The 72,089-nt window shown below is 32.3% G+C and overlaps 5 protein-coding genes and 1 long non-coding RNA gene across 11 annotated transcripts; 2 read left to right on the top strand and 4 right to left on the bottom strand.

The window, feature by feature from the left end:
- Positions 1–12,102: 12,102 nt before the first annotated feature.
- Positions 12,103–15,481, top strand: LOC140865502 (dihydropyrimidine dehydrogenase (NADP(+)), chloroplastic). The gene is made up of 7 exons (XM_073270165.1): positions 12,103–12,519; positions 13,435–13,698; positions 13,806–13,976; positions 14,099–14,211; positions 14,336–14,522; positions 14,922–15,031; positions 15,119–15,481. The coding sequence occupies exons 1-7, from the start codon at positions 12,244–12,246 to the stop codon at positions 15,273–15,275; spliced, it is 1,278 nt and encodes a 425-aa protein (XP_073126266.1). The 5' UTR covers positions 12,103–12,243; the 3' UTR covers positions 15,276–15,481.
- Positions 15,482–17,355: 1,874 nt separating this feature from the next.
- On the bottom strand, positions 17,356–18,528 carry LOC140867679 (homeobox protein knotted-1-like 1). The gene is made up of 3 exons (XM_073272725.1): positions 18,138–18,528; positions 17,721–17,828; positions 17,356–17,625 (listed from the first exon to the last, which is right to left on the bottom strand). Exons 1-3 carry the CDS (start codon positions 18,303–18,305, stop codon positions 17,482–17,484), a joined length of 420 nt encoding a protein of 139 aa, XP_073128826.1. The 5' UTR covers positions 18,306–18,528; the 3' UTR covers positions 17,356–17,481.
- Positions 18,529–21,259: 2,731 nt separating this feature from the next.
- LOC140863560 (potassium transporter 25-like) lies at positions 21,260–27,349 on the bottom strand. 3 transcript variants are annotated; one of them, XM_073267078.1, is made up of 10 exons: positions 26,981–27,349; positions 25,572–25,797; positions 25,039–25,272; positions 24,836–24,889; positions 24,690–24,740; positions 23,924–24,184; positions 23,696–23,748; positions 23,081–23,201; positions 22,732–22,986; positions 21,260–22,476 (listed from the first exon to the last, which is right to left on the bottom strand). In XM_073267078.1, the coding sequence occupies exons 1-10, from the start codon at positions 27,026–27,028 to the stop codon at positions 21,398–21,400; spliced, it is 2,382 nt and encodes a 793-aa protein (XP_073123179.1). In that variant the 5' UTR covers positions 27,029–27,349; the 3' UTR covers positions 21,260–21,397. The 3 variants fall into 3 exon arrangements, with proteins under 3 accessions (XP_073123179.1, XP_073123181.1, XP_073123180.1); XM_073267080.1 differs by lacking the exon at positions 26,981–27,349 and adding an exon at positions 26,792–26,960; XM_073267079.1 differs by lacking the exon at positions 26,981–27,349 and adding an exon at positions 26,067–26,701.
- A 1,515-nt stretch (positions 27,350–28,864) lies between these two features.
- On the bottom strand, positions 28,865–40,884 carry LOC140894731 (protein transport protein SEC24 C-like). Of its 2 annotated transcripts, XM_073303328.1 has the most exons (26): positions 40,732–40,883; positions 40,549–40,615; positions 39,475–40,436; positions 38,007–38,216; positions 37,732–37,806; positions 37,465–37,563; positions 36,767–36,878; positions 36,335–36,462; positions 35,823–35,942; positions 35,508–35,588; positions 35,184–35,261; positions 34,854–34,946; positions 34,409–34,463; positions 34,013–34,089; positions 32,923–32,994; positions 32,719–32,802; positions 32,412–32,531; positions 32,231–32,299; positions 31,470–31,547; positions 31,165–31,303; positions 30,899–31,063; positions 30,516–30,661; positions 30,259–30,438; positions 29,788–29,876; positions 29,634–29,665; positions 28,865–29,213 (listed from the first exon to the last, which is right to left on the bottom strand). In XM_073303328.1, the coding sequence occupies exons 3-26, from the start codon at positions 40,345–40,347 to the stop codon at positions 29,107–29,109; spliced, it is 3,282 nt and encodes a 1,093-aa protein (XP_073159429.1). In that variant the 5' UTR covers positions 40,348–40,436; positions 40,549–40,615; positions 40,732–40,883; the 3' UTR covers positions 28,865–29,106. The 2 variants fall into 2 exon arrangements, with proteins under 2 accessions (XP_073159429.1, XP_073159430.1); XM_073303329.1 differs by lacking the exon at positions 38,007–38,216 and having other exon boundaries at positions 40,732–40,884.
- Positions 40,885–42,524: 1,640 nt separating this feature from the next.
- On the top strand, positions 42,525–46,870 carry LOC140865522 (uncharacterized). 3 transcript variants are annotated; one of them, XR_012144623.1, is made up of 6 exons: positions 42,525–42,658; positions 42,785–42,939; positions 43,994–44,083; positions 44,303–44,394; positions 45,936–46,047; positions 46,478–46,870. It is a non-coding gene; the product is annotated as an uncharacterized lncRNA (long non-coding RNA). The 3 variants fall into 3 exon arrangements; XR_012144624.1 differs by lacking the exon at positions 43,994–44,083 and adding an exon at positions 45,047–45,130; XR_012144622.1 differs by lacking the exon at positions 43,994–44,083.
- Positions 46,871–52,032: 5,162 nt separating this feature from the next.
- Positions 52,033–54,642, bottom strand: LOC140866216 (uncharacterized). The gene is made up of 8 exons (XM_073271142.1): positions 54,177–54,642; positions 53,845–54,015; positions 53,640–53,705; positions 53,418–53,486; positions 53,201–53,287; positions 52,903–53,046; positions 52,630–52,774; positions 52,033–52,493 (listed from the first exon to the last, which is right to left on the bottom strand). The coding sequence occupies exons 1-7, from the start codon at positions 54,531–54,533 to the stop codon at positions 52,676–52,678; spliced, it is 993 nt and encodes a 330-aa protein (XP_073127243.1). The 5' UTR covers positions 54,534–54,642; the 3' UTR covers positions 52,033–52,493; positions 52,630–52,675.
- Between the last annotated feature and the right edge of the window lie 17,447 nt (positions 54,643–72,089).

Consider the following 72,089-nt stretch of genomic DNA (forward strand, 5'->3'; position numbering starts at 1 on the left):
TTGAAGCTCTATTGTAATCCATCGGAAATCTGTGAGCGGATTAACGCGGTGGCTTTGGGGAGATTCGGGAAGGGAGTTTGAAGAACTAGGGTTTCAGATTGTATTCATCCGAACGAGAGAGCCGCACCGCTGTTTACAACACATGAGAAATTCTAATTAAACACATCGGATAATATTAAACCATGTCCGGAATAATTACATTAGAAATTAAAGAAGAAGATGGAGTGACCCATCTCGCCGCATCAGTCAAAAAAACAGCTTCCTAACCAAAGCTTTTTAACCAAAACATAGGCCGCCTGATTCGTTGATCTAAACGCAAAAATAAAACTACAAAAAGAAAAATCCTTGGAAAGGATTATGTAATTTTGCAAAATAAGACCCAAACTAGAAGTGTGGTGGAATCAGATGCTAAAGTGGTGATTGAGGCTTTGAATTTGATATATTTGAAAAACCAATAGTACGGAGAATGTGAGGATGTTACGAAATGCAGCCAAACGTTAGTCCGGAGAATTTACCCAGTGTGCATCAAAGGTAGTGGCTGCGAGTTCTCACGTCACAAAAAAAAATGCTATACTTATCTCGAAACAAATTGTACAATATTATAGAGATGTTTGCAACAAACCGATTTTTTTTCATGTATAAAATTATTATTTTTTTGGTGCACATTCTCTCATATGCTATGGGTACAAAATTATAGAGATGTTTGCAACAAACCGATTTTTTTTCATGTATAAAATTATTATTTTTTTGGTGCACATTCTCTCATATGCTATGGGGGCAAATTCTAAGGTAGTGTTTCCAATAAATTATATTTTAGTAGAAAATATTAAATTTATAGATTGTAAAAATTAAGAAAAATAAAAAGTTGGTAGTATTTGAAAACAAATGTGAAAATCTAAAAATCAAATTTGGATAGTGTTTGATAAATATTTGAGTAGAGTGATTTTAAGTTTTAACATTGATCTTTTTATTAGAATCACTTTTGAAGAATCATAATCACCATATAACTAGTTTTTGAATTTTAATTAAATTAATCATAAGCTAACGCATAATTTAGATTTAAGAAACATACAAAAATGATTTTTTTAAGCCAAAATCTAACAATCATTTTTTTAGTGTTTGTAAACACTCCCTAAAGTAAGAACATAGACGATCGAGGCAACCTCTAGGTTCACTATCTCGTTCTTCATGCGATGTGTGGCATGGTGAACATAACAAGAAGTTCTAATTGTTAACATCCAATGTGTATTTAATTTATTGTTCGTAATTTCTTTTTGAGGGTTGATATTTGATGGGTATAAGTATATTTTTAATATACTTAAAATATATAAATAAATTAAGTTGGTCAATTTGCGAGAATCATATTTTTAAAATGACTAATTCTTAATTTTGAAATTCTGAAGGATTAAATTTGCATTTTTAAACCTTAGCAGGGTTAATTATCAATTTTTGGCATTGGAGGCTCAATGTGTAATTAAACTCCATTTTGTCTATAAATACCACTCAAGCTTTCCATTTCAAGTAAGTGACTATTTGGTTTATAAAAGCTCTCTGCTCTCTTGTTTTGTGTGGAGGTGATCGCTGATTTGAGCGTCGGAGGATTTTCGCCGGGTGATCACCCGGCGCCTTTAACGTGTGTTCGTGAATCAGGTGACAGCCCAAAAGGAGGACGTACGACTTCTTCAAGTGACCAAAGAAGTAGGAAGCCAGGAGATCGTTCCCCTCTGCAAGTGACCAAAGAAGCAGGAGATCAGGAGGACGTACAACTTTTTAATTTATTTGCTGATTAAGGAGATAATTATTTCGCCCGCATCAATATTTATAATTATGAGGTATTGTTGATTAATTCTATATTGATTTGAATGCACCCGGAATATTTTGATTTGAAATCTTTGATATATAAAATGTATTGGGGTGAAAAAAATTTCACTCATAAAAAATCGAAAAATAACTCATGAAGATCATATGCTTGATAAAAATAATAGAATGCCAATCAAACATCGCTACAATGATTCTGACCAAATGCACAGAACGACAACTTAAACTTAGAGATATACAATCAAACCGAGTTGTTTCGAACTCATTAATGTTTGGATTTGACTAGGTAGTTTATTAGTCTACGATCGAGCTGAAGTTGAGATTTATTTAAAAAATATATTCATGGCTCAGGAACTTATTCGAGCTTTTATCGAGATTTAAAAATATAAAATTACAAATTTAAGTATTCATTAAAAACTAAATTGTATATTTTAGAAAATTAAAAACTAATTTATTAGGTTATAAAAATATCGCTTACAAGCTTTTTTAATTTGTAGCCTGTAGGATGAAAGTAAAATGATGCAATCCTGATATATATATATTGTTCGTTACAAGATGGTGATTTTAGGTTTTTGCAGAGTTGATAACGATCGAGGTGCTGACCGCTGATGCTTGTAAGGTTCTTGATGACATGCTTCCGAACGATCGAGTGCTAACCGAATTTGGTTTCATACCGAAAATGTGACGCCCGGGGCTGAAGAGGCATGGAGTGATCGCCGGTGCCAAGAGGTTGCACGAACAATGAGCGGCTCCTGGTAGGCTTCTTCTAGGTGGAGGGAGACATGAATGAACCGATCCCATGCCGAAATGAGAGGGATTCTGAGATGTGTAAGTATAGGACTACATGGTTGAAGAGGGCTTAAAAAATTTCATATGTACTATTCATATCAAGAAGGTGCATTTTTTTTTCGGAAGCTTATCACATAAGAACTTCAAAGTTAAGCGTGCTTGACTTGGGGCAATTATAGGATGGGTGACCCCCTGGAAAGTTTTACAAGGTGCGTGTGAGTGAGAATATAAGCACGCTGAAAAGACCCGTCTTGATACCCGTTTTGATACAGTGGAGCGTTACAGAAAAATAGTTGGGGTTTAATTATAATGCTATCAGGGCATGTATGACGATCGAGGTGAAGAGCTATTTAAAGGTGATTGTTCGGTTCATTCAGTAATCAAATTAGGTTTCAGCAATATTGGTAAAATTGATGAAGCTTGTGAAGTTTTATGTGAGTTGTTAAGGCATGGGAAAAGTCCGCATATCGACGCATATATGGGACAAAATTTTACCTAGCTAGGATTTATGAGGCATGCAGAAGACACACAAGATTTGGTTGAACTACTTCCAACACATTTCATCTCATGCATGCAGCACTTGTAAGATGTTTGTATGAGCAACTACATGCATCATATATATTTGTATTATCATTACATAAAAAGTAAGTTTTAAGAGCGTTTTTTTAAGAGCGGTTTGATAACTGCTCTAAAATACTACATTTTTCCCACCGGTTTTTTAGACCGCTCTAATACTCTGACATTCAAAAGCGGTTAATATACCAATCTAAAATAAGATCAATAGGATCGGTTTCACAAAAACCGCTGCTATAGTATTTGACCAGCTACACCGGCCAATAAACGCTCTAATATAAACTAATAGCAACGGTTTGTTCATTTATTAGAGCTGTTTAAATCCGCTCTTAAAACTGAACCAACCCGACCCACCGCTAATGTATCGTCAATTTTGTATAGAGTTCTTAGCCGTACTTGCTATTCTTTGTATGTGTAACATATATAATATAATCTTTTCAAAAATATATATATATAATATAATGAATTATCACTTTTCCATTAGTCAATTCATTATTTCAGCTGAGTTATTTATTAGTTATTATAATAAATATTTAAGTTCACTTAATTATTTCACAAAATGGAAGGGACAAAATTAAAATTTGTTTTTATAGTTATTTTAATTATGTGAGTTATACATTAAATTATTATAAAATAATTTACAAATTTTTTTTAATAAAATTTTTATTAGTGTAAGATAAAAATAAAAATAAAAATAGATATAATAAACTAAAATAATGCCCAAATGTTTCTGTATATTTATAACCTAAGATTTTAAAAATATTTGTTTGCATAGATGAAGATCGCCGGATCATGTTTATGAATATTATTAAAATTATTAATTATAACCTAATAATAATAATTAATTAAATAGATAATAATACATAAGTAAATAACAGCTGGTAATATTAATACTGAAATTATTAAGTTTATTTGTGGATTTTTTCTCACTCTCGCGCGCAGAAGTTCTCCCCTCGCGCCTCTAGTTCCCACCTCTCGGAATTGCTTTCTCATGGCGAAATTCTACTACGGAATCCGATTTCAACCGCTTTTGGTTTTTGGAGGTTCATTGTAGCTTAAGATTTTTTTAGATATTTTGTTCTTTGTGAATCGGATTTTCAGAATCTTGATTTTCAGAAAAATGCACCGAATCCTTCTATCGATGATTCTGGTTGCAATTGCTCTTGATTTTAGGAGGTACATTGCAATTGCTCTTAATTTCCTTTTTTCTTCTTCTAATAACGCTAATTTTTGTTGAAAAACAATTGATTTCGCTAAGTTCGATTGAAAAATAGAAGTCTATTTTTCTAGTTTCCAGAAAATTCGGAAAGGGAGACAGATTGGAGGAGATACTAACTTAACAAATTTGAGCTTAAGCTTCATGGTAAACATATATGTTTTTTTTTAATCTGTTAGGATTAATTGGCTTCAACTTGATAAATTCTAAACTTGGCTCTTTTGTGTTTTGTTTTTGGATGTTATTCGTTAGAGATTTCAAGGTTATTCCAATTAATTGGCTTCAAACTTGATAAACCGAAACTCAGGGAAGTTTGGCTTTTGATACAAAAGGCGGACTCGTGAGTTGGAAGGAGGTGACTTTTTTTCTTTTTTACATGAAGTGTGATTAATTCGTTTAAACTTATTATTCAAGGTTCAAGAAATTATATCCATTGGTTATTGAGTAGTGTCACTTTCCAGATTACGTGTGTAGGAGTTTTGGTTTAAGTGTTATTTTTGAATATAATGTTAGTTTGAGATCTTCAAATTTCTTAAACAACACTAGCCTAAATTTCTTAATAAATTTCCTGTCTTTTGTCACTGCATGCTTGGGAGTAATATATGAATAATTAATTAGTCAATTTAATTATCTAATGGAATAACTTTGTTATAGATATTGCCTTATAAATGCGTTCATTCCGCCAATTATTGCCTGATAAATGCGTTTCAGTATGAGTTCTATCAAGTAATGATTGCTTTTTGGATGAACTTTCTAAGTATTGTGAGTTTTTTTTTTGGGTTGTGTTTGAGTTCTATGGAGGTGTTGATGGAGAGAAGCAAGAGTTTTGTGACTGCATTACCTGTGATTCTCTGGCAAATGTCATAATAACTGTTTATACTCTTATTATATTTGAGTTTTTGGCTAGAAACATTGGATCAGATCTGGGAAAAGAATAGTATGTGATTGTGAAGATTTGTCTTAACTTTATTTTGACTTCATTTTTGTCTTTTTTGCTTCTTAGTGGACAGAAGGACAGTAAATTCGAGTAATAGTTCTAGAACTGGATTTGACGTTGAGATATATAAATTACCTTGGTTGAGTTCCATTAGGTTCGATTTTTAGGTCCCTGTATAGAACGTGAATGATTATTTTTGTACAAAATTGCATGTCAGCGATGGAAAATCTGGAGTTATGCAATTTGGGAAGTTTGTACAGTTCTATATCGTGTTAGTTTATTTAGGTGATGATTTTGTTCAATTCTTTTTTAACAATACGATTTTATTTGATTTCGGTGATAACAGTGGTGTTTTTTTTATGATACTGGCTTTCTGTGTTTTTTATGCTCATGCATGGTTTCTATTCGTCGCAATTTTCACAACTCTATATTTTCAGCCTCCATAAACAGATGCAAAAACAACAACGGCAAAATTTAACATGTGTTTTGCAAAGTATGATGAGTGGAGCTGTCGAAAGATCACATGGACATGAATCTTTACCAGCACAGGTAAAATGAAGAATTTAAATTTAACAAATGAGTTATTAAAAATTAATTGTAAAAGTACATAATGATTTAAAATCCAATTTATTTTTCTAGATGGCTGCGAAGTTGACATATATTATACAACAATACATGTCAAATGCTTCAAAAAGTATTCGTGGACATCAATCACCGTCGAATTGAAAGAGTATTATTAGAGAGGGCTTTAAAGAAATTTACGAATACTTTTGTTTATTGGTAACATTACAAACGATTAATGTGTTATTTCGTATTTGGTTTGTAAGGATTATATTTTGATTTTATGGAATGAAAATATGGATGTTTTAGCTGTTTTATTTATTTGTTTTTGAATCGATGCAGTTTGTGAACGAAAACTTAAAATTTGACTATCAAATATGATACATAAGAACTCATTAAAATAAGGATTTAAGAGCAGTTTCAAACCGCTTCTACATAAACTTTATTAGTGCGGTTATTAAAACCGCTCCTGGACATTGCTTTTAAAGCGGTTAATAAATCGATCTAATTACGCATTTACAAGAGCGGTCCCGTAAACCAGTCTAATATAAGAGTTTTTAGAGCGGTTCTAAACCGCTCTTATAGAGCTCTTCAAAAGCGGTTCGTAAACCGCTCTAATTTTATATTTTATTCAAACGTTTAACAACCGCTCTTAAAACCAATATTTTAGAGCGGTTTCTATATATATACCAACATCTGTTATATCCTATCGAATTGATCCTACGATCGTCAACACAAAGAGCGTTTGTCAAACCGGTGTAAATTATTTTAGATCAGTCTAAAACCGCTCTAAAAGACTTATATAACCGCTGTTATATATATTTTTTTTTGTAGTGTATTTTTGTGTTTCGTTTACTGCCGCTTTCCCGGTAACAATATGTTACTTATCCATTAATCTGTACTTTTCAGAGAAACATTAGCTGGATATATAATCTAGCTAGCTAGTATCTAACATACACAATCAGGTGCCTGTGTTTTCTCCACCTTTAACATCATGTTTTCCCATGTAATACTGAGTTGTATTGTGTATATGTATTTAATACCAACCATCCCGTGTTTGGGTAATGATAATTTACATAAGAATCTTAAGAGTCCATGTAACATTAAACACTAATCAATATATAGGGCGTAGCCGGATATGTTTTTGACTCTGGGCTAATTAATACAATAAAAAACAAAGTATTATAAATAAATTTAAAAATTAAAATATAATAAAATATTAATTTTTAATTAAAGAACACATGCAAAATATTAAATGATAACAACAAATATTACATAGTGACATTAAAAGATATATATAAAATACTGAAGATGTGTCCTGCGGTTTTTAATATAACTAATCAATTATTGAATCAATATCGATACTCGCAACAAACTATTTTAACGCAATATTCATAAAATTTGCCAATTGAACTCTTTTTCGATCTAATTCATCGCGCCCTCTTAATGTCAATATGTTTAAAAGTATATCCCAGCTAAATCAATGATAGAAATGTCAAAGTTACAAATATATATTTTACAATGACACCATATAGTAAATGGTGTCATTGTAAAATATTCTTGAAATCACGTTTTACTCAAAAACCATAATAAGTGCTCGATATTTAAGAGAGACAAATATATTAGTAACTCAAAATCATAGCTTAATGAAAATTTGTTTACTTGATTAAAATTCTGCGAAAGTTAAAATACTAAATTTCACTACTCAACCAATATTTTATCAAGCAACTTGAAAACAAGATTGTGTTTTCATCATTTAAAAATCAAATTACACAATCTGGTATCCCATAATTAATATGTATGGCTATTTATAAAACACAAGGTACACCATAAATATTTTTCTTATTTCAGTAACTCAATTTGCTTATCATGTTTTGCTCGGCTGATGATTTTATATATTCAAATATTTAGTTTGCAATTATTAAATCCTAACTTCAATAGTGTATTTTATAGTCATGTCATCAATAAATTAATTAATCAATCTAGCAATTAACGTTGAGCAGCTGCTGGATTTTTTATTATTATGTATGCTTTTCTTCCTTGTTTATGGGTTTGTTCAGTTGTGAATGGATATAGATAAAGTTCTGAAATGGGCAGCTGCTGGTTTTTTATTCTTCTCTATGCTTTTCTTCCTTGTTTCTGGGTTTGTTCAGTTTGTGAATGAGTATAGATAAAGTTCTGAAATGAGCAGCTGCTTGTTTTTTTTTTCTTCTGTATGCTTTCTGGGTTTGTTCAGTTTGTATATGGATATGAATGAAGATGTGAAATTATGCTCTGCTGGTTTTTTATTCTTCTGTATGCTTTTCTCCCACTGTTTCTGGGTTCAATATTTTGTGAAAGGATATGAATGAAGATGTGAAATGATGCATACGAAGCGGTTTTATATTCTTTTGTTTTTAAAAGTTCTGCTTTGTGAATGACAGAATGATCCTTGAAAGATTCTGAAGTTTTGTTTTGGCATGATTTTGTGTTCCTTTTTTGACAAGTTTTGTTCTTTCTGATGATGATAACATATCAAGATGGTTTTCACATATGGAGTTTGGATGGGTACTAGGAGGTTTATGCACATGGATTTATTCAATTTTTTTTTCTAGGTACATCTTTACTTGATTTGGGTAAGTACCAAGTGTCTTATGCTTCATCTGCTATTATATGTTAATGAATTTATTGTTATGTTTTACATTTATTTACTTGCTAAATTTTTTTTAGGCTGAAATGGTGGATAGTCGATCGAATCGAACAGAACCTGAAATACATGTCTCTACGGTTGATAATGTGCATCAGCCCAAGGATGTCGATATAATGACACAAGTTTTAGGTTCACGATCTCGCTACGTCAAGAGTTTAGGTCCATTGCCTAAACTTTTCGTAGTGGGTGGTCTTAGAGCCACAAACATCAGTCCAAGGAATAACGATGATTGAGAACAAATTGTGATTTTGCAACAAACGGTCGATGAGCAGAAACAGACTATTGCTGAACAACAACAAAAACTCGATGCATTATTGCAACATCTTCAACAGACGATTCCTGGTTTCTCTTTTCAGCTTCCACCGACATGATCTTCGACTTTATCTCCTCCGCCACCTCCCTAGTATTTGACAACTATGTATTTTTTTTTATAAATTTCAAACAGATTAGTGTTTGATTATTTGTGTTTTTTGGATTTAGTTTGATTAACTGTGTTATTTTGTGACAAAATTTGATTAATTAATAGTAAATTTAATTTTATTTAATTATTTGATTTGATTTTATTTTAATATTTAAAGAATGAAACCATTTATGATGTCTTTTACCACGTTTATTATGCTGGCAAATGAGAAGAATAGAACAATTGATGACGCTTGAATTGCGTTGCCAAATGCGGCTCTACATTTAGCGACGTGTTTGTTTGTCGTAGCATAATTTACAATAATAAACAAAATCACAAAGAAGAAAATATTTGGCGACGCTAAAGTAATGTCGTAAAATAGTTAAACATTTGGCGACGCATACGTAATATGTCGTCAAATGTGTCATTGCCTTTGGCGACGCTGCAAAGCAAACTTGACATTTGCATACAAAGCGTTAGCGGCGCAACTTGGCGACGTATTTTTGTGTCGCAAAACATTCGGCGACGTGTGCAGCTTACATTTGGCGACACACAAACGTCAAATATTTTGTAGTACATATACCTAATAATAATTTTTTTAAAAAAAATAGCGAGGGCTATAGCCCACTCCAATCTTTGGGGTAGCTCCACCCATGTCAATAGGGGTGAGAAAAAAATCGGTTAAACCGATAAAACTGACAAAATATCAGTTCGGTTTATTCGGTTTTTGGTTATTTTTTTTGAAGATATCGGTTAATTCAGTTTAATCGATTCGATTTCGTTTTTTTTAAAAAAAATCGGTTAAACCGATTAAACCGAAATTTGTTTATATAATTAAAAAAATATTGGGCCTCTAGTTGTTTATTTTTTGTACCGTAACTACATATGTCCAATCCTATTTGTTATAACATGGGCCATGCATTTACCATTATTTAGCCAGCTTGAGCCACTTGGGCCCATTAACTATTATTAATATTTTTTTTAAAAAAAGTATTGTAGTATTTTGTGAGAAATAAATTGTGTATTATTAGTGTCAAATAAATTAAATACACGTGAGGTGAATGTAAAATATCCGAACATAATATTAATTAGGTGATATACTCAGATGGGTATTTACTTTTTTTTTTTGAGTTAATGGGTTTTGACTAATTGCAGACTATAATGCTGAAAGTGTAAGGCAAAAGACCTTTAATTTTAAAAATACCTTTATTTTTTTTAAAACAAAAAGCATGTAAATTTTTTAAAAAACAAATGAAAACTCGGTTATTTTGGTTTTTAACCGAAATAATCGATTTTTTATCGGTTCGGTTTAGTCGGTTTTTATATGTAAATTCGATCGGTTAAAAAATAAGATCGGTCGGTTCGATTTTGGCAAATATCGGTTCAGTCGGTTCAGTTTTGATCGAATGAACACCCCTACACGTCAATACATATAGAGTCAATGACAACTTTCATAAACTATTTTAAAAGTAACTTGTATTTTAAAACTTGAAATTTTGGGTGTTTTTAGTGAGATTTTGACAAAAATAATAAAATAGTGCGTTGTTACATCCACTATATATATCCCAAAGATTTTGTATAAATTAAAATTATAGTTAATTTATTGGCTCTCAATAATCTAGGCGTCGGATCGGAGTTCAACAAAAGAAACATTTAAGAAATTAAGATGAGAAACATGGAGTATACTTCAGGAATTGACAAACTTTGCGTCGTTTTCTTAGGCAATTTCGGAAAAACGTAATGCATTTTTTGAATACGTCATGTTTTACAATAAAAGGGAATTGTCAATATTATACGATGGACAAAATCGAGACACAATTTAAAACTTGAGAGTCCAATTAGCTTTTAGTCCGTGTAGGGGTGGGTCGGTACGGTATACCGTACCAAAAATTGGATACCGTATCGAAAAAATTGGTATGTAATTTTTTCATATCGATATCGTACCGTATATCGAATATATCGAATTTTCGGTATACCGAACTTTCGGTATGACGAAAATCTATACCGTGTAGCGATACCGAATTCAAAAAAAATTTGGTATACCGGCAAAAAAGTCGGTATACCGAAAATTTTCATATATAAATATTTTTTAAAAAATTATTTTTCGGTATTTCGATATATACCGATATATCGAAAAAAAAATTCGGTACGATTTTCCGGTATTTCGGTATTTTTTTTCACCCCTAGTCCCATGGCTAAGGGTGGGATTCGATTCTCGCTAAAGTCGGTTAGTCGTTTTAGTTTATTTAGATAGATTTAAGTAGTTTTATTGTTCGAGATAAACAATTTTCGAATTCATGCTCAAGTCTCATTGGTTGTGCGGACATTTTTATTACATTGATAAATCGTATAGTTATATCATTGATGTAATCTTGTACTATCAAAAAACAATAGTTGTAATATTAATATAATCTTATACTAATATTCTAAAAAAACATGAGAAATATATTATACGTAAAAATTGATGAATAAATAGGAAAGGACAAAAAATAAAGATATTATTATGAATTATCTCATTTAGATTATAACGGATTTCAAATACTTCGATTTGAGCGAAATGAAATCTTTGAACTTCTTGTATTTTTTTAAAGTACAAGCATTCGAATTCTTCTTAAAATATAATTAGATGAATAAAATAGGAAAGGACAAATAATAAAGATATTATTATGAATTATCCCATTTAGATTATAATGGATTTCAAATACTTTGATTTGAGCGAAATGAAATCTTTGAACTTGTATTTTTTTAAAATACAATCATTCGAATTCTTCTTAAAATATTTTTAGATTTACATAAAAATATCAAAACCTTATGATAACTATCTCAGTCTCTCATAACATATTAATTTCCTTTTCCAAAAGATTCCTGTCCCATAAACATCATTATTTTTTAAATAAAGTAAAACATATTAAATCAAAAAATCAAACGTTAATTTTAAGCAAAAATCTTTCATACAAATACTTATATTATACACAACAACGTAAAACTATATTTTAATTTTAAAAATTAATTTACCAATAATAATAATGATAAAAAATGAATAGTGCCACATGTCACGTAATGAGATTATATATAAAAAAAGTCATAAAGCAAGAAGTAATCTTCTTGCGTTGCGTCTGCCCACTCCATCCCTTTCAGTAAAATAAACAAATCCCTTCATTTGATTGAGATTCCAAGATATTCATTTTTATCTCATCTGCCAGCTCCGAATCTCGATAATTCAACAAGGGAAGAAATAAAGAAACGATTTTTTTGGTTACATGGCAACTGCTGGATTGATTCGTCCGCTCAACGGCTCGGTGGCGGAGTTTCCGGTGACGTGGCGGCGGCAGAGGCAGAGTTTCGGGTTCAGCAAGCGTCGAGTTGGGTTCAGAGTATTCGCTCAAGATGCGGCTGCGGAGCCTGATCTTAGTGTGACGGTGAATGGGATGAAGATGGCGAACCCATTTGTGATCGGGTCGGGTCCTCCGGGCACCAACTACACTGTCATGAAACGGGCCTTTGATGAAGGTTGGGGTGGTGTCATAGCCAAAACTGTAAGGCTCCTGTACTGTTTTATTACCCTTTTTCACTGCAGAGGTGTTGCATCCATTTGTAGATTTTGATCTGTTCCTAACTCCGAATTTCTTGTTTTTTGAAGTGGGAATTGTGATCCGGTTTCTCTGAAGTTTGTTTCTTCGGCATATTTAAGATTTTTTTAGTAATAATCTCGGTATCCTCGAGGACTTATCGAACATGATCGAGAATGAGCGTGTGGATTTGGTAGCAGGATTTGTAGTTGAGGAATGATTGAAAAATAGCTTAAAATGGTTGGCACTTAATTGTCTCTAAACAAACGATGGTTGGGATTTGATATCCTTTGCTTAATATTTTACGATGGTGGTTTGATGGTTCAAAGATAGAGGATTTGCATAGAGAGATATAAACTTTGGGGCAATGGTGACGTTTGTGTAAAATTTGAAATTTTGTTCCAGTTTGTTATCCCATTTCGTTGATGATTTATTTGTGCTCTGATCTCATCGATTCACCCGCGAGATTCTGTAAAATGATTCAAACGTAGCCACTGCTTAACCGTCTATAGCACCATTCATTCAGACACATCTAACATATGTTAGGGGGAACATATGATGCATCTAGGTGAATAATGGACGAATAGAAGATGCTTGGATCCATAATTTCTTATTGGAAATCGTGGACCCCTCAATGATATATGACATAGTTTAAGTTCATTGGTTTCACCTAATGTTCATGTAGTATTAGGTGGAGGATTTCATCTTTCTTCTATAATATAAAAAATTCGTGTTATAGCTTATTGGCTGATTAAATAGTTAATTTTCTGCTATGTAAAACCGTGTTCAATCAAAATCCATTTGGACTAGTGAGATCATAGTTCAATTCAAGTTGAATTTTATTGCTGCTTCTGTTGAGGAAAATTTACTTATTATGCACAGGTGTCCCTTGATGCTGCAAAAGTTATAAATGTTACTCCTCGTTATGCTAAATTACGAGCAGAACCAAATGGCTCTGCAAAAGGACAAATTATTGGGTGGGAAAATATTGAACTCATAAGTGATCGACCTCTAGAGACTATGTTAAAAGAGTTTAGACAGTTGAAGGAGGAGTATCCAGACCGGATACTTATTGCCTCTATCATGGAAGAGTATGACAAAGCCGCATGGGAAGAACTCATTGACCGAGTTGAGCAAACTGGAATCGTAAGATATAGTCTTGGTTCTTTCGAGTCTAGTCAAATATCTAGGATTTATTCTAGTCCCAATCTGAAGTGTATGGAGGGTTTCATATTTCTTTTTTCGGTTTCCAGGACGCAATTGAAATAAATTTTTCATGTCCTCATGGTATGCCGGAACGTAAAATGGGTGCTGCGGTTGGCCAAGATTGTGTATTACTGGAGGAAGTCTGTGGATGGATTAATGCAAAAGCCACGGTACCAGTTTGGGCAAAGATGACTCCGAATATCACTGACATCACACAGGTTTCCTTGTTTTTTTTCTTTCTATCGCAATAAGTGCCATATAAAACTAATTTCGATGACACATCTCTTTTTGTTATACTGAAATTAATTTTATGGTGAATTATAATATTTTGTTTTCACAGCCTGCTAGAATTTCTTTGAGGACTGGATGTGAAGGTGTTTCTGCGATTAATACAATCATGAGTGTCATGGGAATTAATCTTGATACTTTGCGACCAGAGCCTTGTGTAGAAGGGTGAGTTGTTTTTGGCTTTTGTTTTTGTTTTTGTTTTGTTCGAAATAAAAACGATGTCACGTTTGTGTCACCAGTTAAAATTTCTTTCTTTATTTTCTTAAACTTGTGTTCAATGCCAACTTAGGTATTCGACGCCTGGAGGTTATTCTTCAAAAGCAGTCCATCCGATTGCACTTGCAAAAGTCATGAGCATTGCACAGATGATGAAGAAGGAATTTGCAGATAAAAATTATTCACTTTCTGCCATCGGTGGAGTTGAGACGGGCAGTGATGCAGCAGAATTTATCCTTCTTGGAGCAGATACTGTTCAGGTCGCACGACACTATTAATACTTCTAACTAGCTTGCTGCATATAATCATGGAATTACTTCCATGCAGTAGGGGCTTACAGCGAATTAGTCGGGGAAGAGGGACAAGGCGACAGTGGCGGAGCCACATATAGCGGCACCCGGGCTGTAGCCCGGGTGGCCCAAAAAATAATTTTAACCCAAAAAATAATTTTAAAATTTTATATATATTGATATTGGCAAAATTTTAGATTAATTTGATAGTAGCCCGGGTGGTTCGATTCAAAAGTTTAAACAATTCTAGAGTTTAAAATTTTAGCCCGGGTAGTTTAGGATTTCTGGCTCCGCCATTGCAAGGCGGGGGTGAAATTTAATACATTTCGATGCAATAAACTAAAATTTTCTTTTTTGGAATAACTCTAGGTGTGCACTGGTGTTATGATGCACGGATACGGTCTTGTGAAGAAGCTTTGCTCTGAGCTGCAAGATTTTATGAAGAAGCACAACTTTTCGTCTATACAAGATTTCCGGGGGTATTCATTTACAATCGATTTTCTTTGTTACTCCAAATACACATCAGAATGAAATTCCAACAATCCTCTTGCCATTTATTTGTACAGGGCTTCACTCGACTACTTCACGACGCATATGGATTTGGTTAAAAGGCAACAAGAAGCGATCCGCGAAAGGAAGGCTGTGAAGAAAGGTTTGCAGTCTGATAAAGACTGGACTGGAGATGGCTTTGTGAAGGAAACAGAGAGCATGGTTTCCAACTAGTTTGGTAAATAAAAGTTGAATCTTTTATCTCTTTGATTTAAGGATAATAAACGGTCTCAGATAATGTGATCTTGGCTGAATGAATGGTTTCTTCTTGAATTTATCTGTACAGAATCGGAATCGAAATCGAAACTTTTGTATGGTTTCTTCTTAAATTTGTCTGTACAGAATCGAAATCGAAATAACAAGATATTCTTGTTCTAGAAGTCTTTACCTTGTGATTTTTGAATGATGCACTTGGTAATTGTTGGGAGCAAACAATTCAATAATTGATTTCAAATATTTAGTGATGTTTTTTTTTAAAAAAAATGTTCAGATAAAATTGTAAAATAATTGGTTCAAAAAAAATTATAAAATATTGTTAAAAAAACAATATTATTGTAGTTGTACTATTAATGGGCAATTATTCACGTACAGCAAAGATAACAAGGTTTTGTTTGATTAAATGGAGCTGGATTTTGTCGAAGGATTTAAAAATTGATTTTATATTAATATAATTTTGGAAAAATTAAAATTCATCAAAAGACTGAAGTATAAACTTAATTGACGAAGGAATTTTAATTTTACATCCAAATAATTACTACAATCATATCAAAGCATAAACTTGAAATTCAAATGTACTCGATCCAAATACATTGTGATATTATTTACACGTTAGTTTATATAATTGATTTTCTATTTAATTTACAAACTAATGCTATGATTTTTTTCCAATATCAAATTAAGTATATTTAAACTACAGCAAACAATATTATTCCATAAAAAATAACTTCATGAAAAAAAAAACTTATAGAAGAATTTATAACAACTATTGTTAATCAAATTATTAGTCCCATTGAAGATTTTTTTAACTTCATGAAAAAAAAAAAAACTTATAGAAGAATTTATAACAACTACTGTTAATCAAATTATTAGTCCCATTGAAGATTTTTGTTGTTTTTTTTTGTTTAAGTAATCTATTAAGATTTTTTTTTAATTATATGAAAACCTACAACCGCTACTTTTAATTAAGTTGATATCTAAAGCAATAATTTGCATACCACGTTAATACTTCCATTTAATATCACTTAATATCATTAAAAAAAAAAAGGGTTGACCCTGAAGGGGACCCCATCCCATATGAGTCAGAGACTTATTGACTCATGCAGGGGTTAAATCGAGGGATGTGCACGAGTAGGCAGGGACCTGAGGGAGGGAACAACATGGTCCAACGCCCAGAGCATACCCCCAAATATTTCAATGAGGAATATGCTCCACACGAGGATCGAACCCGCAACGCTGGGGAATTTCTTTCCACGTCACCTCATACCTTACCAACTCGCCTATGCCCCTGTGGGCAATATCACTTAATATCATGATGTCGACTGAGACGTTGGCAATTCTCTGAAAACTCTTTTAAACAACGTTTAATCTTGACTAAGTCCAATCACACTTGATTAAATTATCCACCTTTTAATTTTAACGTAGCTAGTACGTATACAACGTTTCATTTATTAATTTCTTGAATTTCAACATACTCCACATTGGTCATAAAACAAAAAAAACAAAACAATACCAGAGTCCAGAAGCCATAAATAAACAGCAAGAGCGTCCAATTCTCTTTACCAACACCTTTTTGAACTAGTCAGTTGTCACACAGGGCTTGCCTAGTGTAGTTTACCTGACTAACGTAGTTTGCAGGCTATTGTGTTAGTCCGAAAGTTTACCCAGTGCTCACCGAAGATGGCGGCTGCGGGTTGCCACGTCAAAAAAAAAAAAAATTAAATTCATAAAACCCAAAGTTTGGCAAACAAAGGATTTTGATAGAAAGCAAATCAGCCGGAGTACCACAAGCTTTCCCGGGGACTTACTTGCGAGAAAGGTTATTTATTTTCCGATATCAACATTTTGATATAAACAAACGATGCCAGTAAACTGATAGTTGTTTGTGTCACTGCACCACTATCGATGACAAGGCGTGTAAAAGAACAAAGTTAGATCATACCAACCCGACATCTTTTGTTGCTTTAAACTATTTCAGAAGCTCTATAAACCAACCAAATTTGCAAAAAATAAATAAATAAATAAATATAGCCAATAATAACATTCAAAATTCAATGTTTTTTAAACCATACAACAGTAGAAAAAAAAAATACATATATCGCTGATGATTCGATAACACCAGAGCTTGTAATTCTACAAATCAAACTTTTGAAATACAAGTTAATTATTTGGTAGGGGATAAAGTGGATGAAGGGATGGCCACAACATCCTTTAGTTGAGAATACATGTAATTGATAAATTCCATTGATTCTTGTTGGGGTTCTTCCATTGATTCCTTTAGCTTGTTTAAGGCCATGCAGTATGCTTCCTGCAGCACCAAATATATAAGCTAGATTTAAATTATATATATAAATACAAAAGAGAAATTAAATTAATTTTACATCATGAAGTTCTTGATCTTACCATAAACTGGTCTAACTCTGATTCACGAGACATTTTAAGCTGGTTTTGATCATCAGATGCTATTGGCTCGACAACACAGTGAATATTGTCATCCAAGTCGCAGCAAAGCTGCAAAATACAACCTTGTATATATAAAGCTCGAACATTTTGCCGTTTTATCAAAATCTATATACAACGTTATTTAACATCTAGCAGAACTTAAATCTTTTAAATCGTGTAGAAATGAGAAATTTTCAGTTGGGAATCTCAAACACCAATTAAAAATCCAATCTTTGCAAGGTCCAAAAAGTTTTCTTGAAAATACAGCCTAAATTTATATTTACACATGTATACATATATATATATGTTCCAAGATCTCTCTCTCTATATATATATATATCTTGAAATAAAAAAAAAAAAAAAAAAAGAAATCATCACCTTCAAGCATTCCAAATGAGACTCAACCAAAGACTCATACAAAGCATGGCAAGAAATTTCCCTCTTCAAAACACCAATATCACCACCATCATCATCTTCTTCTTCTTCTTTCCCCGCATTTTCTCGGGCATCTTCTTCCCGATCTTCACAGTCCCATTTCCTCTCCATGATGATATATATATATATATATCCCAAACCCACAAAAGATTACCAATAAAAGAAACCCCAGAAGATTAAGAACAAACACTAATTGCATGCAGCAGCTACATTCATGAGCCAGCACATATATAGATAGATAGATAGATAGATACAGAATACACACAAGGCCAGCTGCTGCTTGTAATAATATTTTGGAAGAGAGCGATGGGGGGGTTGATTGACGTATGAGAGATGGATCAATTAAATCAGTCAGAAAACTGAAGAAGGGGTGTGTGGCCTTTTTGCCTCGGCATTTATACATCTCTTACAATGTTTGTTGAAAGGAACTTCTCGAGGGGGTTTTCTTGGAAATTGAGGAGCCAATCTGATTCTTACGTACAAGAAAATCCATGTTCAATCAGTTGCTTACACTATTCCATTTTGGTCCCATTCTATTTCTGCTTCATCACCATGTCTCACCTTTTCTTGCCAAATTAATGCCCCCCAATAGTTTTTATACTGTTTTTAGGGTTTCTTTTCGGGTTCCCTTTTTTCACTAGAATATTTCTATGCATAAATAATAATAATAATAATAATAATAATAATAATGATTGCAAAATTATTATTATTTTTTAAAATAAGATTTTTTTTTTAATTTTTATGGTTGCATGCATGTATCTAGTCTAGCTTAAAATATATAGTTTTAATGTAAATTAAATGAGTAGATTTCGTGAGAAGAACGTGAGATGAGTTAAGAATGCCTATATTTATAAGAAAAAACTGCAAATTTTGGTCATGTATGTTTGTCATTTTGCGATTTTGGTCTTCTATGTAGTTTTAGTCCTGCATGCATGCATGTTCTGATTTTTGGCAATTTCGGTCTTTTTTACTCGAAAATGCTTACGTGACACTGTACACGTCAGCTCCACGTTAGCATTGAATTTGTGCCACGTCAGCGCCACATCAAAAAATGACTAAAATTGCCAAAAAATAAAGATAGCGGACTAGAACTAAAATCTGAAAATATATAGGACTGAAATCGTAAAGTAAAAAATATATAGGACCAAAAAAGCAATTTTTTCATATTTATAATTAAAAGTACTAATTTTGATATACAAAATAATATTTTTAATGAATGATTAAAATAAAAGATTAGTCTCACAAAAAATGATATAATGTAGGACTTTCTCAAAAGAGTTTTTGTTACTTAGTTATATACATATAATATTGTTGTAACTATTTACTCTGGCCAATAATATTAAGGAAAATTACTTTTTTTAGTCATGTATATTTGTCATTTTGCGATTTTGCTCTTTTATATTTTCAGATTTCAGTTTTAGTCTGCTATCTTTATTTTTTTGGTAATTTTAATATTTTTTATTCAAAAATACTTACGTGACATTATACACGTTTCTCAAAAGAATTTTTCTTACGCAGTTATATATAATATACATATAATATTGTTGTAAATATTTACTCTGGCCAATAATATTTATATATATTGTTCATTTTTACTAGGGGTGGCAAATTTTACAAAAATCCCGACCCGTCCCGATTTCCAATCCGTTTCCGTCCCGAATTTTTCCCGTCCCGAACTTTTTCCGACCCGAGTGTTCGAGATTTTTTCCGATCCGATCAATGTCGGGATCGGGATCGGGATAGGCAACCCTTCCCGATGGAATTCCCGACCCGATCCGAATATAAAAATAATTTTTTTTAATAATATTTTTTAATTAAAAAAATAAATTTTTTTAATTTTATGTTTTAATATTAATGTTTTATAATTATATACCATATAATTTTTTTATATTTATCTTTTTTAATATTAACATTGAGTTATAATTTTTTATTTTGTTTTTTTTTATTATTATGAATAATTATATGTTTTTTTATTAATTAAGTAGTTGTTTTAGTTTATTTGTAATGTACTAAAAAAATGTTTTAGTTTTTTAATGGTTATATATAAAGAAATTTTAATTTATTTGTAATGTATTAAGAAATTATTTGATTTGTTTCATAAATTTTTTTCAAAAAAATATTTTCTTAGAATTTTTTTTTTAAAAAAATATTATTCGGGATTACCCTCTCCGACTCAACGGGATCCCGAATGTTCGGGATCCCGAATATTCGGGTCCCGACACATCTCGGGTCCGAGATCGGGAGAAAAAAAATATCCCAATTCCTATCGGAACGAAAATCGGGTAAGGGGGTTACGGGACGGGTCCCGACCCAATTTCACCCCTAATTTTTGTGCAAAAATATATATCTCAGTCCTATTTGAATTGTCGACCTTATTGGGGACTTAAATTAATTGTTGGCATTCTAAAAGACAAAAAAGATTGTGGCTGTGTTGGCTACATGATCGATTCACCTAGCTACTATAATTGCTTCGCTATAAAATAAAATAAAAAAAAAAACATTTTTAACACAGCCACAAATCCATGATTATGGTCATTTGCTATATCTTGCAGCTTATCATGTAGAAATCCATGATTTTCAAAAGACATAAACAAATTAAAAGAACAAATTTAATGAAAAACTAAGAACATGATAGCTATTATAAGTATTTGTATTTTTCATGTCGTATCTTGACTTTTTAAAAATTATGAAATTACCCTTCTGCATATACTTTCTTTAAATTATAAAAAAATATGGCAATTTCTTAAAATATTAAATTTTTATTTTTTTTAAATAAAATTTTAGTGGTAATTTAAAAATGTTTTATATTTAGATATTTTTTAGATAATAAAGATTTCATAATTTTTTTTTGAAACCAATATTTCATAATTTAAGGAAAGTACATGCAAGAGTAAATTTGTCTATCAAATGATTAATTATATGAGGTAGAGTCAAGAGTGTTATTAACACTTTTTAGAGTGTAAATAACACTCACCATATATATATATATATACACTCATCCTTATATCACTCATGAGCTTTCTTCAGAGCTTCATCAAATGGAAACACACATGATATGCTAAATATAAGAAGGAATGCCCACTTCTTATGAGCACACAATTTCTCCAGTAACATATATATATATAACTGAGCTTGCTACAAAGCTTCTGAAAAGTATCATGCAAATATATATATACTCCCTAAGAGTTTAGAACCACAGCAGATCATATAGAATATACTGTACCGACCTCTAAAAGAGCAGCATTTGGTATATTCAACTCGACCGGAGGCTCTCGGCTATTCTTATCGAGAAACACATAAACCATGATCAAGAATTTCTTGACAAAATTCGAGCCTTTGCTTGCTATCAGATGTGATTGTCCCAAGAAATAAGCAGTGCCACCCTCCCTAGCTTCTATGATGTCTTCAAGTTCCCGTCTCACAGATGCTTGCATCTCGGGGCTCTTTGGAGGCATCGTGAACCGAACTCTCTTTTTATGGGACGGAGGACCACCACTTCCAGAAGGAACATCCAACAGATTCCTCTGAGATTCACTTGAAATTAGATCACGCGAATTGAAATTCGAGACGTTCTCGTTGTCTTTAACGGGGATCAGTCCAATCCCACCCCCCATTGAACTTCCAATATCCATCATCTTTTCTTCAGATGAAGCCAAAGCTTCACAATCATAATTCTCCCTCGTGATAAATTCACCGATGGAGCGGATTATCTGGTTCTCAAAATCATCTGTATCTCGAACATTATCGCAGTATCCGTACCGGACAATGCAACGGTAGATCTTGTATTCTCTGGGACCGACCCTGCCTATAAGGTACCGCCTGTTTTCAGGAATGTGGGGTACCGGTGAACTCCTGAAAGAGACGAAAATCAGCACCTGGTGATAGGCAGGGAGGTTTGTGATGAAGTGGGAAAAAAAAGCAGGGATTCCCAGTTCAATGTCGGAGTATATGAAGCCGATGCCGGGTACCCGGGAAACTCCAAGACCAGGGCTATAATCTGTTAGCCACTCAATAGACACCTTGTTTTCTACGTCAAACTCATATTTCTTTATGGTGCCATAGTGCCAAGAAACCATGATGGTCATAAAAAGAATAAATAAGATGATCAAACACCAAGCACCCCGGAAAATGCCCATAAAACTCGCCACCATGTACATGGCCTCAATAGAACCGAAGAAAAGCAAAAAACATGCTGATATGGACAGGTTCTTCTCCCAGTACAATGCAATTACAAGAGACATTAAACAAGTAGTTACTAGCATCGCGGTAGTTACAGCCAAACCTGCGATAAACAAAATGACGCTCCTATCAACTTGACCGATGACACCTTAATGATAGCCGGAGATATAGTTGAGAATTTTTTATTTCGGTTAAGGTAGCACGGATCAATGTATCAAAAGTTGTGGTTCGCAGATACATTTCGTAAAATCAAGTGTTAGGCATGGACCAAGTATTTATTTTGTGCAAGTGAAAAAGGTTTTAAACCAGCAATCTCTTCAACGTTACTTACAAAAATGGGATCTTTATAAAAGCGTACCTGTTGCTTTTCCAAGCTGTGAGATATCGTGCAAACCAATGGTGATTGCTAAGCTCAAAACCATAAAAATCCAGTTCATATCTGGAACATAAACCTGGCCATGTATTTTTTCTGATGTATGAACGACTTTAACTCTGGGAAAACAGTCAAGTGCCTGGCACTGGTTTATGATGGAGAACCCTGCTGTAATGGTTGCTTGGCTTCCTATTGCCGAAGCAAATATCGACAGTACTGCAAATGCATGCTGGAGAATCCCTGAAGATGAAAGTACTAAAAAATAAGACATGGTTTCACAGTCAAGGCAACCATGATAATAATCATAAAAAATACGAAGACAGACAAATCTTACTGTTAGGTATAGATTCACTGAGATGAAAAACGTCATCCGCTCCGAAATGGTTGGAGATATATGCAGCCTGTCCAGCATAAGTTAGCAAAAGAGCTGGATACACAATACAGACGAATGTCACCTGCATCAAAGAAAAAAGTCTTACTTCAACTGTTTACTGTTGCATGTATTTAATTTTCTTTAAGCTTATTAAATTGTTCAATTATTTCCATCAAGGGTTTTCATGTCATCATTTTCATTTTTTTGTATGCTTAATCCTATACATCTGACATCCTACCAATATAAACTCATGTTTCCAGTTGGAACTTTTCTTTCCATGTATATTTTACTGCTGATTGCTATTTGTCAAAAGTACAATTTTGTTTTCGTTTTTAAGTCAATTGGTTGAAGTTTGAATAGAATGAACAAAGAACGATTGTTGATTTTTTTTTTTAAAAATAAAAATCCAAGGAGTTTGATTTTGGTTGACAGTAGTCTACATTTGACTTGAACTACAGAGGAAATTGCTTCGTATCACTATTCTAAAAATATTTGATAATGTGACCATCTCACAGTCTATATAATCATTATTCTACCCTTAAAGAAGAATAAATACATATATCTTGCCGTCCTTACCTTAATAGATCTCTTGGAAAAATGGCCTAAATCTGCAAACATTGCCTCTGATCCTGGAAAATTTATATTAGGAGCACGTCAAAACATAAAAATATAGCAAGTGATATCTATTCAACTAACTCATGCAACGGCAGTAAAAAAAAAGGAAAACGGGAGAATGAAAAAATGACAAAAAAAGGATTGATTCTAGAAAGACTAGTTTTAAGTACACCAAAGCAGGTGAACAACCTGCAATGCATAAGACTATGCTGCTTAGTAGTTTCCAGTGCTTGATGTTAATTTTCTTGATGAACCTGAGCATGTATACAGGCGAAATTGCATAAAGAATTTGACTGTCGCACTGAATAATATTGTATAGACCAAAGCAACTGATGAACAAAAGCCAGGTGATGACAATTGGGGCAAATATGCGTCCAATTTTGTCGGTCCCATGGTGCTGCAAAGTAAAAAGGCAGACCAATATGGCACATGCTGCAGGCATCGGAACATCTGAAAATACAAATTAAAATCAGAAAGTTGAGCACGGAGTTATAAAGAAGGATTTAGTATTTAAAACATCACTGTTAGATATTGTGAAATCATGAATATGAATAGGTTCTCAAGGCAAATTTTGCTAATCTAAGAAGTGATCAGTATGTATAATTCATGGTACACAATACAAAACAGATGAAACTGTCATCTACTTTTCCAGGGACTCAACATTCAATTTTGCTCCATAGTCAAACCAATTCGACTAGTTATCCCTGATTAATTTTTTTGATATGCAAAATGATGGGAAATAACGAACTTGTGCCAACTTGAATTCTACTATTTCTTTGAGTTTTCTGTTTCTTCACTTTAAACTAGACTTAGTTGATTATGAAATCAAAACCCATTGAAAATCAATGTTGTTCAGAAAGACAGCTAGTATTATGAGAGAACTAGCAACGACACATCAAGTAAATAAAGGAAAGAGCAAAATAGAAGTAACTACATTATTCACAGTGGAACTCACATTTCTTCAAGGCCTTTGTCAGGTGCTCTTTTGTTTCATCTGAAGATGCAACTGAAAGAAAATGACAATAAACCTGTCAGATGTAAACAGCAAAGCTTTTAAATAAACAATTCAAAATCAAAGTCAAATAGGATGGAAACTCTTACATTTAGCTGAAATTTTTGCGAGTGACCGTCCAAGACCTGATGTGGCTGACAGTACTGGATTTAGAAACAATTGAAATAAGTCTTCCCAGTATTTTGGTGGGAATCCATGATATGGACAAAACAAATTCCAGACAAGAAAAAAAAAAAAGAGAAAGAAAAAAGAAGTCCAATGATGAACAAAAGAAATTATGGCAATGACAAACCAGAAATTGCTGGGGTAAGAACTGCATCACTAATAATCATGCAAGCCCCGAGCAAAGCCACAAATAACAGTAAATAATGGGTGCTTTTATGTTTTTCTATAGCTCTTCTAGCTTTAGAGTCCAGTTTGATCAGAGACGGAGTTTCTTCTTCATTATCACCAATCCTGCCTGATGTTGGTATTAGACCCACCTTGGCATGTCTACAGAGTAGGGAATATAATGAAAATGGACCACCTGCAATTACCCGTGAAATTTGAGTTAAAGATGCAAAAAAAATCTGTTGAATTGTGTGAGGCCGGTGGTGTAACATGCAAAAGGCAGAACCCCTTATGTTTGACAAGAAAAGTATGCATACAACTTATTTGTTGTACAAATCGATTATTAGCAAAGTAGAAGGGTCCTTTTTTCGACGAAGACAAGGGGATCACAGGTTATTTTACATTATACTAGTGTATTTTCCTCTGATATACCCCCAAGGGTTGATATAATTCACCATAGATAATACCAAACTCAAAGGCTATCGAAATTGCTACCTTCTCCATCATCATCAGCTCTGAGTACAATAAAAGCATATTTCACCAAGGGAATGATGGTTAAAGTCCAGAAAATAAATGAGAATAGTTCATGTATCTCATTTTTGGATTGAATGTCCTTTGACTTTATTGATCCAAATACATATAAGGGAGCAGTACTCAAGCGACCATATACGACTCCAAGGCTTTGAAATGCCAAAAGTATTGTATGTTTCCATGTCTCTTTCTGCACATGTCAATAGCAGACAAGTTTGATATTAGTTAAAGTTCTAAAACATAGTAGCAATTTCATCATGTACATCATTTAATTAAAAAAAAAACTATAAACATAAGCCGGATTCTCATAACCATTTATTGAAAGTGCGTTCAAACAATTCATAAGGGGTGGTGGTAATATCAAAACTCAACCATCGAGGGCCTACTGACAGATGAGACATATACAGTATTAGAATTCCTAGTTTCCTTATGCTCAACACACATGCACATTATGCTTACCATGGGAACTTTCGAAGAACTCATGCTTCACAAAAGATGGATAATTTATCCTTATCCTTCTCAAGGGGTTGTGGCAGGGCGAGGATTGGACTACAGCTATCCCATATCAATTAAGTGGCAGGTTTGAAACCATTTATAAGGTTGACCCAATACCAACTTGTGTTGATAATGTTCATGAAATGAGGATGGATTCAAAGTAATCGCCAGTGTAGCCCCTTTTTCACAGTCCTGTTTGGAGCCTTTAGCCTTTACAACTAAAGCTAATCTAAGTTGCTAAGCCGCGCCTACATGAAACACTAAGTTTGACATTTCACAATTTAAACTCACCTCAATAATTCAAATTTTTAGTGCCAACCCCTAATAATAATTGCTTTTTTTGGAAAAACAATCCGGTTGACCATGTATCGCAAGTAGTATCGAAGCTTTTAACAACAAAAGAACCAGTGGAGAGGATAAGGCCGCGGCTTAGGCTACGAACTAGGGGAAGCTCCAATTATCCCAATTTCAATTAATTTTTTAAACTCTTTTTCCAAGAATTAAATTATTCACATGTAACCTAGTATTTAATCCAGTAGAACACGCATTTAATCACAGAAAATACCGTTTTTTTACTTCAATCAGACTCAAAATCGATGACAAAAAGGAAATGGGCATCAAGAAAACAGATTATCACCTCCCAGAACTGAACCAAATTAAACTTAAACATGAAAGCAATTTCAACTTACTGCCTCAGTTTTCTTCATGTATAACAGCAAATCAATCACACAGTTGGCCAAGATTTTTTACACCGCATTCTAGATATATTCGAACCAAAGGTTGAATTTTTATTACAAAAGGAAAATTCAAACAAGACAAGTAAATACCAGAAAAGGCATAGCATTCATCGAACCCAGAAAAGAGTTTGGTAAACTTACCTTAAATCCACGAGAAACCTGCATAGGACTCATCACTACACCATCCATTGTTCAAATCATCAAAAAAAAAAAAGGAAAAAAGAAAAAAAAAATGGGTTTGATCCCAAAATACCCAAGAGAACTGTGGAGAGAGAGGATTCAGTTCAAGAATCACTGTGCAAATGGGACAAAAATGTAGCCTCCAGGCATCCTAGGAATTTCAGGCGAACTAACTAAAGGTTAACAACTTTTTGGTTGTTGCATATTTGACAAATGTCACATCTATACATGTTTTTAAACTTGCATGCAAAAGGAACTTAATAGGGGAGGCGAAACTCGAAAGAAAATTGAACTGATTGGGACCCCATTATTTATTAGTCTCAATTATGGACCAGCTGTGGCTCCACGTTAATTACTTCCGACCAGAAGAGAAGATGTTAGCAGAGAAAATTGGGTCGTTTCGTTTGAGTGAATAATTATACATTTTTGTTTATCTTATATTTGATATGACATAATTATTTTATTCATCTATATATAGATCGATTTATCATTTTTATGTAATATAATCTTTTATAGTCCAATCACACGAACGAAACGAAGTTGTTTTCATAAAATAAAATGAGATTAAACATAAATATAATCAATCATATATAAGAGAGCAAATAAATGATCTTATGCTTGGTTTCATATTTTTATCGAGTGGCACAAAGACCAACATAATTGATTTGGTATTATAAAAATGAGATTGGTGGTATCCAAGATTTTATGGACAGATTATGTGCCTGTGGTTACTTTAACGGATGCGACACTTGGATTTCCGTTTAAGATGGACAATTTTATAAAAAGAAAATACTATCACGTTGTCGGAATTCAGATGCGACCCTTCGTTTTTGGAGTAATATTCCTGTGAAACGTTTTATTGGTGAGATGATAACTCTACCTATATTTATAATAATAAGTAATATTTTTGACATAAAATGTAATACTTTTTAATGGATAATCCATATAAAAAATTTGTCTAAAAAATGACTCATAAAATCGTCTCATAATAGTTTTTGTCACCGAATTTCGAAAAATTCTATGTTATCTCGGGAGTTTTGAGTAGAAGTGCACTGTGTATTTTTTTTTCAAAAAAAAATAAATAAATAAAAGAGTATCGTGTTTCGTGTATTTAGATGTTTGTCTGAACATCATAATCGAAATTAAAAAAAAAGTGACATGAAATGTGTTTTTATTCAGATGTTTCCGAAAATATTTTGTGTAAAAAAACATCGGGAATAGAACTCAAAACAAAAAAGTGATAATGAGCTCTACATGATTTGTTTTGTATTCAGATGTTTCTGCAACTATTTGTATTAAAAAAAAACACTGGAAATAAAACTCTAGATATAGAGTGAGTTCGTTCTTGGATTTTCCCTTGGGAAAAAAAATCCGGAAATAAAACTCTAGATATAGAGTTCATTCATTTTTGGATTTTCCCTAGGGTCGAATAAATCCCATGGAGATGAAAATCATAATGGTTTCGATAAAAAAAAAAAATATTCGTTTATTTTCCAAACATAAATACAAACGAAAAATTACACGAAGATCTGGTCTTTGAATCGATATTAACCAAATAACAATATGTCAGAGATAGAACTGAAAATTTTAACAAGAGGAAAACAAATTCAAAATTTCCTTAAATTGTTTAAATTTCAAAGTTTCAATGGAAAACATAAAGCATCATTTAGAATTTTACACAAAATATTTAAAAATATTTTAAAGCTTTTATAAAAAAGTTTAATCACCACAAAATTACATAAACTGTAGATTCTTCTTTTTAAGTTATTTAAGGTCACCAGCTTTGTATTCGACTGTGATTGTAAAACATCATAATCTCAAAACCAAATAAAGTAAAAGCTCCCTGCATTAAAAAACTCAAAATGAACATAATACAACACATGATCCCGTTAATTATACCTTACTATCACTCATTCACCTCTATGCGACAACAAAATTATGAACCTATTGAATGTCAATGCCAAAATATATTATATATATATATATATATATATATATAAATATCTTAAAACACAAATCCACAATCTGCCAACTTCAGCTCATGTGCTTCTTCCTCTAATTCTCAAAACTTTTATGTACGACAGTTTTCAAGGCATTTTAATTTGAATCTGTCGATGGATGTGTATCAGGTACTCCACATACGTCGGTCCGCTGCCTATCCTGTCTTCTACCATGTAAGAGAAGAACGCCGCTCCTGTAAAAAGAGTGAATCTGAGTTATTTGAAGAAGAATTATGAACAGAGACATTGATATAACTATCCAAAACTGAAATAAGCGTGTGCTGAAAAAGAATTATGAACTGAGACAACTGGCAGAATCACTTATCCAATATCTAATTTTGCTCTAGTTCTTCAATTGTGTTGTGTGAAATGCAATTCAATAGATTAAAGTGCATATTGTTATTAGGCTACCATTTTGAATGTAAAGAATCGATAGGGAAAAAAAACATAGCAAAGAAACATTCTAAATGAGTGGTGAAAATTCATAGTTTTCTGATATCTCACCATATAAACTCACCCAAAGTAAACTTAATTTTACATCATTCGTCTCCTCCCTTTATTTTTTAAAGTTTTATTTAGGTTAATGGCGATTTAATTATTTTTGAATCACTAACCTGATGGATCACCCTTTCTGCACAATCTCAAGCTGCAGGGATAAGAAAAGGAAAAATAAGGTAAAAAATAGGTGCAAGATAATGCTTTGACATGTCACAAAAATCAAAGTACTCACTGCGTTGTGACAAACTACAGCTTAAGAAATACTCTTACCGGAGATAGGAGCATCGCTGACGCCTTATTTCATTTACTATGGCATTCACCTTCTTCGACAACGAATTGTCTTGCTGCTGCAGTACAAACTGGAAAGAAAACACATGAACTTAACTTTGCTAATTTGTTGGGAAAAAAACAGTGAGCTATTGCATGCAATGTTATCGATGTATTCTTTGTTTTTGGTAAATGGTATTTTCGACATTAGAAATAGGTACGAAACATGTTAGGTGGTAGAAAATGTGGGAGTATAGAACACCCACCAGCAAATAATTCCACACATTGTGAAGGATAAAATATGTGCATTTGGGACATTGTTGTGACCTTATCTTTGGAATGTGGAAATCTCAATATGAAGAAAATTTGGAATCGAAAGTGAATGCACGCTTCCAAATTGCAAATCTTAAAGAGTTTTAGCAATGTCGTGCACAATAAAATGAGAAAGTTTCCAGGAATCACGTGAGAAAATACCTGATTGGGAATTTCCGCAACTGACGAAATGCCGAACAACTTTTGTAAAATGTTTGGCTGAACTGAATCACCAGCATAAATTAAACACTCTTCACCATTCTCAAGAAGATATACTCCCTCGTCAACAACATTTTGACCAGAAAGTGGAATAGGAGTAGGAATAATGGAATCATCTGACTCCTGACAATTTGACATCAAGATATGAAAGCAAGCACATATGTCATGACCAATAATGACTCGTAAGTTGAATCTCTTACCTTCTCATCAAGGTCATGAATAGCTATCATTCTAGGGTATACCAATGGGATCACCAAAGGAGTAGGTAAAGGGGAAACATAATTAATCCAGAAGGACCTATCATCAATTCTTCCATCAGAGCGTAATCCACTGCTTTTAACCAAAGCTGACAGGGCAGAAAGCAAACACATAAAATTAATGCATGCTAAATATTACCGACTAAGGAATTGAATGAGGAATCCAATAGAGGAATTAGAACAGCAAAATATGAATCAAAGTGGTAACATTGAAGCCCAAGTGAAATACATTCAACAAGCAGCTTAAGGACATGAAATATTTTTACTCTATTAAGAAAATTAGGAAGCTTAGTTTTGTTTATATGTTCTGGTAACATGAAACATACCAAGAATGTAGAGAGGCAGCAGTTTAAGTGCTTCAGGTAAGATAAGCTGTCCAGCAGAAGATACTGTAGCACAGAACTTTCGATATGAGTATAAAATGTTGACACAAACATTTGTCGCTTGATCTCTGACTTGTGATAGAGGAGCTGAAGGAATTTCATTAGCCACTGCCAGATGAGAAAATCAGAGCAGCAGAGTCAGAATGCCATAAAACTTCAATATACAGAACAGCAAATTGAAGTGAATGCAATGCATCAACATGGATCACCTTGCTTCAATATACAAGAAAATTGGGCGTCCAAGTCAGCAGAACGGAAAAGATTACTCAGAATACTGGTGCAAGGCAAAGACAAAGTTGACACTCGGATCCTTCTTTGACCATATACCGTGGTGTAAAGAAGAGCACACTAGTCATCACAAACAATTTAGATGATCAACGATCATTCCAACAAATCATAAGGGAGAACAAAACTCACTACAAGAGATCTTTATTTTTCTGGAAACTAAAAAGAATAAAAAATCAGAAGAACTTTAACTCTACAGGTAGGAGGGATTATTGCAGTAAAGTTATACCTGAAATGCACATTCTGAGCCTTCCTGCAATTTGTCATCATGTTTTAGGGTCACCATTATTGCTTTGTCACAGTCGATCTGCAAAAAAATGAAAGAAAAAGAGTTTGTCCTGGGTCAACATATGCTATTCAAAGTTAAAATCAAAGGATGAAGGGTTGGAACAATCAGCGTTGCCAAACCAGTGATAAAACAGTTGCAAATGCATTCTAGTTTCCAAGCTAAATAGGACAGACCAGCCAACTTGTCGCATTTTAGTTATTTATTTCTTTGTTTATTAATATGAGAACAATGAGCCCTACATTGCATTTACCCAATATTTTTCACACACATGTTCCACATTTGGATTATTAAACAAATCTGATTGTGCTGGGCATGCTGTCACAGATGTTAAACCCTACACTCAAAACGATATATCTTTAAAGTGACTAAACAGCTGAAAATATCTAAACAAAAATAACACCACTTATGCATGGCTAAATATTTGATTTTTTTCCTATGATTGTTACTTGGTAGTAAAAACTTAAAGAAATTTCCAGCTGCGTACTCGAAAGGCTGCATAATAAATGGGTGCACAAAAATAATAATCGAAAAGGAGATCATGAAATGTTAACATAAAATGTTCAGTGATCAGTTCAATAGACAATTAAATGGGTACATCAAACACTGCCCACAACTTCTATTTCTAACATTTTGAGACATGTTAAATCAGCACCAGGATCATTACTTAAAATATATTTTGAGAGGGGGAAAGAGAGACGTACAGCAGGTAGATCGACATCTGTTGGTATGCGCTTACAGAAATTACCAGAATATTCTTGGACTTGAATACCCTACACACAATATTTTTTCCATTGTCAGCCGTCCATCATTTAGAAACTCAACAATATTTGTCATCCTTTCCGTAAATGACAAGCTTAGAACCCCAAACTAATAGATTCTCACCTGGCTGCATCTGACACGCATCACAGCCTCAAAGCCTTGTGGCCTTGTGATATTCCATCGGAGATCGTTGTAAAGCTTGGCTGGATCAGAAAGAGCTGAGAAAGGATGATAATAGTACACCTGGGGACAAAATTTCCAGTTCAAAATAAAGTCTGAAATTTAAAGAGAGAAACCTATTTTATTCCACACAGTACATTTTTTTTAAAGTATTACAAAATTCATGCACATATCTAGCAATAATGACACAGATACAGGATCGGTAGCTCATGTAATGATATGAATAAGAACAATACATTCATTAAATTACCTGTCCTCCAGTAGTTCTTGGAACAACTGAAAGAGAAGTTATATCAACATATGTTTGTGTGGTAATGAACAAGTCAACAGAGACCTGAAAGTGTTTAAAAAACCATAAATATAACAGACATTAAATTGAACCATAACTTAACAATGGAAGAGATTAGCTTTAGAAAATATCATGGATTACTGGGATAAAACATTCAAATGTCACCTGGTACTCTGCAAATTCGATGGCCATGGTTTTCAAACTTTTGTCTGCTGGTTGGAGTAATTTGTGAGGCTCCTAAATCCAATCCAATCACCATTTAAATTAATATAACAATTGATACGTAGATGTAACAAACTACGAGTTTTTCGTTCGCTGTTAAAGATGGAGCCAACCCAACTGACAGACATGTCGGACAACAGACCAAATAAAAGTTTGAAGAATCAACTCGTTGTATAGTTTATACACCGTAGACCTCCAAACTTTAGCACAAACAAGGAATTAAAAGATACACTGACAAAGAAACTGTAAATCAATCACATCTAACTACAAGGAACTTATATCTAATGCCATTTCATGAATGAACAAAATCATCTACTCTTTGCCCTAAGACTTATATTCATTATTCATTATCATTTATCAGTCAAATAATAGTGAACATCAAGTATCATAAAACCAAAGAGCCCCTAAGCCAAATGGAATTAATATTTGCTACCTGAAGTATCCGCATAAACTATGTAAGATACAACTATCTAATTTTTAAAAAACCACAAAACGAGGTTTTATGATTACCATTTAAAAGTCAAAGACTGAAGAAACAAGAACCAGCAGCATGTAGCATCATTCTTAGACCGTAAATTTCAACTCTGGTTCAATTTAAAATAAAATGTCAGAAATCCCAGTGACCCTGTCTAGCAAAGCACTTTTTTATGCCTAATATCCTTGTATCCGAACTTGTTTGTAATAACTAACTATATTGCACACTGAGTGGCTGTACTATCAAGCTTGCTGGTAATGCAAGTGAAAGTGACTCAAAATAGAACAATATCAATACATTCAGACACAATGGCATAACTACAATATCAGCTGCCATGCTTAGGAGGCTAGAGCAAAGGATGGGAGGGGAACAAAATCCCAAAAATAGAGATTATTAAAACCACGGTATTATCCTAAAAATTATAGATTATTTCATCCCTAGCAATAAAAGGCAGATAGTGTAAAATAAACACCAGCGAGTATTAACCAATTAACAAATACAACATCCACAGGATGCAAAAGTGGGGATAGAGAAAAATTTAACACACAGAATCATTACCTTTTCTCCTGCTGATACATTAGTTCTACCCTCAGCTTCTCTAGTCGCAAGGGATCCCATGCCAATTGACGGCAAGACTGAGAATCAAGTTATTAAATAGGTCAGAGCGTGAATTATTCTATCAAAACAAGAGTCACAACTCACATGTAAAAAAAACACGCAGCACACAAAACAGTCTAAATCAGCACGACGACTATATTCGGAGATAAAAGGTTACCAATTAGAAATGCATAGAGAAGATAAATTGTTTTCACCACTAGACTATGACAAATACAGAAAAATCAGAATCTTTTACGCAGAAGACACAACAGTTTGGCCTCATATGGTATTTGGCTTCAAGGAGGTGCATGCACGTGTGTATATGCATATTATTTGTATGGCATATTTGTTGCTTGCCTGATTGGAAAACAAGAAGTTTGCCGCCAGTATTCTTCATCGCCAGGAAGGCAGCCTAAAGGAAAAAAAGGATTAAAACATAATAAATTTATGTACTCGGGTCAATGATCAATTGTTGAATGCCAAGCACAAGGCGACGAGTAAATTTAATGACACCGTGTCTTTTTTTAATTAATGAAACTGTGTTTCAATTTGCTTCTAATGGATTTCGCATGAGAGAGATGCTTTGCCAGAAGTTAGTTCCATAACCTGTTTATTTTCATCCCAACTCTATTGTCTAATGAAATAAAAATAGGATGAATGTGCTCTCGATTACCATAAGTTTGCAAGCACTTTAATATGTCCCCGAATTAAATTCAATTCATTGACTGAATTATCCAGCAAGGAACTGTAAATAATATATCTAGTATCTAACTAACACATTCAAAGATGCAAGTGGCCTTGCCTTTATTGCAGCACCAAAAGCTGAATCGGCAGTTCTATTATTCTGAAACATTGTAGGAATGCTGTCCAGCAATATCTCTAAATGTTGACGACACTGCATTCACCAATAATATATTTAATCATCTGGGATCTTTTTTAACAATAGCAAAAGCAATAGTACCCTGGTGATGACTATCCCATATCCATTAACAAGCGCAATACAGAGCGAGTTAAGAGGTGTAAAACATAAAGACAGCATAAGAAATGGAATGCAAAATAATGACAGTGACGAAATCAAGTCCGAATTTTGCACATTTGGAAACCTATAGTTGAAACAAAAACAATAACAAACCTCAGAAAGTGGAACAATAACATCGCTGTGGAGAGGAGTATAGACATCTTGCACATCAGGGACTATAAGCATTAACGGCTGCAATAAAACACAACATAATATCATTGTAGCTTTCCTGAAGCAATTATCCTGCCCAAGGCATAGGTCATAAAGTGATTAACACAATAATCCTAGAGACATGCCAACATGGGTATAAAAAGCAACTAAATGGCAAACATTGACATATACATATATTCTATAAACGAGGCAGAAGTTCAGACAATGTACTATTGACAAGACAATATGCTCCATCTACAAAAGAGTACTGATAGCTCTGCGGCTAACCTGCTGCAAAGCACGTTTTAGGTTGTAAAAGTGGATGGTGGAGTCAAATGTAGCGATGCCCACCATTGTTCGCGGACCCTCCTGAAAAGAAAAGACTCGAATCAGCAAACTAGCAGAGTTTTCTCTCCCACTCAGCCATGTCAAAAAACAACAAACCCCATTCCATTTGTGTTCGGTATACACTCTCAAAAGATCAATTTCAAGAAAATATTCGAAACCAAAGCAGCTTTAATTGAAAAACGATGGGACAATTTAGTCTGTATCTTGATGTACAGTTATCAAGGTTTTAGATAAAGAAACCAAGCATGGACTCACCGGAAGATCGGCTATAACTTGGTTTATAGCACTGCACGCTGCCGCGGTGGCGCCGGTTTGTATGGCATTCATGGAAACATCAATAAGGAAGAAAAATACTGCAGGCATAGGATCCCGGACCTGAAATTTCATGAGCACAAGCATCAGTGTCACAGAACACAGGAAGCTTGCTTAAAATAACTAGACCATGAGCCAAGAAGTGAAACTTAGAAACCCTCTTTTTTGGAATGACTGTCAATAAAAACATTAAATCCTTCAGAAGGATGAAAAACTTTTATGGGCACTTCTGCAAGATCATTTATTGAGAACAATATATTATTTACAAGTTACAACGTAAAATTTTGAGATAATTAATTTTGGAGAAGCAACAAAATCCCTATAATTTATGGGCACTTCGCCTATGTACGACTCAACTTGATCAAAAGTTCTACCTTGATATTTTAATATCAATAACTTTCATCACCAATCAAATCCCCAGTCAGATCCAAATCCAGTTCTGATGTATTACTAACCATGTATTCTTTAGAAGCAACAAAATCAACAGTTCCTCTGCATAGCTCGGGCCTTTCATCCGCATCTCTACGCCGCCCATCAGGGCCTAAGTTGCAGTGATAGTCACGTGGAGTTTCATCCGTAAAACCTGGTTAAAAAGTGAAAAACAAAAGTAAAAAAATAGGAATCAAGTGGCATTAGCTGAAATAAAAACTTCACGAAATGACATATGAAGAAGTGATTAGCAAGAATAAATTTTTAGGACTAAGGATTTGTATTTTACAAAGCTGGACCCATCTGCGTCACCTACACCCCCCCCCCCCCAAAAAAAAAAAACAAACAAAGGCTTCACACAGACATCAATTCAATGAAGTAACATAATGTACCTACCCAGTAAAATGAGAACCCACTAACGAGAAAAAAAGTAGCGTGCATGAAACAGATTATCTTACCACAGAAGTTGCAAATGAAACGTCTGCCCTGATCGATAAACTTCATAAAAGGATTGATGTACCCTTTGCAACGAGAACATCGAACTGGACCATTTTCCCCAAAATCAACCACCTGCAGGACATGTGAAATAAGACATAAAAGCGCTAACAAGTTTATACAGTTATCTTAAAGAGATGTCAAATCTGGCAAATCAATCAATTAAAACTGGGGCAATCAACTTGGAAACATCATTAGATCCAAGTTTATTTCAATAGTAGTTGGGTTCAAGTTCGCATTAAAACCCACCCAACCGAAAAATTTTATTCATAAGATTATACTAGATCAGAACTATGATTATCATGTTTCTCAGATTTCAGGTTGAAATGAGGTTAAGAAAAATGCTAAGCAAAAACAAGCCAACAATATAGATTATAGGGTCATCTAAACAAGCCAGCATCCTGATTCTTAACCGCAATCCTGTTTTTCAAAGAAAAAACAAAGATCAAGATTAATTGGTTCATACAGAAAATTTTGATGCTATATCTTGTGAAGAGCATCTAGAAACTTCAGCACTTGTATACCAAATTAGCTTAGTCATCTAGAATCCCAAAATTATCTTTTCTGGTGAAATTCTTGAGAACTTAAGCAAGGTACCTTCATAATTTGCCAACAGAACAGAATGAATCAAAACATAAAAAGCCATAATGTTTCACATTACTTGGATAGCCTCCTCCGATGGATGCGGAAGAGCTAAAGGCTGGACCAACAAAGCCAACTGCATCGCAGAAGTTGACAAAAGATCTACAGTGCACGGTATCTAATAAAATAAACACGGTACCTTCAGTTAGTCACAATTGCATGCTTACGAACAAAATCACGGCTAAATACCCCATAATAAAGTAAAAAAAATTGAAAATGATAATAACAGGTAGGCATTAGTTGCTAAAGCCTTTATTTTTCTATATAGCAAAACTAGGTTTTAAACCTGATTTATCGTAGACCTCATGTAGCGGGGACTGCAGTTCCCGGTGTCCTTGACTATATAGTCACTTGTTGCAGGCTTGACAAAAAGACAAAACAAATAATCAGGGGGAAAAGTAACCTCACGACCTCAATTTACATTTTGAACAGATCATATCAACTTGCATATAATACTAGAGAGAAACTAAGCATACCATAAAAGATTCAATAGAAAAAACCATGAACATAAAATCATACAAAATAAATTAATTTTCTACTCGCTGGAATATGGCTTATTACCGGAGGAGGGTTTGCCTGATTACCCTGACGGGTCTCATGCAGAATTACAGCTGAACTTGAAGTTAGCCGGGGAATTTGATTGGGATCAATTTTTGATTGTGCTGTTTGATTCAGGGCCATAGATTGATTTGGGAGTAGTGGTGGGCCTGGTGGCATTCCATACATCTGCGGTTGTTGCATATGACCAGAAACTGGAGGAGGTGGAGCCACCTATAAATCAACACAAAATGCAGCGCGTAACTTAAACTATCTTTTCCTGTAAAGCATTTTTGCAAAACTAAATGGTTTTAAAATGCCACCAGGCCCACCACTACTCCCAAATCAAACATATCCCATGAAAAGATATCTGACATTAAAAAAAATGGCCTAGAAAAAGATTAATCAACTACCTGCACCCACTCTCATCTTTAAGAAGGGTAAGGGATTCTAGTGCAGTCATTAGGTCATTCAGTTCCCAAGCTAGCGAGAAAAGTAACAAAAGAAGTTTCAAGCCACCTACCATGTGTTACTTCCATATAATGCCTACCAGTATATGATCTGACCATTGTACAACTGCTGAAGCTCATTTCATTTCCCATTCAATAAAAAAATACAAGCAAAGCTGTTGAAATCGCTTAAGCATCCAGGCGGTTGGTTTGAATAGTGATGGATCGTACCCCGCAGTATTACGCACAAAGATACTGATCTATTTAGTATTCTAGTTACACATAGAATTGCGTCAATGTTTAATAGAAGTCACTAGGATTCTTCACTATGCCTAAGGCTAAAACTAATTGAATGCTTCACCACACACTCAAACACATCATTAGGAGTCTTTGTTATCAACATAATAGTTGAGTGATGGGAGAATAAAGAAGTAATCTTTAAGAGGCTCGAGAATTGAATGCCGAATTGGAACTCCCTATCTTTGACATGTGCTACTCCGAAGGCATAATATAGAAATTTACCCAGAACATTCCTGAATAATTCTCTTCTTCATCATTTATTCCGTTTTCTCCCTTAGGTCTAAAAAATTTTACTGTCTCCTCGGGTTACTTTTACTTCCAGTTTCAACTATATTTATGAGTCTAATCCATATTGACTGTCCCTCTTTTGTTATTCAGCATCCAACACCAAATATACAGCCAAACAAATTATCTGTTTACACAAGATAACCCATACATGTCTAAGCATGAGATTAGGCAAGGAAGTTGCAAACATAAAATACACAAATTGATCATCTCTTTTCTTTTCATCTCATATCAATACTGGAAACAGAATAGCAAGATATTAAATTTGCCAACATCTAAAGCCTCGATTTTCTATCATTGGAGTTCTTTAGGTTCTTGTACACATATCACCAGCCATAAAAATTCACTTTACTTCACTTCTAATGAGTCTTAAATCTGGCATTGGAGCAAAATAAGAAAACCCGACTAGTAAACAAGTTTGCAAGTAGCCGCATAACTAGCGTGGAATCAAAACTGACCTGTTGCGGTTGTGGTGGCCACGTCTGCATTCCATAAGGAGAACCTGAAGATTGAATCATCCCTTGAGGAGCTGCAAATGGCAGAGAACCTGGAGGAGGAATCATGCTTTGTGGTGGAGCTGAAAATGGCAAAGAACTTGGAGGAGGAATCATGCTTTGTGGTGGAGCTGGAAATGGTGGTGCTGGTTGCCCGATGGCAGATGATACACCAGACGTTGGTGCACCGAAGCTGGGACGCATTTGAAAAGTCTGCGAAGATGGCCCAGATGGCAGCATTGTCGGTGGCTGCTGTGATCCAACTAACGGCCTTGGCATACCGCCCATGGCAGGAGGGTGCTGAGGTCCACCTTGACTCAGACCTGGTGTAAATGCAGGTGGTCCATTACTGGCTGGGCCAGAAGTGACCATGTGGGGTGGAAGTGCCGGGCGTGAAGCAAGTGGAGGAGAAGGGAAAGGTCCTGGGCGAGGGCCAAGCCCAGAAGGTGCAGAAGTAGCTGGTCCACCAATAGAAGATGGTAATGCCCCGGGTGGGGGAGGCCTTGATGCAAAGGCAGGCTGTGGTACACCTGGTGATCCAGTAGGCCTCGCAGACATAGGCGATTGAGAGAATGTAGTTTGAGCAGGACCAGTGGGAGGAGCCTGGCCACTTGAGAACACACCAGGCGGTGCAGGGCCTGGCCTGCCTCCACTAAATCTTGGGGGTTGTTGGCCAAATGGTGTAGCATTTGGAGGTCTATATGCACTACCAGCAAGATTACCCGATTGCTGTTGACTGTATTGATTTATTTGTAAATTCTCCATGTTATTAGCTAGTGCATTAGGGTTATAATTTGGGGGGAAACTCCCCTGCCTAGGGCCCCCTGGAGTTGCCATCGAGAGATCAGGAATCTATAACAATCTTTAAAAAAAACTGGATCTTTAAACAAACCACCGGATGTAATTCCAATCCAATCCAATCCAATCTACAAACACCAAAACGAACAAATAAATGAATCATCAATAAAAAGAAACGAGAAGCAAAAATTTAACAATTTCACATAAATCAGAAAATGAATCATTAACGAAATGGAAAACCTGAAATGCTGATCCAAAGTCCGGTCCGTTGTGGGAAGAACAGATTAATCTCCAGCCACACTTCGATCTGATAAAACAATAAAGAACAAAAGCAAATGATTGCATTAACGATCCCAAACAAAAGGACATCAACGAATTCGCCAAGATTCCGTGCTAAACAAGTGGAAAACACGATTTGTGTACCTAAATTCTGCGCTTCAAAATTGCCGGACCTTCGCAGTTTGGGCGGAAGGGGTTTAGAATTTAGTAATTAATATTATTAATAATAATAATATTTATGGATCGCAGGAGAGAGAAAGGGGCAAGACGTTGAAATTCTGCATGATCTCCAAACAAAATTAACGTAATTGCCTTCAAAATTCCACACTTTTTTTTTCCTAAACCCGATTAAGAAACTATAGCATTGGTTTTTTTTTAAATATCAAAAAGTAATTAAATTGTAACAAACTACAAAAAAAAAAAAAAGATTTTAGAAAATTTAAGTTATGAGCTTTTTTAGATAAAAATTTAAGTTTCGAAAATAGAACAAACACAAAAAAATAATAATAATAATAATTGACTTACCGTATCAATAAATTATATTTTAGAAAATAAATATTGGTGTAATTTTACTTCTAAAAAATCCTAAAATAATTTTTTTTTCCTTAAATTAATAGTTGTTATTTCATATACCTCGTTTTTTTATTCTCAAATACGAAATTATATTATTTTTACTAAAATACTAATCTATATCTGTTAGACGAGTCAATCCGATCTTATTTATTATGAAAACTAATATAAAAATAATATTTTTTAATAAATCAAAACGAACCATAGATTTATCTCACTAAATTGACCGATAAAACTAGGGCTGGAATAGGGTCGGGACCCGTTCCGTAAACCCCCTACCCAACTCCCGTCCCGAAAAAAATCGGAAAACTTTTTTTTCTCCTGATCTAGTACCCGAAACATTTCGGGACCCGACTATTCGGGATCCCGAATGTTCGGGATTCCGTCTGGTAGGGAGAAAAAATCCCGAATTTTTTTTCATGTTCAAGATTTCGTTCAAAAAATAAAAAAAATGTGATAATTTTACTAAATAAACTATTTAAAAAATTATATTTATAAATAAAAATAAATATTCAACTTAAAACATATAATATTAAAATATTTCGAATAATATTTCAAAGTTTTGTTAAGAGAAAAAATGTATCGGATAATTATTAATAAATGTTCGTATACAATTATTAAATAAATTTTGTTAAATAGATTTTCAAATTAATTTCTTGAGTCTTGTTCTACATATTTGTTCTAATTAGATATTTATAAATATGAATTAATTAAATTATTAATTTAATTTTTTAAAAAAATACCCAAAAATAAAATGGTATTTCGTGATTTTACTATTTGATCGTCTCAACAAGAAAAATTATGTGAATTAAATCCGCAATTAAGTGTTATATGAGTTGAAACCTAATAATATTTAGTTTATTATATTAATAAGGTTATTAATAAAATATATTATTATATTATTTCGGGACGGGTCGGAAATCCCGTCGGGATAAGGTTTTATTCCCGATCCCGCTCTCGATATTAATCGGTATGGGAAAAATCCCGAAAGTTCGGGTCAGAAAAATTTCGGGTTGGAATTTTTTCGGGACGGAAATAACATGAAATTCGGGAAGGTTCGGAATTACGAGAATTTTTGTCAACCCTAAATAAAACGGAATTTTTGTCAAACTACAAGTTTTACTATGCTAAAGCGTAAAACATTAGAAAAAAAAAATTTATATTTTAAACTTAAATTTTTTCCCTTAGAACAAACATGACATGTATTATAATAGTATATACATCTAAATTTCCCAAACTACTTGACAACTACAAGTTTGTGCATTTTTATTTATTTTAATTTAATTTTAATTTTAATTTAATTAATTATATTATATTATATTATCATATAAATAAAAAGAAAAAGAGAAATGCCCAGTTGAGTCTGGGCGGATGCGAATCGGTGGAAATGGCAGCTCCGCCAGCTGTGGCGCTTGGCCGCCCGAGACCGGGCGGCGTCTCTCGCCGTGAGGTGAAGCTCTTCCGCCTCCTCGATTGGCAAACAGCAATGATCCGTAGGCAAGTTGTTTCGAAATGTTCTACTAAATTTGATTATATTATTTAGTGGTTTGATTTCTTTTTACTGTTGATGGAGTTTGATTTCTTTTTACTGTTGATTGAGTTTGATTTTTTTACTCGTCGTAGGTAGCTTTCTTACTGTTGGTGGATTTCTTGTGGACTCATATCTCGCTGATTAATTGCTCATAGTGTAATCAATTGTTGGTACTTTATGATTTGCATGGGTTTGCGTGGGATGAGGCCAAATATCGGACAATGTCACCTCTTATTGAGGATGATCTTAAGGTATACTTGCTCATCAGGAGAGTCAGTGTCCCCATTGGTTTTTGAGGTGTATTAACTGACAATAATGCATCTAAGAATTTTGTCTTTTGGATGTTAAATTTATAGTTATTCTATATGTAGTGAAATCTATGTGTTGATTAGACTGACATTGTCTTATAACTTAATTATTAGATGTGAAGGAATTTTCAAATAACATCTGTGATTGATCAGAAATAACATTTTTTTTATCTACACTGTATAATGTATATGCAGATAATGGAATCTCTTAAATTGTAAGAAGAATGATACAAAAGTTGATACTTTTCTCTTCAGATGCAAAACGTAGCTGAGCGAAATCCATATCCAAATACCACGTTTGAAATCTCTTTGGATTTATCGTTCAATGTATTTTCATCTCACATGTTCCTAAGTCATCGTTTGCTTTTGTGTTTTTGTACATACTTTTTCTAAAAATGAATCAGAGAATGAAAAACTTTATTTTTTGAGGTCAAAACTTTTTGTACTCACCTTGACTACATGCAACCATTTTCATATAAGGCAAATAATCATCTCCAAACATACTCCTTTGTTAATTTTTTTTGTTCATGAAAATGATATTTCATAAATTATTTTAATCCCCACCTAAGAAATTGAACTTTTTAAAATAAAAAAACTAAAATCATGTTCGATGTGACTATCTTGAATTCTTATTTTGACCATCTGCCATCTTCATGATATTCACCTACACTCAATTTTATTTTGTGAACAAGACAAAAGTATGGATATGATAAAATAGTTTCATTCTGTTTTCTGGGTAAGTATGAATGCGATCAGATTAGGAATCTTGTTAATCGATTTGATATCTTATTATTGTCACGGCCCAGCTTCATGGTCTCACTCATAATAGATTCCCTGACCATGAATTTGTATTCATCTTTGTTTAATGAAAAAAATATCTTAAGTTATTAGACAAATTGATCATACAATGTCATAGACTTATTCAAACATCACCAATATAATGGTGGATGAGCTATTATAATCACCTTAGTTCCATAATGTGACCTCTTCATGACAGAACACACCAATCCTCAAGTCTCGGAAATGAAGAGGTGGTGTTTATGGGTTTAAGAGGTGGCTCGTGTTCACATAGAGCTTTGTTTTGTAGGTAGGTTTGGTTTCTGGTGACCATTTATAATGCCATTTTGTCACACGCCAAGCCCACGGTCTCTCTCACCACAAGTTGATATTTTGAGAACTAAGAAGTGCAAAATAAATTTCTATGTTCCATGTGTCATTTTATTCTCTTCTTCTGCCAGTGTTTAGATATCTTTTCTGTTATGCTTTGATATAGATTTGTGATTTTGAATATGATTCGGAAGTACAGGAGTCTTGAAAGCAGGAGCTTTAAAAGTTGATGCAAGATCAGGATATAATATGAAGCTCTCTGTTGCAATGGTGCTACACCAGTTGTGCCAGGTATCTTTTTATGATTTCGAGCGTGTAATGCCATCCTTAGGCTTATCTGGGAGTCATTGTTTTGCACATAGTTTAACTGAAGAAATTGGAACTTTCCTTGTCTTCCACTAATGCCAACTTCATTACAGTCATCAAAACGTTTCTGTTTTTATCGTGTTATTATATATTATATTATATTACTCAAGGTGGACATGGTCAGGCTGACCTAAATACGGGTCTGAACCTAAATGCTTTTCTAAATTATGCATAAAAGTTTGGATGTTGTAACTTGAATGGTTGTTTTCACTTGTGCTTAAAATGCTTTTATGCTTTTGGTCTACTTCTTTTCTCTTCCTTGTTCACATGGCTGTTTTGTTGGTAAAAATTCCAATGGATGCATTCCCTTAGCCTTAATCAGAACTCTAGTCCAAAGGAGTAAAACCACTATGGCAATATTATTGTCAACACAATGAAGTTCATCCACAGCACTTCTTATTGAAACATCTACAACAATTATTGAGTCTTCAACACAAGCACACATGTTTTCAGAATAATTATATGAATCAAAATGTTATTTGAAGTTGTGCAGTTTGCATGAAAAGCTGAAATGAGTGTCGTATACCACCTTACTAAATCTTACCTTATGATGTTGCCTCCCCTCTGAGGGAGCTAGGCACAACTGCTGACCTGAAATTCCAAAGTAATTTGCTCATGGCTGGCTACTCGTTGGTTTCAATAACCTGCAAAATCGATTAAGGTTAGAATAAAGTGTCCATCTCGTCATTAGAAAAGTCTACGTAGAGATTGAATGATAATTATAATAGTGAAGTCATTAAATAATTTCATAAGGTGCTCAACTGTTTTCAATTTCGGACTGGACCAGTGGATGTTATTATCAAGACAATTGGATAAGTCGTAGATTAGTAAAAGGCTATGCCGCTATGGGACACCGATCCTTAATACCTTTAAATATTCGGTTCTATTCAGAATTTGGTTTGCCTTCATTTGTCTCATAGGTTTTTAGCTCTTGCATGCACTTCGTGCAGTGCTTGTCACTAGTGAGAGCATTCATGGTCTGCCTCCGTCTTTTTTGGTAATTGAACTGCATATTTCTATAACTTTATACCAATCTCATTTTCCCTTTTCCTATGTAGAGATGCTAATTTTAAGTTAAAATTTGTTGTTCTCAAAGACCACATCAATTATCTATTTCATTCTGTTTGTTGTCACCCTCTTTGAAAAGTAGGAAGAAAAGTTCGTTTCAAATAGATAGACGTCCGGTTACTAGTGATCTCTTCATTCATTTTTATTTGTAGCCTATTTTGGAGTAAATTTCTAGCAGCTTGTAATCTCATGGGACCAAGGCATGAGCATAACTACCTTTTATTTAACACCGAAAAATGAATTCATTGCACATCACCTCATTAATTTGCTAGAGAACTCCCAAGGAATCGAAACAGATGCAAGCTAAACACGTTCCTCTTGAAGGCAAAATCTTTTATGGTCCCCGTATCTTACCCTTGGTCTCTTTCTAGTTTCTAACATTTATGTTACATGTGTAGCTGCAGTACATACTGGAAAAGTGACGACGACGAAGGAGGGATGGGCAGTTTTGCAGGTGAAGCAGATGCACAGCCTTGCGTCTCCTTCATCATTAATCTTAATCAAGCTGAGGTATTGTGAATGGTGCTGTGCTTTTGCAGATCCCATTTGTCACTTTCACTGCATTCAATTTGGCTTGTTATTATCCTTTACCTATTGGAAACAGATTGTGTCTGTAAAATTGACATTCCCATCAAAAATTTTTGATGTCCTCCAAAATCTTATATGAAAGTTCTTATTGTCAAAAAGCCCACATTTGACGTGCTTTATGTAAGTTATGTGTACTAACATGTAGATATATCAAGCATGTCTGAATTGTTCTAATCTCCAAGCTTCGCGCATATCTTTCGATCCCTTCTCATGAATACCATTTGCCCTTGGATTCACACTTTTTTACGATTCACTTTTACCGGTATATAAGTACACACACATATATATACACATGTATACGTATGTACACAAGTGTGCGTGCACTGATGAATCTAGCTATTATATTCTGCAGTTCAGTTGAGCTTGACTCAAATTTTCTTGGAGCATGTAAAACCAAACAACACACTGTTTACCTGAGCCTCCAAGAGACAGGATATGGGATGGAGTAAAGTAAAATGGATAATAGTCCATTTTCAGCAAGTGGTGCAAATTGCACAAAGAAGACAGAAAGTTTAAATGTAACAACAGAGAAATCATTGTGCAAGTATTTTGACTGGAACACAAAAATTCAGTGTGTCTGTCAAAAAGAGCCTTTGCCTTTAATAAACATGGCATGCTCTGAAATATTTATTCATAGACATTCAATATTTTATGCTGTTTTCTCATTTTGATAGTGCCACAGAATGTCACCTAGCTTGCTAGCTAGCTGCTGCAATTGCTATTATTTTATCAAACTCCTCTTCTGGTCCATACATATATATTATGTTGCCTATGTTTTTTTTTACTAATTTACAAAGCAGTTCCTGCTTGTGGCAGTGAAGCTAGATGAAATATGTGGTGGGATTTTTTTTTATGGATTTGATTTAATCAAACACTGCAACTAATGATAGCCTTACATTTCAAGCTAATCTACACAAAACACCCACAATAAATGAGAGTCAAAATCAAGGACCTTTTAAATCTTTGAATCATGGATAATCTTTTCCAGTTAGGCAAATGCTAGTTCTCATCATTTGATGGAATCAAACAGCCAATGAATATATGTTACGCCTTGATCGAACTTATAAGGTCTACTTTTTTATTTTTTTTAAAAAAAAGGAACTTATATTCCATCAAAATAAGTACTTCTAGGAAAAAAAAAAAAAGGGCCACCTGGACTAATTTTTTGAATGTCAAATCATGAGCGTAAATTTTATTATATCTCAAAAATTAAATGTTTACGTTATTTTCGGAATATTATATCATAAAAAAGTATTCTTAATAAAAAAAATAAAAATTTATGCTCGTAAAAACAGTTATATCATATATAAGACATTAATATTGTTTATTTTGAAATTATTAGGCCTCCAATAATAAACACCAAATCAGTCATTATTTGTCCAAATAAACTAAAAGATAGACAATAATAATTATAAAAAAAAATAAAAAAAATCAAGTGGGATAAAAAATTAGGGCAACCCATACCTTAGAAGCAACACATGAGGACACCACCATATTAAATGTATGTCACATTCTTCTCCCTCCCCTCCCATATGTTGGACCCAAATTCAGGAGACAAGATTATTCAATACCTCAAAAGCAATCACCACCACTCCACCTCCATCACATTAGAGCCCCGGTGGGGCCGAGACCCCATCGGTTGCGACCCTAGGCTGCACCCTTCCAACATTGGGCTACCCTAGTCCGGACCCACCCAAACCGACCCTTGCATGGGTTGATATTTGATTTGATATTCTCCCACCATTAATCTTATCCCTCTCTCAAAAATATGTTCACATGACATCCATCCGCGACGGACCTCGAAAATAAGGGTGGCGTGCAAGCATATATATTTTGCTTCACAACAAATAAATTTCAGTAGGTTATTCTCTCAATCAGAAAACTTCTATAATGTCACTAATTGAGTGGCATTCAAAAATAATCATGGGCTTTTACAACAAATATCATTTGGTGCATTCTTTTGTGAGATGGTTTATGGCATATTTATTCGTGAGATGGGTTGGTTCTGAGCATATTTACAATAAAAAATATTTTTTTTGCATAAAGATAAGATATTTGATGCATACTTTGGCACCGTTCTCTTCACGGTATTACTAATATATGTATAACTCATCTCATCTCACGTTCTTCTCTTCATATTATTTATCTATATATTAACTATTTATTTTACATCAATTAAATCATTAATTATTTATCTCACATCAATCAAATCATTGAATTCAAATTACTATATTACCCCTTATAAATAATATAATTTTTATTTTATTTATTGTTAAAAGAACAAAATAGTCATTTAAGATTTTTATATAAAATTTAATCAATCAAATTAAATAAACCATAATCTATCAATCAAATCCAATACAATTTTAACTATCATTTCTTATTTATTTTTTATTACATTATACTACTTATCTATATATTACTTATATCATACCTCAAACAAAACGGTGCATTTGAGTATAATGAGTAGGTCTTTTGTGAGACTGTTTATCACATAGTTATCCGTGTGACGGGTTAACTTTGGCTATATTTACAATAAAAAGTAATATTTTTGCATTAAAAAATATTTTTTTATGAGTGAATTAAATAAGAGATTCGTCTCACAAATTTGAACTATGAGATCGTCTCATGTTAATTTTTATCATAAGGCACAGCTTATCTAACAAAATAAACTTTTTTTAAAAAAATACAACTATTGATAATACGAGGAAACGACGCATAGAAATAACCGGACACAAGCTTATCGACTAATAATTTGTCAAGTTCGTTAGAGTTATATGCGTGATGTATATTTTGAAAATTGATTGAATTCGACATGTTACTTTCCCTGGTGTTCTTCCAAAAGAAAAGAGGACAAATGAAAAGAAAGAAAAACAAAAACAAAAAACAATGGCACATGATCCATATGGGGTAGAATTAGTGAAGCCGTGGGAATTTAGCTTATTGGAAAGTGGTGAAATTTTGTACATTTTTTAGGGAAGGAGGTTAATAATATTTTTTTAAAAAATAAAAATTATTTATATATTCTATTTAATTCTTAAAAATTGAAAATATATAAGTATTTATATTAACAATCTCGTAGAAATTGTAGACGTACACATTTAATTTGTGAAAATAACTTGGCATGGCCAAGATGGACTCACCCACGTTGACTAATGAAAGAAAAAAGTGGCTGATGAGAACCATACATGGATATACTATTTTACATTGTTGTGTGACATGTCCCATCATATTATAATAATAACGACGTATCAAAAATTTATATCAAATGTTTACTAAAAAAAAGGGTAAATTATATCAAATACCTCCATAAAGTAAATAATATAAATATGATTCTTATTAGACATATGCTAATGTGGAAATATAATAATTTCATTTAGAAGTGAGTATTAAATAGTATTCCATCTGTCAAAAGCAAAGATATATATATATATATATATATATATATATTTTCATTCCATAACTTATTTAATTTTTTTATTTTGGTCCATTAAGTCAAATTTTGACGTTTTGATATATATTAATTTTTAACTTTAGGATACTTTATTCAACTGCTAATGTAATGTCATACGAGATTAAAATTTTCAAATGTATCATTTATGTAATTAATGTCACATAAATATTTTACAATATCATACCAACATTTCACGATATTTCATCGATATTTATTATTTAGGTGGTATAAGACTGAAAACAAAACAAAAAAAAAAAATCAAAATCAGTATCAAACTTTGAAAACCTAAGTAGATCGACCTAAATAGAAAAATTTTAATGAATCAAAATAGTTATTTTCTTATTCAAATTTGGATGCAACATTTTCTTTTATGAATCAATCAAATTTAGTCATTCAAAGTGTAGCAAATCCACTCCATAAATTATTCCTAGCTACTTCTATGATATAAAATTTTGTTTCATTTATTTTTCTTAAAAATATTATTTGTTTCAGATAAAATGGGGCACTAAATATTTTAAAAAATGGGACCCATGGTGAGCTAATGGAAGCCATTTGTCAATTGACACACACCTTCAAACTTTAACTAAAAAACAATTTAAGAAAATTAAAATGTCTGCTGTTGATAATTACATTTTTGGAACAAATTAAATGGGTAGTATATATGTGTGTGTGTGTGTTGGAATTTGGATTGCCCCAAACGTGAAATAGATGTGGCTATAATTCAATATTGCTTTCTGTGTTTCTTCCCCATATGGATAGTCTATTGGATTCTTGTAGCTTAAGAAGCCAAACATGGGGTCAAGAATTTTAAGATAATCTTGCTACAAGCATCATTATCTACAAAGATTAATTTTATGGGATTTACCATTTTAATCGAAACTAGTAAAAAAGTGCACACGCTATGCGTGTGTAAAATAAAATTTATTTTTAAATAAAAATGGAATAAGTGGGGGATTTAGTGGGATAGTGGGGAGGTTATGAATTGGGGATCATGACTCACGTAATTAAAAAGTTGTGAGAGTAAAGATTGACGTGTAAGAATTATTAAAGTAAAAATATGAAAATAGGATAAAATGGGTAAGAAAATTGGTGTCCTCAAATCAACGGTTATTCTAACCCACCCAACTATTATAAGATAGTAAGATGATAACTAACCAAAAGTTAGAATATATAAACATTTACACAAAAATTCTTATGAGAGGTCTTACGGGTTAATTTTTTTAGACAGATCTTTCATTCAACAAAGCCCATAAAAAATATTAATTTTTATATAAAAAATTTTATTTTTTATTTTGGATATGAATCGTGTTACGTCTCATAGAAGACCTACTCAAACATTTAAAGGAAATTTTGACATGAAATCGTGCTTGTATTTACGGGATTCAGCACATGATTGGTGAGTCACGACTTGGCGTATAACATGTACCTTAGGCATTGTTTGGTTTGATGTATTATTAATCTATGTATAACGTATGTCATCCAATTTCGCGTTATTATCGTCATATTATTTATTCATCTATTAATTATTAATTTTATATCAATCAAATCAAATAAACTATAATCTATCCATCAAATCAAATAATATAGTAAATATTATTTTTTATTTATTTTTAATTATATTATATTATTTATCTATGTATTACTTATCCTATTACTCTAACCAAACGGTGTCTAAGAGATGTTCGAATGAGTTTGTACACTTTTTCATCGACTGAATTTGAAAACTCTATAAAGAGTTAATGAGATAACATATAGTTTGCACGGATATAAGTAATTACAATCGAAAAAAGTATCTAGCTAGATAGAGGTCGGATTCAATATTATTTTGTGACGATATGTTATCATCGTTTATCGACATCTACTTAATAATAATAATAATAATAATAATAATAATAAATTAGATGAAATTGGGGGACCTCCCCATTGGACAACCGACACGCCTACATAATTTCACCTATTATTTATTTGTATTTTTTAAAAAAATATGGCTTCGTTTCTCTTCCATGTAAGCCTAGCTAGGTGAATATGGAACAAGCATAATCAATGGACAATAAATCAAGATTCCCCCATGCATAAACACACAAGCCCCACACCAAAAATATGTACCTATTAACAAGTCATTTCACTTTTATACGATCGAAATCGAAAATTACCTTTTCAGTCCCATAACTTGCATTTCATTAATTTAATCAGTCTCAATACAAAAACTTATATATATATATATATATATATATATATACATTTTTAGCTCGATTTTAGTCTTTTTTTTAACCGTAATGTTGATATGACGACATCGGACATGTCAGTAATTTTTAGTTTTACATCTTTTTCTGATACTATATCAAAACTCTTGATGAAAAAAAAAATTAAAATTGAAACAAAAGTAACGACGACATGATAACAAAACGAAAAACATGCAAGTTACGATCGGCCAAAAAATATAATTCTCCAAATCGAAAATCATTATCATAAAGGAAGTGAAAATTTAACTGTGATAACAGAATCCGAAAAGAAATACATCAATATTCATACATATTAATTTTCCATGAGTGGGTTTAATTTTTTTTTATCTTTTTCTCATTTTTTTTTACAGCACTGATATAGTACATTTTCACAAGATAGCTAGGACCTAAACAACTTTAACAACCAACGTAGGAATTTGTGCTGCAATAACATTGGTGGCCGGAGGAACAAAAGATCTTGAAAAGGAGATTTAATATCGATCTCGCTTGCTTTGGTGTGGTCGTAATATATATTATCAGTCCTTTTCCTTCCCTCTGATTCTTGGATTTGCAGCCCTTTTAGTTATTCATCATGTCCAAAAAAAAGAAGAAGAATCTATGCCCCCTTCTTCTTGGAATATTGATCTTTAGTATCTTTTCTTTGCTCCTTTTTCCTCCATCCACTCGAATTCCTAAAAACATAACCATGTTTAAGCAACCACTTCGTATCCGTCGTCGCTTTTTTTTTAAACACCTTTTTATATATATGTGTGTCATTAATATTATATTAATGATGAAAAATAGTTGAGAAAGTGAATGGTTGCTAACCAGCAGCTTGTAGGGCATGCATGTCTTGATTTTTATAATACTAAAATTAATGAAATGAAAACAAGCTGTAGCTGAATCCTGCTGACTGATTCATAATCTTTGGTCTTGGGTCATCCACTTCCATCAACACCTCTGATCTGTCAACCTGAAAATGATGTTATATTTTGTCCATCTTTAGCCATTATATAATATAGATATACATACATATATACACATATAATTGAAGAATTTGATATGATAAATTAATATATTATAGAATTATAGTATATATACCTCATGGGGAAGTGGATTTGGGATTTGGGGTTGTTGAAACACAAGAGAGTTATTATCCAAGTTAGGATATTGATAATTATGTGGAGTTGTGGGGTTGCATTGTTGTTGCACATTTGGTAATGGAGATGGCAAGCTACTTAAATTCTGCATGCATTTATCAGACACAAGAGATAAATGAGATTTGATATATGGAAATTTGATTGTGTAATTAAAGAATACGATGAAATTATGATAATGACGACGACGATGGTGATGATGATTATAATAATTGTTACGAAGAAAAGATATTTTGTATAACCTGATCAGGCCTAGTCATGAAGGATTCCAAGTCCATCCTGAAATCATAGAACATGGGATTCAAAGAAGCAAGCTTCATCGAGAGGAACTGCAAATTGTTGGGACAATAATCTGTTATAATTGAGCCTCGAACATGATAAATGGTTGCAGAACGTATATATTTGTAGTGGGTTTTGAGAGAATTATTAATTAATGTATTAAAAATGATCATTAATTACCTCAACTTGATTTTGGAGGGATTGGACATAGTTGATAATTTCATCCAACATGAGGGCCTTTCCAGTCACCTGTACACCAATCAAGCCACATGAATATGGCACCAAAAATAAATACAAATTAAAACAACACAAACAAAATGTGGCATTGAATATTAATTAAATAATATATAGACAATTAATTAATCATGTTACGACAAAAAAAATATTTGAAAGTATTGTCACCTTTTCACAACCAGGAACAAGAGTTTGGAGTAGTTTCATTCTTTCACTGATTCTCTCCCTCCTCACCTGAATATTTTTTTTAAAAAAAAATACATAAACAAAACTTAGGATATACAAAAACAAGACTAAAATATTGGAATTTCTTCTCTCTTTCTTTTTTTTCAAAAAATAAATTTTTTAATATAATAAATAAATAATATGATACCCTTTCAGCAAGGCTGTGGCTATCTGTTGCCTGACCCCTTCTAGCCCTTACATGAATGTATCCTGTTGGAGCCTCTTCTGCTTCTTTCTTCTCATTTTTCTTGTTGTTTTCCTTCTTTGCTTCGCTATTCTTCCCTTTCCTCTCCTTCTTACCTTTCATTTCTCTCATATCCTATACACATAAATCAAAATTGAATGTCGGATCAAGAAAATAGTTATAAAATCGCCCCCGAAATCTTACATACATAAACAACATCAGCAACAACAACAACAACAATAACAAGAACGCAGGTCGATCTTTATCCGTTAGACGGGTGAAAAAGAGCAGAGAACCTTGGACTGAGCAGAGTTTGAGGAAGAGGCCACTTTGCATCTCCTCTTCTTGGAAATGGGATTAATATTGGTTTTTTGAACAAGATGGTTGTTGTTGTTGTTACAATAATTATGATCATCATCACACTTATAAAAATGAGTGACAATGGAGGAAGAATCCATGCTATTCTTGTTGGTTACACTGAGAACAGAGGCGTCATTATTGGTAATGGCAGTGACTTTTGTACTGTGGTCAAGGCTCTGAAAAGCTTGCTGCTGCTGTGGCTGGTAAAACTGGTCAGCAAACAAGGCATTGTGTGGATCAAGATCCGAGTCGAGGAGAAAAGGGTGGTGCTGGATCGAAGAAAAGGCTGCCATTTTTTTTTTCTTTTGCTTTCTCGGTGCTTTGGAATTTGGAGACGGGGGTGAGGATTCAAGAAAGCGATGGAAGAGAGGAGTGATGCAGTTTTTGTAGCAGAGAGATGAATTGTGGGTCTCGGACATTCTCAAGAGCTTTGTGGCTTTACCTTTATATAAGCATACGAGAGATTTGCAATATTAATATGGTTTGTTGAAATAATATTATATTAAGGAGTTTTTTGAAATTTCTTTAGTTTGTATTCCTTTTAGCTGTGTGTGTGGTGGTGTTATTATATCATATATAATAAATTAAATGTTCCATAAGATATATATCCATATAAACTATTGAGCTTAGTTCGTTTTGGGGTCATGTTTGGAAAAGTGGATTTCAAATATGTCCATGAGCGTCATTTTAAATGCATTCTCCAAATACTTGTTCGAATCAATTTTGGGAAGGTCCGAACTGCTGTGTGTCAAGCACGTTTCAACACGTCGAAAGTCTTTGTGAAACCCCGGGTTTGGATGGTTCGAATCCAAATCTGTCGGTGCGATCTCTTCTAGCTTTCCGAATTATGTTTATAAGTGTTTTGGATCTTGATTTGAAATATTGATTTTCTTAATTAATAATCCTATGATCATACTTCAATATCTGATTGTGTAAAACAGAACTCGAGTCATTATATTTCAAATTTGTCGATCCAAGGGCAATGTAAAGATTTTTTTTTTTTAAGAAATGGAGCGGCATAATGAAATTAATTGAGTTATTTTTAAAAGAAAAATAAAAAAATAAAAGTTCACTAGTGTCACAGGGGCTATGCGATGCAGCGGAATATCGCACACTTTTTCCAACCCTTGTACAGGTAGACTTGCACGCACTCAAGCCTATCACCCTCTCTCTCGTTTTGCATTTGTGTTTGATTATATTTTCTGTATATAACTCATACAAAGCCAAGCATGCAAGAACAATGTCAAGGGCACACGAAATTACAGGCAAAACTGCCCAACCTTGCACTAACCAGTGGCGGAGCCACATATAACTTCACCCGGGATTTAGCCCGGATGGCCCCGAAAAAATTTTAAAATTTTATATATATTGATCTTGGGAAAATTTTAGATTAATTTGATAGTAGCCGGGTGATTCGATTCAAAAATTTAAATAATTCTAGACTTTAAAATTTTAGCTCGGATAGTTTAAAAATTTTGGCTCTGCCATTGGCACTAACACAATAGTTCACAATACAAAGATACAAAATGTCAATGGCTTGCACACAAAAAGGCTTACAACTCGAGTATGTATCAGCCTTGTGCAACTCATGGCCATAAACTCGAAATACATGCAGAAATTACAAGTAACTGCATTGGACAGGTGTCGCAACAGTGGGAGGACAAGTGCAACTGCCACATGCATGCATCTATGTCTGAATGCCACTTGTTTGGGCTGTCTTTCAAGTGTCCAACTGACTTGTAATTGCCCCACATCATCCAAAAACGCCCCCTTTGATTCTCCAACATCAGTCCAACTCGAATTAAGCTTAGTCCACCCAACTAAACTCAATGTAGCCAACTCTTTTCTGCATCAAACATATTCCTGCAATGTGCCAATCAAATATGTCTATGTTATGCACTACATAACTAAGTGCTAGACATCAACACTAACATCATGACACTCCGCATCAGTGCCATGAAATCGACCCAACTTCAAGGTTCTAACAACTAGCCATATGCCATACCTTTCAATATTTTTAACCCATTTTAAAATATATATTCTCAATATATCTAAACATAATTTTAAAAAATAAAAATAAAAATAAGTAAATGCTTATAGGGAATAGAACTTCTCCATCCAAATATACATTATAGGATTGATCTTGATGTTATAATACAAGCATGGAGATATATTGCATCGCCAATATTTAAACATAAATGTTGTTGCACTCCAACAGTCTTTTCCTAATAATACATCAAATTATACCACCATTGGCATCTTAGTTAAATTGTAAAAAAAGTTTTATGGATATAATACAATGAGCGTATTAAATCTTTTTCAGTCGTTTTATAGTATTTCATTGTTTAAATTAACGAAAATATTTTTTCAATTCGATCATTCTACTAGCACGAATATTGTTCTATAAGCTCACAAATCGTTTTAAAAGATTGTTATGAATCCCACATACAATGTATGTAATTAAGGACATTATAAATATTGATATATCTAAGTATTATATTTTATGATGAAAGCCATCCAATATGGCATACACTTGCTCGTTTGATGTGTGTGTCAAAATCTTAGTATTAAATAGACAATTCTTTCTTGTGCGCAGTTAGGACACTACATTTGATTGGTCTAGGCACTCATAATATTGAATTAATGTGTCGACAATTAATGTAGATACATCTATAGAGCAAGACAAGACAAGAAATGACTCACCTGCATATTTCTTTTGAATTTTTTTTTTGGAAATTTTGTAATTACCATTGATATTTTTATCCGAGTCCGATCGGGCGAATCATTAGAAGATGCGAGAGGCAGCATCCTTGGATTGTAGATCTGTTGAAAAAAATGTGAATGAATTAAACGATATAAAGAAAGAGTTTGTATTGGAAGAATTTAATGTTGTTTCACTCCTTAATTAGTCCAACTTATGTATTTTATAAATTAATTAGTTCAACTTTAGATTATGAGATTGGATCCTTAGGGCACCGGATGTTCTCTACCCATAATCCAAAGTTGGACTAATTAAGGAGTGAAACACACTCTTTTTTCTATATCATTTAATTCATTCACCTTTTTTTCAACAAGATCGGCTCATGAGTACGTTCGATTCAATCTCAAAGATTTACTGTAATATATATATATATATACATACTAGTATTGCGTTGCACGCGTTACGTGCTCGTGCATTTCGTTTTTTAATGAAAAAAATAAATAATAAATTGTAAAATTAAAAAATAATAAAAATATAACGATTTCCAAAACAAATATTCACAAAAAATATATATATCTTATAAAGTAAGTGTCATTTTTGTAAATAAAATAATATCAAAGGGCACAAAGTTAGCTTTTAATGGCTAGAAAAGAGTAAACCGTATAAAATGACTATTTTGCCCAATAATTTTGGTTTTATTGAAAATTAAGTTAGGAGATAACGGTAATTTCAAATTAAGCTTGATCAATTAATTGAAAGTTTGTTAATTAGATGGTCTCTACTTTAATAAGATGGTAAGATATATATATATATATATACTTTGCGTTCTTAGTTACGATTCTCGGATTCTGTATGGCTACGAATATTAATTGGTATAAAACGTGGTTAATCAAGCTACTTATGCTTAGTTTTATTTTTCAACAATGAAAGAAATGCATTTATCAAACATCCCTAATTTATTTTGAATTTATTGTAGTTCGTAAAATTTTTTATTTTATTATTTAGTTGAAAGGGATGGGGAAGGTATATATAATTAAAGGGATATTAAAGAGACGGTAGCCCTTTAATTTTACTTATAATTTTATTTTTAATTTCTTTCTATTTTCCCCCTTTTGTCTTTTTGGGTCATTTGTATAAGAACGGGGTCAGCAAATCAGAAAACTGTACAGCCCATACTATACGATTCAGGTAATATGTTATCATGGAAAAATTGATTTCCGGACAATTATTCCATGTGCTCCAACAAATTATATACATGTACTCGTACAAAATTTATATATATTTCCTTTTATATATATATATTATATTTTGAAAACCTATATGAGCACCAACTGAGGTGACATCTTGCATATTCAATATTAAGTGAATGTCATGTGAGTCGGTTCTCATGTAGATGTCTACGATAGTTGTTCATGAGATCAAAACTATATATATCACATTTATTTATGGTTTTTTTTTTATAGAATGATTTTGTTGCAATTGAATTTGAACTTGAGATCTCATTTCAAACCTAATAAATTAGTGTTAGATGAGATATAAGTCATGCTCGTCTATTGCTTTTTGATGATGATGACAAAAAACTTTTATTTTTTAAGAACATTATTGTTCACTTTAACAATAAAACAAGTGCATTTCATCTCTGATAGAATTAAAAATCTAGAGTTATTCAAAATATCAATTAATTTTTAATTGCTCAAAAAAATCTATTAAAGTACAAAAGGTACAACTGTAAAATGTAAAAAAAATTGTTTGATTCGATCTATGAACATTTGACTAAAAAATATCTCAAAATCACATACTCATTTTCATTTCTATTAAAAAATAATCACAATAAAAATTATAAACACTAGTTAATTCATTATTTTCTCCTCCATATTTTTTCGCTATTCTTTCGACTTTACAAAGTAACGTTAATAACCTTTTACAATAGTTTAAAATCAGAATTATTATTTAAACACCATTATTTTTTATTTTTCGACTTCTGATAATAAAACCTCGCGAGATTTAAAATAATTTTTGTTAAAGTTTTAATAAAATTTTATTACACTACACAACAAAAATATAATATTTTATTGTCCCAGAAATTGAAAATAATAATAATTACTTTTAATAAGTAAAACTTATGTTTTTATTTAGTATTAAATAAATATATGTTTCAATTAATTTTCATAATTTTAATTAATCCACGGTGTAATTTTGATCATAACTTAGAATTTTATGAGACAGATCTGTTATTTGATCCTACCCATTTAAGAAGTAATGTTTTAATAGCAAAAAAATTATTTTTCATTGTAAATATGGGTCGAGCTAATAAATACACCTCACGGATAAAAATCTTTGAGACCACGTGATCACATGAAACATATCGTTGGTTAATATAATCATTCACCATACACACACGTGATTGAGATGAAAGATGAACTATTTAATTTTAAAAATTTGTCTACCTGAAATACTTACAGTATGTTTGGAATCACTAATTTATAACAATAGATTTGGTTTTGGTGGGATTTGGAATTGAAAATAACGTTTTAGTGTTTGGCAAAACGAGATTTTAAAACGGGATTGGTATTTGATGGGATTTCATGAAATTTCATTTAACTAAGTGAAATTCTTATAAAATTGGTCGGATTTCATGAAATTTAATGGGATTTGGGTTTATAAAAATAATAAAATTATTTTTAATAATAAATGTATATACGTTAGTTATAAATTTTAAATTTTCTTCAAATTTTTTTTTACAAAATATCATTTATATATAATTTATAATATCAAATTTCAAATATATTTTAACTTTTTGCCAAACACCAAAATGGAATTCCAATTTCATGTACTTAAAATCCAATTCAAATTTCAAATTCAATTCCAATTCCAATTTTAAATTCTATTTTTTAGATATTCAAACACGCACTGTTACGGATATGACAGTCTGTATTTCCAGATACATATGACTACGATTTTGAAATAGTAGCATTATGAATTTCAAAATCAAACGAGACACAAATTATTAGAGTCATGTTGTATTTTCATGGAGGAACTCTTTCTTGTCTTAATCTAAGCATGAATGTCTTTGAAATTTTGACAGCTAAAAAACTCGAGCTCCAAGTCAAACAAGATAGAAGAAGGAATGATGCAGAATAAATTAGAAAATCAAATTTGGGTATTTATCCATAGTTTAAGCTACATGTAAATTGAAGATTACGCATTAAATTACACATTACACTTAAAATTAACGAATTATACTAAATGAACTTTTGAAATATTTTTTCTGAATAAAGTACAAGGACAATTTTTATCTATACATCCAAAAAAAAACTGTTGATTATCTTTAAAAAAAAAAAAAAAAAAACACACTCACGGCTCGCACTCAGCCAGTATACGCGCTATATCCATGGACGGATGTCATGCATATGGTTATGCTTCGCCATGAACCCAGGTCCGGAGCCATTTAGTTATGATCCATAATAATTCTACTCTTATTTTTGAATTTAGATATCACTACATCCATCTCTAATATAAAGATCATATTTCTTTTTTCCTTCGTCTCAAACATATATGCAATATTCCAGTTTCCACGTTTTCAATAAGCGATTTTGGACATTGGAATTTTGGTAATATATCCAATAATATCGGTTCTACTTCTAACAAAATAAATATGTTGTAGTAATAATTTATTTATGATATAGATTATAATGGTACTCCAAATTATGTGGATATATAATCAAATCAAATTACAGAACGTGTAGAATTACTAGAATATGTTTTTTTCAAATGTGTGCGTATCCCATTTTTCTTGGAAATTTGGAACCGTAATTGATGGCGCGGTTGTGTGCATGAATTTGCACAAATCCTTAGACAAGAAAATTTAATAAAGGTGATTGGACATTTGGCCTTTTTTTGCGACATTCTGGCTCGCAAATATCTAATGTGAATAGTGGAAAACATATTTGTCTTGTATTTTCAAAAACATTTATCCGTAAACATATACAATGTGTGTTTCTTAAATATTTTGGAAAAATAAGGTTTATCAATTTTAAGAACGCGCGACCTCATCTATAATGAGTTATCTTAATTTTTTATGGCAAAATGACACTTTTTTTTTTCTAACATTTATTTTTTGCGATTATAGTTTTCAATGTTGTCGAATTGTGATATTATTATTATGTTATTTTTTGTTTTTTGTGGTATAGATATGTGCTGATGTGATATTGTCATGTATATTAATATCACATTAACATTGTATTTAAATGATAAAAATTGTCCAAAATAAAAACCTCAAGATTAAATGTTAAATTTAATAAGAACATAATCGACATAGATAAGAAAGAAACAAAATACATGATAAAAAAATATTTTTTAAAAAAATCAATAGATTTAAAAAAACAGCTAGCAAATTAAAGTTCCTCATGCACAAGTTTCATATGCATGAATTTGCATAATGTTGGACATTCATCGTCTAGTTCCATTGACAACTAGATAGAAGGGAAAATTCCGCGATGACAAGTCGAATCCCAGCTTGCGTTGGTTCTTTACTATAAGCTATATTCGATCTCGAAAGTTTGAAGTATTCACGGCTGTTAAAAGTCAACAAATGATAATCTCCAATTTAAAGATAAAGAATAGCATAAATATCTAAAATTTAAAATTAATAATATCATTAATTGTGTACTCTATTTTCAAAATTATTGGCATCCCTCAACTAAATTATTGTTTTTAACTGAAGCTTCATTAATTTATATGAAAATACATGTATTATATAATATATATATATATATACACACAACACACGCAAATATAAATTATATAATATATAATATTATATATGCACACGACACACACAAAAATTAAAATTAATTATAATTTAGGTAATGTGTCTTTATGTTATTTCGATTTTAATCTTCCATACTAGGATATTTTAAGGGATAATCTCAGTCATGTGGCTTTAATTATTAAACATCAAACATAAAAAAATATATATAATGGATCATATTTTTGAGTAACGTAATAAAATTTTGTGTCAGTTCTGATGCATTAAAATGGCAGCAGAAAGAGACCAATGATGAAAAAATATGATGAGCATATGTCAAATCAATATATAAATAAAATATTAAAGCCGTGGCAGAATTCACTTCTCATACGCCACATTTTTTAGAACACAGAAAGCTGAAACCTGCCTGGAGAGATAATTGAGTACAAAAGACACAAAAAATAACTCATTTTTAAACAATTAAATAATTATATAAAAGTAATAGTAATTAGTAAACCTTTTTTAAGTTTGAAATAAAATTCAAATTTTTTTTGAAAGAAAATTCAATTGAATATCAAACAAACAAATAAATAAATTCGTTGATTTGGCTTTAATTATGAAATTTTATATTCATTGAAAAATATTTTATGCAAACGTATACGAGTAAGTAAAATAGTCAACAAATACAATTATGTGGCATATATGCTCGTGTTTCGTACTAGGAAATATGGGTGATTCCCATGTTAGGTATTTTCCCATAATCTTTTAAAAACATTTTAGGTTGAGCTTATCTGCAAGAATTTAAGGTTTTAGATTTTAAATTAAATCTGTATGATATATTGTTTGAATGAATTTGTGTCGGATGAATTCTAAATATAATTTTTTTACTAATCTGTGTAGATGCAATAGTAATTATTAACGGATTTGAAATACAAATAAACATATTCAATTACATAGAAACTATACATTTTTAATGCCTATACCATTTCAAATTGCATTAAAGATCGTATAACCCAAAAAATAATTTTAAGAGTAATGCTAGCTAGATGTACTCTCTATTCAAGATAATACAATATAATAACAAAAAAATAAAAGAGATGTACGTATTTAGATTAAATAATACGTACGTTTGTCATTTATAACGTAAAATATGTTTGAGTATAGCCTGAAACTCACATCCAAAATTTTCCAAACTTTAATTAAGTCACTCTGAATTAGGTTTAGCTTTAATTATATTTATATATAATTCCAAACATATTGGATTAATTAAATATTAGACATGAAATGGAATAAAACAAACTTTCTTGAATTGAATCGGATTCAAAATTTTCTCCCTCAATGTTTAAAAAATCAAAATAAAAAATACATATAGGCATAAAAAAATTATTGAATCTATTTGTATATTCGGTTAGAATTTGACTACCAAATCGAGGAGCATATTGGAGATGAACTGGTCGGTTTGATTGAGATGTGACATATTTGAAGCTTTAATTACATGCATTGAAACATCTAGGTCGTAAGTTGTTACTGGAAAAAAAAACTAAATAAATATATATATATAAATAAAATTGACCATTCATAGATTCAATAAGATACCATGTTTTTCAGTAAAATTCACACACACACCAACTTTTTATAGTTATCTTGATCCTACAACAATACCATATATATTGCATGCGTGTCTGAAATGCGACTTCAAATTTATGTTCAATACTTTATATTCAATACGTTACGTAAGTGGTACAACTATATTTTTGGTAAATGAATGATATATTATCTGTCGTATACAATGTATACATCAATTTGGAATGCTTTAATCTGATATAGATTTTATTATTTGAAAATTAAATATTCAATATTATCTATATCATATTATTAAACTTGATACCTTTTAATGTCATGGTTCATTGTCACAATAATATTCCTTTGATAGCTCTTTAATTAGGAAATATTATAGTATTTTGGTGGATATTTATATGTGTAGAACCGAGCGCTTGCCGTTTTAAAGCTGTAGCTGGTGGTAATGTTGCAACTCAAAATTTTTAAACCTAGCACGGACAATTATTGCACCCTAACAATCTTCCTCCCAATAATTGCACTTCTTGCAATAATAAGAATCGAACTCATGACCTTGACTCTGATATCAATTATAGGACCGAGCGCTTGCCGCTTTATCAAAAGCTATAGCTGCTGGTAATGGTGCAACTCAAATCTTTTAAACCGCACAGCAGCTCAAGCTTCATGGTTAGATCGATCTACCAGCAGGGACAATTATTGCACCCCAACAATATGTGAAATGTCATTTTTGTTTTTTTTTTGTTTTTGGTTTTATTTTCATAATTTATTTTTTTTCGTTAAAAAAATAGTGATACAAGCACGCAACGTGTGCATCTGAGTACTAAAGTTAGATTATATTTTAGGAATTAGAAGAACGTTAAAAGAAAATTTGTGATTTTGATCTTTAGCGATACACTTTCGATTATTTTTCCTGTAACTTTAGTCTCCTTATTTTCTTTTTTTTTTTCTTATTTTTTTTTTTCGGAAGCTCTGATGTGATATTGCATATATGTTAGCATAATGTTTATGTTGGTATTATGTTAGTGCTATATCGACGTCAGATTAGTTAATTTTAGAGAAAAAATGATTAAAATTAATTATAAAAGAACAAAGACAAAAAAAAAAAACTATATCTAAATTTGACAACATAAAAAAATAAAAATTAAAAAAAATATTTTTATGTATGTATGTATATATATATGTGTATATATATATATATATATCTATCTATACTATTATATAAAACTTGGGCATCCTTTAATAACTAATTTTGGTGTGTCAAGATGACACCAATATTCTTCTCCATTTTACCCCTATTCATTTAGAGTTTTCCGCACAGCTTCTCTTTTTTTTTTTAAGGCAAAGGGCAAAATAACATTTTGACAACTTCCATAATTCTAATTTCATCTCACGTCTCTCTTACATGTTTCCCAAAAAACGTTCTTTTCTTCTAAACCAGAAATAAAAAATAAATTTTATTAACAAAATACTGCAAAAGCACGCAACGCGTGCTTCGGATCACTAGTATATATAATGCTTCAATGTGAGATTCAGGAAGTATCTTCTGCAAATGCAATTTTGGAAAAAATGAATAGGAGAAAATTAAATGTGAAGTATATATTTAGTTGTGTTTTCGATAAAGAGCAATTCCGATAGTTGTTTTTAAATATTCCATGGTTATTATAGTCTGTTGAAAACTTTATGTTTTGGTGTTTGAAAATCGAAGGCGCAAAAAGAAGAAGAGATAAACTGATCGCATCTTATTGGCGATAAACTGATTACATTATAAATAACGCTAAAACTGTTACGCAAAAGAAGAAGCACTAAAGTGGAGAGAAAGTGCTAGACTGGTATCACAAAAGAAAAAACGCTAAACTGATTGCATTGCAGAAAACACTACAATATTAGTTTAGCTCATTACAACAGCTGCATCAGTCGGCCGCTGTCACTTCTCTAACTGTTGTTGAATCTCCGAACATTCATAAACATTCATATGTGTCTTTTATCAGTTTTACTCCATCTCATCAATCTTACATACACATTCGAATTAGTGTTCAAAATCCGCACTTTGATTTCCGTACAATCTTTTGTTGTCAATCTGCATAGACACAAAGGTAAGACAAGAATTTAATAACTAAATCGATTGAATTCGAACTTAGCGTGATCAAAATATTTTGAAGTATATTCACCTCCTCCTATACACTCAAACTGATCCTATCATACATAGTTTGTTAGAAAATAGCATAAAAATAGAATTTTTTTGGGGATTAATGAAAAGTTGAATACAAAATAATGATTCTATTGAGAAAAATAGTTGAAAATGCACTTTTAGAAGGAGCAAATTGTAAAATAATGTTGATAAGGGGTGGTTTTTGGTATATCGTATCAAAAATATTGGTATGAAAAAAATTCATATTGGTACCGATATCGAAATTTTGGTATGAAAAAATTCATACTGATATTGGATAGATACCGAAAAAAATTCGGTATACCTAATAAATGTTTGTATATCGAAAAAATTTCGGTACGGTATCACGATAATTTGGTATTTTGGTACGGTATGCCAGTCATTTGTATTTCTTGGAAATCAAAATATTTTGCAAAAGAATTATTTTACAATAAATAAATTACCATTTCCCCAATTCCATGTATGAATGCATGTTTATAATGCGACTTCAAATTATATATTCAATGGATTATGTAATTGATCCAGCTATATTTTTTTGTCAAGTGAATGCAGAATGATATAGTTTCTGTCGTAGGTGTCGTATCATTTTGGTATGTGTTAAAACTGTTTAATTTTCTAAATGGTATGTTGTTATTTTAAAATTAGAAAATTATATAGCATTGAACCTAGATAAAATAATAACCTCTCTTAAAAAAAAATTCCAGTTTTGAGTTAGTTTATTAAATCAATAATTTAATAAGATAATAAATTTTCAAGAAACTTTTATATAAATATGCGGTCCCGTCAGTATCCTAAATTAATAATCCTCTAAAATTACAAAATATATATAACTAAGACAAGTTAGTAAAATGTGATTATATTGTTTGTTTTTTTTTTCTTGAAATTCAAATATAATTGAAATGTGATTCTAATTGAATTTCATCTTTAACATTTCTCATTACGTCCAAAAGTCCTCGTGTTGCATTATCAAATTGTGAAAAGTTTTTTTTATTTATCTATGAATGTAATTTTCTTCCGTGTAACTAATTCCAAAGATATTGTATCATCAACATCATTATCAATATGTGATTTCAATTACGTTAGCTATAATTTCTTCTAAGTATTGTACTTATGAGCACATTCATTTTTACCTCGATAATATATAAACATTTCTTTAGTAAATAATACGAAAAATACATGTGCCAGATCAATTTAATTATTATATATATAGTATTTAGATAATAAATGCACTCTTCAATTAAATAACAAATTGTTAATTTTATCCATTAATTAATAACTCTATAAATTAATAAAATTTAATGGTCTTAAAATTATTAATTTACAGAGATTTTACTATACGCTATAATATGATAGATTATATTTTTAGGAATTATAGTTACTATTGTCAAATTTCTGTATCTTAGTTATGCATGTAATGCCCCGATTTTATTATAATTGAGTTTAATTGAGATAATCAGGATTTTCAGTATTTGAGGGCCGTTTGATAATTCGCAGGGGGTCATTTTGCAAACTTTGAAGAATTGAGGGACCGAAATGCAAAAATTGGATTTTATATATATTATATCATGCAAGTTGGCTTCATCAGATCACATCACTCCCTCTCCTTCTCTTCTCCATCCGTGTGTACCGATCAGAAGCCATGGAAGGCGATATTTCGAGCTTCTCTTCCATCCGATTTGCACGATCCGACCGTTAGATTTTCATTCCGAGTTGAGATTCACGATCACCGCAACGAGGGCTTCATTTTGACGTAAGTTTTGCTACGATTATCGAACTTTGATTTTTTTTTTTTGGGTTGTCAGAATTTGATAATCTTGGAGTATGTTGTTCTTGAGCTAGCATAGATCGTGTATTCGAAGTCGGTTTGTAAAAAGATCGAAGTTTGGATTTTATATGAATTTTTGAGGCATTTTCGAAAATGGAGTTGTTGAATTTTGATGGATTTTGATGGATTTTGGATTGTTTTGTTGGTTTAGAAGATGATATGGATGGTTTGGGATTGTTTGTTGTTATTGGAGATTTTTGGTTTGACCGTTTATAGCCGTTATGCCGTCGAAATCGAGTTTGGATTATCAGTTGTTTAGTTTCGATTTGATTTCCGGGTTTGATTGACTTGGTAGATTGATATCGAATCCGTATATTCTTTATTTTCAGATTTGGATTGGAGTTTCGGGTTTGGATTGAACTTGGAAGTTGAATCGAATCGAGAGTCGAAGACGGTATATTGATTGAATTTCTTTGTTTTGATTTGTTGTGATTCTATTGAGTATTTATTTGAGTTCGTTGTTATTTTCAGATTTGAATCCTCGACGGACTTGAAAGGTAAAAGACGACATTGACTTGAATGGGGTTGAATACTCGAGTTCGATTGATTCTCGAGCCCCGAAAATCACATACTGCATGTTAATTGCTTGTGTGAACTTGGTTGATTAATTGTTTACACTTGCATTCATATTGAGCCGATTATTCGATTCGTTTTGAAGATAGACGTTTTAGGGAGCTATATCGAAGTGGCTTTGGATTTTGAGTTTTTCCAAGTGCCAGAATACTTTTTATAGTTGCTCTAAAGTCTAGGGGTTGAGTTGAACGACATCCACCCCGAATGGGTGTGTCGGTGAGTTGTTGTGAAGACTTGGCCCCGGGATCCCAACTGAATACCGATTGATATTTCGATTATCTGATTTGATAGTCCCGAGTTTTGAAGTCATGCATTCATTCATTCTCATTTTGATTTGTTATTGATTATTACATTTCAATCTGAGGTGTTTATTTGATATTGCATGTCTGTCTCTTTTACTTAGAAATTATATTTCTAACCGGTTTATCCGGCTGTTGTCTTTGTTTGTATGTGTACTTGGAAACAGGAGGATTAGGAGCTGGACCGAGTCGTCTTGGTTAGCTTGGGGTGAGATTGATAGAAGTGAGACTCCGCGTTGTAGGGTCGAGTCGATTGTATCTGTATTAGTTTTGTTGAGTCGTTGGAATTTTATTTGTCGAACTCGTTTTATTAATTGTGTTTTGTTGGTATTTTGAAACCCCCTTAATTCACGTTTGAGATATATATTGAACCTGGATTGCTTGGATTATGGATTCGAGTTTGTAAAGTTGTATTTTTATGCCTTGGATTTTATGCAGCCGAGTTGACGGCGCGGGCGCGCCTTTGTTTCGCGAGGTCACGGCGCGGGCGCCCTGATTATTGGCGCGGGCGCTTTGTTCCTTGCGAGGTCGCGGCGCGGGCGCCCTGGTTCTTGGCGCGGGCGCGCTGTCTTTTGCGAGACTCCGGCGTGGGCGCGCCGCTTTAGGCGCGGGCGCGCTGTTGTAAAAAAAAAAAAAAAAAATTTGATTCGTTTTTACGCGGCTCTTCGTGATTGATTTTGTTTAATTATTCGAGAATAGGAGATTAGAAACGGGGTCTCACAATGCATCTTTATTACTATTATTATTATTTTTTTCAATTTTAAATTTTTTTTTTTTACGTAAAAGCTATGGTGTGGTACCGATACATCAACATGTTAGTATGGTTCGTTCGATCCTACCTCATGGGGTAGGTGGCAGCATGTGAGTGGTCCATTTATGTGGGGCCCACGTCAATTGATGTGGGGCCCACATGAATTGGCCAATCACATGCCTACACGTACCCCATGGGGTAAAACCAATGGGATAGGACCGAAAAATCCATGTTAGTATCATGTTAGAGTTACATTGCATCATATCAAAATCAGGTCAGGAAAAAAAAAACAAATAAACAAGGACATATGATTAAATCTAAATTTGATAACATAAAAATCAAATGCAAATTGCTCAAAAATCCCCAATGCAAACATGTTTTGCTCTACACTCCTTAGCCACTTTTTTGTACCACAATTTTTGTTATTTTGTACCACATCTTGTATGATTTTGTACCATATCTTGTATTGTTTTGTACCACATTTTATGACTAGTGACCCCAAAGCAAAACATGTTTGAATTTGAGGATTTTTGAGCAAATTGCCCAAAAATCAAAATTGTAAAGAATCAAACATGAAATATCAAAATAGTAATTTTTTCTATATGAAAGAATCTATGTGAGATTGTGGAAGTATTTTCTACAAATGCATTTTGGAAAAATGAATTATAGAAATGTGATTATTTAATTATGTTTTCATTAAAGAGAGATTTTATTCAGTACATATATATCATGTTAAAAGGTATTTGATAGTTCAGTTTTTTAAATGCTACATGGTTAATCTAGAACGAGTTTGCTTACATAATTTTTAACTTAAAAAAATCAAATAGGACTAAATTTTCTAAGTGATTTTATTTATTAAAAAAAACTGACATTGTTCTAATGTTCAGACAAATGTTTAAAAGTGTTTAGTTCTTATTTTTAAACAGAATAAGAAGCCCATAAGTTAGAAATTCTTACTTCTAAAAAAATAATTTTTGTAACCAAACAATACACAATTTAAATAAATAATTTTTTTAAAATGCTTTTAACTTTTTGACTTATCCAACAAAACGAACTCTTAAATATAATTATTTTCTCGAGGTCGGCAATATATAATTCCATGGCATATGGTTAGTTAATTTTTTAGATACAACACCAACAAAAATATAATAAAGACAAAAAAGGAGTTATGCAATCAACAAGTAATATTTGCTGCGAACCAAACGACATATCAAAGATTGTGAAATCTCTGAGCACGCCAAAATATTTGACCCTTCACATTTAATTTGGTAGGCCTGATTTAGTTGACAATTTTTATTTATTTTGGTTTTTAGATCTGTAAATAGTTTAATAGACCATTGTCTCCAAACTTCAGTTAAATCTAATTAATCGATAGTAATTCGAAAATTCAGATTTAATATTTTAAAAAATAAGATTTTTTTTTTAAAAAAATAGATGTTCAGTTCATCACCATTTTCAAAATTTAAAAATACTCAATGAAATGGTTTCACTGAGCAATTTTGTGAGACGGTTATTTGACCTGCCTCAAGTTCAACCCATGAAAAAATATTATTTATATGTTAAAATACTAGTTTTTACTGTTTATATGGATCGAGTTGACAACTTCGATATTTTCAGATATCTATTATTTGAAAAATTATTTGTTTTTTAAATTATAAAAGCTCTGAATGTAATTTCGAATCTCATTTAATTAAATAATATCAATATTATAAATAAAACAAAAAAAAAAATTGAGGCTGCAGCATCCCATAATTTTTTTTAAAAAAATTATTTTTTAAATTACTAACCATTGTGTATTGTGGGCGGTAGGCCGTGGAAGACCTTTTCATAAAACTCCTTGATTTCTATGAAAGACTCACTGAAAATTTCATATTAAAAAACCAATAAAGTGAATAATAATAATAATAACATTAATTATTTTTTGACAGGTAAACAATTGTAATTTATTGAATAAGTGAAAGTTTTTTTTATTACAAGGTTTATCAATCAAAATAGAAAATTTTCATGCCCGCAAATCAATAAAAAAGAGGAAGAAATAGCAAAAGCGACGATCGAGTGTGCTGTAGCATTCGTCGATCTTTTAACATAAAAAATAATCATTTTGTGATCTCTGTAGCATAGCCAAAGAATGGTGTCTCAGTGATTTTTTTCCCTTTTTTCCCACTTTGCATTTCGGATTTTGGTATACACCTTAAGTAATGTTTGCAACTACTAAAAATAATTGATTATAGATTTTTTCCATAAATGTTTTAAAAAAAATTTATAATTACTTTTTTGTAAAAATATAAAATTACTTTTTAAAATTACAAAATGATTCTTATTAATTTAAAAATATTTATTTCAAATTGCAGTAACACATGCGTAATACATTAGTATATATAGGTAGTGTTTGTAACTTTTAAAAATAAATAATTATTAATTTTTCTTTAACAAATTTATTAAGATTTAGAGGTTACAAACATTTTGCGGAAGTTCGCTAATTATCACGTGACTCTGCACCCCAAGCTGGGGACGTCTCAGATTGACCAATAAACGAAATTATTCGAAAACCTTTTTTTCTAAAAAATAAAAATTTAAAACAAATAATAACTTCCCATATTTATTTACAAAAATAAAACCAAAACAGAAGCCCAAATGAGCGTCTTGAATCTTTCCGGCCCAAATAAGATAGCCCATAATGGTTCATTTGGGCTGATCTCGGGGCCCAAACGGGATTCCAAGATATTGTATGTTTGTGTTAACTTGTATATTATCTAGCGCCTGTTTCGTTCCGGATGATCCGGAACCTTCTGAATTGAGAAGGAGATTGAAGGTTTTAGGTTTCAAGTTTAGAACATTTAGAATGGTTTGATTATAATTCATGACCTTTTAAATCGTATAACAACCAAAACAATAATTTAATTATAGTAAATAGGTGAATGTGAATAATTGTTATTTTTTTTAAATTATGAATAGTGATGAAGAAAATTTGTCAAATATTTAAGGATAATGCTATGTGTACATGGAGTTTTACAAAAAAGCTTACAGGTCATGTTAAATTAGGAAAGTATATCAAAATTCTTTTAAATATCTTTATTTTCAACATACAATTATTTGTATTGTTCAAAAAAACTCTTAACAAAAAAATTATTATTTTTTATTTTATTATTTATTGTGTAGTATTAGGGATATCAAAATTGATCCCGACACCAGTTAACAGATAATTATC

This window comes from Henckelia pumila, chromosome 4 (assembly GCF_033568475.1).
Source record: "Henckelia pumila isolate YLH828 chromosome 4, ASM3356847v2, whole genome shotgun sequence".
Classification (NCBI taxonomy): domain Eukaryota; kingdom Viridiplantae; phylum Streptophyta; class Magnoliopsida; order Lamiales; family Gesneriaceae; genus Henckelia; species Henckelia pumila.

Coding starts and splice junctions, on each gene's coding strand:
- LOC140867679 (XM_073272725.1), bottom strand. CDS start 18,305: ATGGAGAGGAAATGGGACTGTGAAGATCGGGAAGAAGATGCCCGAGAA. Junction 17,829..18,137: donor CTCATTTGGAATGCTTGAAG/GTGATGATTTCT, acceptor TGTATTTTGCAG/CTTTGCTGCGACTTGGATGA. Junction 17,626..17,720: donor CAGAGTTAGACCAGTTTATG/GTAAGATCAAGA, acceptor TTGGTGCTGCAG/GAAGCATACTGCATGGCCTT.
- LOC140863560 (XM_073267078.1), bottom strand. CDS start 27,028: ATGGATGGTGTAGTGATGAGTCCTATGCAGGTTTCTCGTGGATTTAAG. Junction 24,185..24,689: donor GACAAAGGCCTTGAAGAAAT/GTGAGTTCCACT, acceptor TTGTATTTTCAG/ATGTTCCGATGCCTGCAGCA. Junction 22,477..22,731: donor ACAGCTTGGAAAAGCAACAG/GTACGCTTTTAT, acceptor TGTTTATCGCAG/GTTTGGCTGTAACTACCGCG.
- LOC140894731 (XM_073303328.1), bottom strand. CDS start 40,347: ATGGCAACTCCAGGGGGCCCTAGGCAGGGGAGTTTCCCCCCAAATTAT. Junction 38,217..39,474: donor GGCCACCACAACCGCAACAG/GTCAGTTTTGAT, acceptor GTTGATTTATAG/GTGGCTCCACCTCCTCCAGT. Junction 31,548..32,230: donor CAGATGTCGATCTACCTGCT/GTACGTCTCTCT, acceptor ATTTTTTTGCAG/ATCGACTGTGACAAAGCAAT.
- LOC140866216 (XM_073271142.1), bottom strand. CDS start 54,533: ATGGCAGCCTTTTCTTCGATCCAGCACCACCCTTTTCTCCTCGACTCG. Junction 53,706..53,844: donor GCCACAGCCTTGCTGAAAGG/GTATCATATTAT, acceptor AAAAATATTCAG/GTGAGGAGGGAGAGAATCAG. Junction 53,288..53,417: donor CCCTCCAAAATCAAGTTGAG/GTAATTAATGAT, acceptor AACAATTTGCAG/TTCCTCTCGATGAAGCTTGC.
- LOC140865502 (XM_073270165.1), top strand. CDS start 12,244: ATGGCAACTGCTGGATTGATTCGTCCGCTCAACGGCTCGGTGGCGGAG. Junction 12,520..13,434: donor GTGGTGTCATAGCCAAAACT/GTAAGGCTCCTG, acceptor TATTATGCACAG/GTGTCCCTTGATGCTGCAAA. Junction 14,523..14,921: donor TTGGAGCAGATACTGTTCAG/GTCGCACGACAC, acceptor GAATAACTCTAG/GTGTGCACTGGTGTTATGAT.